This window comes from Brassica rapa, chromosome A09 (genome assembly GCF_000309985.2).
Source record: "Brassica rapa cultivar Chiifu-401-42 chromosome A09, CAAS_Brap_v3.01, whole genome shotgun sequence".
Lineage (NCBI taxonomy): Eukaryota > Viridiplantae > Streptophyta > Magnoliopsida > Brassicales > Brassicaceae > Brassica > Brassica rapa.
The window spans coordinates 22,800,970-22,862,922 of NC_024803.2; the positions used below are offsets into that span (position 1 = coordinate 22,800,970).

General features: G+C 42.9%; 1 protein-coding gene and 2 non-coding genes across 3 annotated transcripts in view; all 3 read right to left on the reverse strand.

The window, feature by feature from the left end:
• Nucleotides 1-55, reverse strand: part of LOC117128683 — a 107-nt gene extending 52 nt beyond the window's left edge. Inside the window, exon 1 of the small nucleolar RNA XR_004452077.1 lies at nucleotides 1-55. This exon is cut by the window's left edge and continues 52 nt beyond it. This is a non-coding gene — a small nucleolar RNA (small nucleolar RNA R71).
• Nucleotides 56-41,545: 41,490 nt separating this feature from the next.
• Nucleotides 41,546-42,175, reverse strand: LOC108870597 (uncharacterized protein Mb2253c-like). The gene has a single exon (XM_018656110.2). The coding sequence runs from the start codon at nucleotides 42,173-42,175 to the stop codon at nucleotides 41,546-41,548; it is 630 nt and encodes a 209-aa protein (XP_018511626.2).
• A 3,337-nt stretch (nucleotides 42,176-45,512) lies between these two features.
• On the reverse strand, nucleotides 45,513-45,618 carry LOC117128709. The gene has a single exon (XR_004452103.1). It is a non-coding gene; the product is annotated as a small nucleolar RNA R71 (small nucleolar RNA).
• Nucleotides 45,619-61,953: the final 16,335 nt, after the last annotated feature.

Sequence of the window (61,953 nt, forward strand, 5' to 3'; positions counted from 1 at the left end):
AAGATGCGTGGATTAGATTTAGGTTCTTCCAGCGAGACTGTCCACACCATGGATTTAACGAAGTGCAGCTGTTAAGCACTTTCTTCCGAGGTCTCGCCTTACAGTATCAAATGGCTCTTGATACGGCGAGTGAAGGAAACTTCACTACTCGGAATCCTTTGGAAGCTGTGAGACTTATCGAAAACCTTGCTAACAGTAGCAGCACCAAAAATACTGACTCTGAACAGAAGAAGTCTGTAGCCTCTATCGGGAAGGAACAGATGGACGAAGTAAGAGCAAAGTTAGATGTTTTGCAGGAGCTTCTTAGGAAGCAAGTCTGTTCAGCTGAAGGAGAAGTAGCAGATGCGGAAGGAGAAGACAATGTGAACTACATCGGAGGTACCGGATTCCAGAAATTTGGAAACCAGGGCAGAAATAGAAACTTCTTTGGAAATGGTCAAAGAAGTAACCAAAGTTCACAATTTCAAAAACCCTTCAACAACAGCAAGAGCTACTCAAACTCTTATTACCAGAATCCACCACCCCAGACTCAAGAAAGCAAGATCGAAGAGATGCTTGATCGAGTACTGTTGGGACAACAACAAATCACCGTGGATTTCAACGGTAAAATAGACTCCGCCTACAACAATCTGAACACCAAAATCGAGACCTTAGGGACTCAGGTGAGAAAACTTGAAACGCAAGTAATTCAGACGGGCGAGACTGTAAAGAAGAAAGAATCTTTCGCTAGAGAGGCAGGAGCCGATAAAGGAAAACACCACGTAAATGCCATCATAGATGATGATTTCTGGCAAGTGGTGAGAAATGAAAAGCTTGAGGAAAGAGACTTCGAAATCGAAAGCTCCATGAGTCTCGGCGGATCCCAATGGTGTCTACCGATGTCGATGAACTCGAAATCTTAAATTTTCGAAAAATTAGGGTTTTCGTTTTGAGTTGGACTAGAACGCTTGATTTAGTGTGATTGAGAGATGTTTTTGTAGTTCATATTACTTATCTAGAGTTCGGTTTGTGATTTCTATGCCCTTTGATTCGTATCAACGCGATTTGGAGTTGAGTGATGTTGCAGGTTTCGCGATTCGACATCGGTCGATATGAATCGTTCGCATCGACCAATGCTCTCTTGTCCGATTGTTCCGACACGACAATATCAATCGATGTTCTGTATAACCCATCGATCGATACTACCTTTTATCGACTATTCTAACTTTCTTTTCTTCTTGGTTTCAGATGAACAGTTCAGAAACAAACGCACGAAACAGAGAACTCAGGTCGAAAAGGAGGTTCGACGAGACTAGCAGCTCCACCAACCCACAGCGTCCTCAATGGCTTCGTGTCGAAAACACACCATTCGATGTCCCGGGCTATGATGATCCTAAGGCAGCGATCAACAGCAACGAGTGCCGTCAACGTGCCCTGTCCGACAACTCGGACGACTACGACAGCCTCTTCTACAATGCTTGGCTGGGAGTCTCTATCGAGCCCACCAAATTCCTCGACCGACCCATCCTAAAGAAGCTCGGGATCGAGGGAGATATTCAGGACATGATCACACAGCTAGGACTCGGTACCATGCCCTCTCGCGCTTACGACCTCTACCCCGATCTCGTCCGCCAGTTCATGGCCACTGTCGAGGTCACCTACAGGACTTCAGCAGCGAGGGTAGCGGGAGATGGTACTTTGACCTTCTTCGCCAGAGGGACACGCTACAAGATCACTATCACAGAGCTCTGCCCCATCTACAGTTTCGATGAGAGCATCGCCTCCTACACGGTCCCACCTTTCCCACAACTCGAGGGATTCTGGGACATCGTCGGCACAGGAGTTTGGGACACAAACAGGGCCGTGCTATCAGACATCCGCCATCCTGCGCTTCGCTACTTCCTACGGCTCCTTGCAAACACACTGGTTTGCAAGATGGAGCCCAACAAGGTCGGATAAAGGAGCTCACATTACTTTTCTGTGCAGTGAATGGCGTGGTGGATTTGGTTGAGTTGGACGAGGACGGCGAGGTAAGCCCGCCAAACCTCGGAGCTGTCTTTGCCGCGCACTTGGTGGAGTTGAAAAAGAAGCCCTTCACCAGAAAGGGTAAGAAGAAGAAGGAGACAGTTGGAAGTCTTCTGACCCCGATTTTCCAGTATCTCGGCATCCGCCTCGACTCTCACTCTGCCGACCGCGACCACGCCTTCCTCGACGAGCAGCACTTGGTGCACTCGCTATGGCTCGAGGAAGGGAAACTCTGGCGTTTCAGGATCCGCGATGAGCATTGCCTTCTACCCCTACTGGATAGGAGGATCACTGACTTCGGGAACAACGTGGAGCAGCTTCGATGCATGCCAGATGAGGCATTCCTCCGCAACCCGCGGAACATGTCACGCCGACCTCCCAGCATTCGCCGTACCAGAGCTCAGGACGCACAGGCACCGCCTCTCCCCGACTTCCCGAACATACCGGACATCCCTATGCACGACCAGGGAGACTTTCAGAGGTTCGTGGTGGACGCTCTTCAGGCCATCTGGGTTAGAGTGTCTTGTCGGAGCAGGAGAGCCACAGGAGCGCAGGCACCAGCACTAGCAGCAGCACGCAGGGACCCTTCCCCAGAGGACGATGAGGCGACTGATGAGGACACCGACTAGTCCTCACATCTCTATCTCTTCTCCTTCTATTATGAACTTGTTTATTTATTTTCTGAACTTGTAAGATTTATGTTTTTTTAAACATATATTTTATGTTTGAGGATGCTTATTATTTCTTATGCCTGGTTTTCTAACAGAGCTAACATTAGGCAAGGAACTTCAAGTTTGACACCAAGCAAGTGCAAAATTTATGTGCTTCGCCATCGATCGCTATGGAGAGGATTACATCGACCGATTCTCGGCGTGTAACATTGATCGATATTGAGAGGATTACATCGATCGATGTGTAGTGTGGATAGGTTCTTCATTTTCACTCTAACATTCTCAAACATCTAACTTGCTTTTAACCTACCTTTGAGCACTTTGCACCGAGTCGGTGCAATTTAAGTCTGGGGGAGGTAGTTACTAACACCACTTTCTTGAGTTTTTGTCAAAAATCTTTTAAAAAATAATTTTATTGAGTCAAGAAGGGGATTATGAACTAATGATTTCTACTTGAATGTCTAACCACTTTCTAGCACCATTCTAGATTTACTGACTGAAGATAATACTATAGATGCTAAAGTGGATCAACCAGTCAACTATACACACTTGCTAGCTTGTTAGAAAGAACCGAAGCTAACCTCCAACACTAACCTGACTTCACTGCTTGTCTTGGGGCTTGGTATACATGGGATCAGATTCTTCAGACAAGTCTGGAAGGTAAAGCCTTGTGTAGAATTATATATCACATTCCTCTCTCTAATTTCGACCCTAGAATTGTTACTCAAAAAGAAAAAAATAAAAATAAAATAAAATAAGATCTATTGTTTAATTAGGATGAGTCTGAACAGGACTTGGTGGCTAAAACCATTAAGGCTTGATTCATAAAAGACTCCAATAAAAGAGTTCGAAACGGGACTTGGAGGCGGCAATCTTCAAGGCTCGCTTTCGCAAAGAACTCTTGGATATAGGTCAAAAAGAAGTGAACAGAGCTTGGTGGCAACCACCATTAAGTTTTGATTCATGGAAACCTGTCCAATTTTGGTCACTGATCCTGCAATGGAAGCGGACTTTGACTCAAGAGAGAAATTAGAAAGAGAGAAATTAGGAACTAACTTTTACTTGCAGTTCCAGATACTTGTCTGAAATCCTTGCATCCTGTGATCGATACTCCCAAGTTAAAGCCTACACTTTTTACATTAAGAAATGAGGTTGGTTGAGGAGATTGATAATAAGATTAGTTAAGATTGTTGGCTAGATGATTTTTGTTACTAAGCTAGGATATTGCATAATGTATTTCTGTAAGAAGGAACTTTAGATGTGGAATGCAATATTATAGAGATGATAATTTCAATGTTTCAAATCTGTGAGTCCCTGATGTTTTCAACCCTCTTCCAGAGAGATTGTCCGTTGGTTTAACTTGAGGACAAGTCAAAAGATAAGTTTGGGGGAGTTGAGATACCATGATTTTCACCCGTTTTTATACATGGTATATAAAGGTTTTATGATGTATTAATCATGTTTTTGAGTCTTTTCAAAGCAAATACAAGTTTATTCACCTTGTGGAACGAAACGATACTTTTGGGACATTTTGGAATGCTTTTACGCAAGAAAAATCGATCGACGCTTGAAGAGCAACATCGCTCGATCATAATCACTTGCCATCGATCGACAAACATACATGTGCATCGATCGATGCCCAGTCACAAGAATGAAATCGCAAATTAAAAGATTTCATTTCTCAGAAGATCTATTATTTACAACTTAAACCCCTAGCCGCCTGATAGGCTATATGTACTAGGGTTTTGTATCATTTCTAGGCAGACACTTGCAAAAAGACCTAGTTTGGAGAAGAAGCATTTTGGCTACCATTAGAAGAGCTTAGGATTGGAGAGATAGATCTGAGACTGCAAAACAGAGAAGATCTTGAACTCCTTTATTTCTATTACTTATCTATCTGTATCTATGTTTTATTTAAGTTTATTTCACACCATCATGACTTTGTCTCTCATGAATATGTTTGAGTAAACCAATTGTTAGATTTAGGTTTCTCACCATGGTTGAAATGCTAATATGACTATTAAAAATGTGTTTTGATTGTTCTTTCATTGCTTATTAACTTAATGCTAAAATTGAGATTGATCACCTTCATTTTAGATCTTAGGATTAATTGAGTCTAACTAATCGTTTCCCCCTTATTACCTGAACCCATTTGCGTGATCTAACTAACTCAGGCGCAACGACAGTCACTACAATAAAACTCAAGCTTAACGAGGAGAATTAACGAGGAAAATCAATCCTCATAAATTTACGTCGACTTTACGAGGAACGTACGTAAAAAATAGTATCATCGTTTTTTCCTCATAAAATAACGACAAAAGAAATTCGTCGTAAAATCAATGTAAAGTCACGTGTCCTTTACGAGGAAATACTTTTTCCTCGTAAATACGACGTAAACTTTGCGTGTTATTTACGAGGAAAAAATTTACGTGTATTTAGCAAGAAAAATTTGAATCCACCAACTTTGTAGGTGTTACACGTTTTTTTTTTTGCACCTAATTAATTTTCGTCGTAAATTCATAGGAAAATTACAACTACCAGATTCGAAATTTCCTATAAATATGGATGTTTGAACATCATTTTAAACACACCAACAACAAAAAACGTAAAAGAAAAAAAAATAGCTGGCTCCGGAACTATTTACGAGTTGCGGAAGTGGATGTATATGCACAGAGATGCTAACGGGAGAGTGACGAAAGAATACCTTGCGGGGCTGGAAACATTTATGCATCAAGCAGATTCAACACCGCTCGCCCAAGAAAGTGGTAAGATGTTCTGTCCTTGTCGGAAATGCAACAATTCGAAACTGGCAAACCGTGAAAATGTTTGGAAGCATTTAATAAATAGTGGTTTCACGCCAAATTACTATATATGGTTTCAACATGGAGAAGGTTTTAATTATGATCAGAATGAAGCTAGTAGTAGTAATAGCAATTTTCAGGAAGAACCGGTTGATCATCATTTGCATAATGAACATTACCATCAGGAGGAGATGGTAGATTATGATAGGGTTCATGATATGGTAGCTGATGCATTTGTAGCTCATGATGAAGATGAAGAACCTAATATAGATGCAAAAACGTTTTACGAAATGTTAAACGCGGCGAATCAACCACTTTACAGTGGTTGTAGAGAAGGTCTCTCTAAATTGTCGTTGGCTGCTAGAATGATGAATATTAAAACTGATCACAATCTACCTAAAAGTTGCATGAACGAATGGGCAAACTTGTTTAAAGAGTATTTGCCGGAAGACAATGTGTCTGCTGATTCTTATTATGAGATTCAGAAACTGGTTTATAGTCTTGGGTTGCCTTCGGAGATGATAGATGTTTGCATCGACAACTGCATGATCTATTGGAGAGATGATGAGAAGCTAGAAGAATGTCGATTCTGCAAGAAGCCACGATTCAAGCCGCAAGGACGGGGACGTAATAGGGTACCGTACCAAAGGATGTGGTACCTACCAATTACAGACAGATTGAAAAGATTGTATCAATCAGAGCAGACTGCTGAGAAGATGAGATGGCATGCCGAGCATACTCAGACGGATGGTGAGATGACTCATCCATCAGATGCAAGAGCCTGGAAACATTTCAACAAAGTATATCCGGATTTCGCTAGCAATAGCCGCAATGTGTATCTCGGACTATGCACAGATGGATTTAGTCCGTTTGGAATGTCAGGGAGACAATATTCATTGTGGCCAGTCTTTCTTACACCATACAATCTGCCACCGGAGATGTGCATGCAACAGGAGTTGCTATTCTTGACCATATTAATACCTGGTCCGAACCATCCGAAAAGGTCCCTAGATGTTTTCTTACAACCGCTGATAAAAGAGTTGAAGGATTTGTGGCCAACAGGGGTGAGGACGTATGACTGTTCAACGAAGACGAATTTTACGATGCGAGCGATGCTTTTGTGGACCATAAGTGATTTTCCTGCCTATGGGATGTTGTCTGGATGGACTACGCATGGGATATTAGCTTGTCCATATTGTAATGGAACGACAGATGCGTTTCCACTGAAGAATGGTAGGAAGACAAGTTGGTTTGATTGTCACCGTCGGTTTCTTCCCATTGGCCATCCTTACCGAAGAAACAAGAATTTGTTTAGGCACAAAAGGGTTGTGAGAGACACTCCTCCTCCGTATCTAACTGGAGAACAAATTGAAGCGCAAATCGACTACTATGGAGCTAACGAAACAGTTCGTTGGGGTGGTAATTGGCATGTCCCTCGTAATATGCCTGATTCTTACGGTGTTCATCACAACTGCCACAAGAAGAGTATATTTTGGAAGTTGCCATATTGGAAGGATCTTCTTCTACGCCACAACCTCGATGTGATGCATATAGAGAAGAATTTCTTTGAGAACATCATGAATACAATATTGAATGTCCCAGGGAAGAAAAAAGACAACATAAAATCAAGGTTGGACTTGCTGTATATTTGCTCAAGAAGCGAGTTACATATTAAAAGCAATGGACATGTTCCCGTTCCGATATTCAGTTTGTCTTCAGAAAAAAAGTCGGTGTTGTTCAACTGGGTGGCATCAGAAGTGAAGTTCCCCGATGGGTATGTTTCGAATCTCTCTAGATGTGTTGAAAAGGGTCAAAAGTTCTCCGGGATGAAGAGTCATGATTGTCATGTCTTTATGTAACGACTACTGCCCTTTGCATTTGCGGAGCTACTTCCAACAAACGTACATGAAGCACTTGCAGGTACGTAGTGTATTATATCACAATAATTTAATAACGGTCTAATTTGCAAAATAATATATGACTAAGAATGTGTTTAATTGTTTTTGGAATATAAAAGGCATTGGAGCATTTTTCAGGGATCTGAGCACACGCACTCTTAAAGAAGAAGTTGTGGAACAGCTTCAGGAGAACATTCTCATCTTATTGTGCAACCTGGAGAAGATATTTCCTCCCGGTTTTTTGACGTCATGGAGCATCTAGCTGTCCACCTTCCATATGAGGCATTGCTTCGTGGACCTGTACAATACGGATGGATGTATCAGTATGAGCGAGCCATGAAATATTTGAAGGGAAAGGTAAAGAACCTCGCCAAAGTTGAAGGTTCTATAATTGATGGAAGTTTGACGGAAGAAGTTTCTCACTTCACATCGTACTACTTTGCGTCAAAAGTACGTACCCGGAGAAGAGCTCCAAAAAGATATGATGATGGTGGTGTTGCGCCAACATATGCAATTGCTGGTGTTCCAGACATCTTTAGCCAGATTGGGCGACTCGGTGGGAAGTCTAAAGAGGTTTGGTGGTCGAGTGAACAAGACGCTCATAGTGCACACACCTATATTCTACTCAATTGCGAGGATCAATTGATGCGTTATTTTGAAAGGTAACATATATATGGACACTTCGAAACACATATAATTAAGTATAATAAGTTATATTAATTGGGAGAGATTCATTCCTATAAAATGTGATTTTACAGCCTATTTGTTTCTCAAGTCGAAGAAACATTTCCTGGTATATCCACAAGTGACGTAGACAAAAGGAAAGATCAACACTTCATTAAGTGGTTGCGAAATCACGTATTAACTCAAACTCTTTTTTCATACATGATCGGTATTTCAATATTCTCTTTACTTTTGCATGTTGATTATGACGACGATGCAGATTATCCTAAGTGGTTACACGAAGTAATTCAATCTCCACTTGTAAAGGTCACCACATCACAGATGTATTTCACGCGAGGCTATACTTTTCACACATATGAGTATGGTAAACAGCGGGCGACCAGTAACTATGGAATATGTGTGAAAGGAGAAACAGATTTCTACGGGATCTTAACGGAGATTATTGAAGTCGAATTTCCAGGGATACTGAAGCTGAAATGCGTCCTCTTCAAATGTGAATGTTTCGACCCCGTCGTCAACAGAGGTGTTCGCTCTAACAAATTCGGTGTAGTTGATGTCAACGGTGGACGACGGTATAACAAATTCGAGCCTTTCATCTTAGCTTCACAAGCAGGTCAAGTTAGCTTCCTTCCATACCCTCGGATGAGAGATTCGGGTATAAATTGGTTAGCAGTGATCAAAGTTACACCTCGAGGACGAATCATCAGTGGAGAAGAACCACCATTGCAAGAAGAACAGATAAATGAAGTCGAGGAACCTGAACAAGAAATTGATGACATCCTTCTCATTGATCCGCATAATCACGAGTACGAAGATCTTACCGATGATGCCACAGGCGAAGCTGTTGAAGACGAGTTTAATGAAAATGATGATATTTCTAGTGATGACGAGAATGTCGATGTATCCGATTGATGTATTTGATTTTGAGTAGTTTGTTTTATGAAAAAGGTAATGTGAGAGTTTTGTTTTATGAATAAGGTAATATTGTGGGAGTTTGTTTTGTGAATAAGAAAATGTGGGAGTTTGTTTTATGAATAAGTAAATGTGGGAATTGTGGTTTGGAATATATGAAGTAGAAGATAAAAAATTGTGGTTTGGAATGGAAATAAAGATAGGGTTTGGAATATATGAAGTAGAAAATAAGGAATATGGGGTTTGGGTTTTGGGGTTTCGGATTTTAGGGATTTAAACGTAATACCCGTTAATTCCTCGTAAGTTGACGTCGAAATTACGACGCGGTCCTCGTTTATTCCACGTAGACAGAATCGTCGTAAAGGACTCGTTGGGTAACGTGGAAATAACGACGAAATTGAAAAAAAATAAGGAAAACGAAACCCGTTAATTCCACGTAGGACGAAATCGTCGTAAACACCTCGTAGTATAAATCGTCGTAAACACCACGTAAAGTAAATGACGAACGCGGCACTCTTTAATTCCACGTAGGACGGAATCGTCGTAAACACCTCGTAATATAAATCGTCGTAAACACCTCGTAGTGTAAAAACTAGAGAAAAAAAAAAGAAGAGAGATACCAGATTTAAATGTGGCAAGACTTCCAGCAATTATAATACTTAAGTCTCGCCCACATAAATTCCAATATCTTCTTTTCTTCCTTTTTTTCTCAAATATTTATAATTTTAATAGGAATTGATTTGGGAGTATGATGTGAGATAGATAGGGTGTGATTTGGGAGTTTGTGTGTGGGTTGGGAAGGAGAGTTACGGGTATATTTATAGGGAAGCTTTATTCGGTAATTACACGTAAGCTAAATCGTCGTAACTTCCTCGTATTTAATTACACGGGCCTTTGTAATTCCTCGTAACTTCCTCGTAAAATAAAACGCGGGCCTTTTTAATCTGTCGCTGTTTCGTCGTAAAAAAAAAACACGAGCCTCTGTAATTCGTCGTAAACTTACGAGGAATTTACGACGGTATGTAATCTTATATATACACCCGAGCGCTCACTCTTTCTTTCCTCTCTACTTCCTCTCCACTTCCTCTCCATTTCCTCCCTGTTTCGTTGCGATGGTAAGCCTCTCTAATTCCTCTCTAATTTAGTTAGTTTAGGATAGATTAGGTGGTTAGTATAGGGAATTTAGATAGGTTTACGGATCTTATGTTATTTAGTGTTGATTAGGTGGATAATATTGGGAAGTATACTGTTCAGAAAAATTTAAAAAATTTAATTTTTTTCTCAGGTTCGAAAAGGTAGACTTACTGCCCATTACAGAGAGATGTTCGGTGAGCCGGGTAGTCGTTTAGACCCGTCATCTTCTTCAGCTCCCGGTTCTTCCGGTCAGGAGAGTGTCCCCGAGACTCAGTACACTCAGAGAGTCTTTGGGTCTCCTTCTTCTAGTGCACCATCGGTTCCTCACGTGCCTCCCCCGATGGCTCCTCCTCTTGTAACTCCTCCGATGGCACCTCCGATGCCCGCCGAGATTCATCCCGATTTGATGGTGCCTCCGAGTGCTCCTTACTCGCAGTACACTGTAGAGGACATTCTCCGTCTGCCAGGCAGAGAAGGTTTACCAGTCATCGACCCCGGACAGAACTTTGTGGTATGTTTCATTATTTTTTTATTCGTTTTAAATTCTTTTATAACTTTAAAAAATAATTTATATTTTAAATTTGTATTTTCCAGGTTTGGGATTGACGGATGTCTTGCATCGGACGTAACCGACACGATGAAAGGTTACTTCTCCATGGCACATCCGAACTGGAGTAAGACGCCTCACTACGTCAGAAAGACGTGGTTCAAAATTTACGCTGTAAGTTTCTATTAATTAATTATATATCTTTTAATTTTTTCATGGTTTATATATATATTTCTTTCTGAAAAACTAATTATAAATTATTTTTTTCAACAAGAAAAATATAATTGGGCCTTGGGGATCACTGAGAGGGTGAGGAAGAAGTTTATCGCGAAGGCGAAAGTTTGCTTGTTGGACACGGTCTCCAACTGGAAGGGTGACTGGATCGTGAAGGGGTATGAGCGTGGCAAACCCGCTGAGCTCACCACGGATGTCTGGGATGGCCTCATCCGATATTGGTGTCTTCCTGATTCCATTAGAGTCGCCCAGTCTTGCTCTAACTCCCGTAACACAGTCGATGAGCACGGGAACGGGCCGATGCTTCACACTACGGGCCAAAAACTCCACGCCGGTGTCCGTTTGAAAATGGTAATTAAATATTTAATTAAATTAAATTTTTAATATATTTTTATATATATTCTAACAACTTTCTTAAATGTTTTTTAGGCCAAAGAGACGGGAGTTCTCCCGTCTCTTATGCAACTTTACGAGAGGACCCACAAGAACAAGGCGGGCCGATTTATAGATGACAAGTCCGAGCAAATCTACAACGATTTGGCTGCTCGGGTTGAAGAACGCCAGACCCCGCTGACCCAGCAGTCCACCGATGGATTACTCGTCACCTTATCCACACCTGAAGTGGATAAGCTTTACAAGGAGGTAAATTTTCTAAAATTTTAATTTTTTAATTATTCATTTAATTTAACTTTAAATTTTTACTAACAAAATTTATTTTTTGTTTTTAAGGTTGTCCCAAAAAAAAGGGACAGACGTTGGGGATTGTTTCCGTCAACGATGTTCCGAGAGCGACATCGTCTTATGGTCAGTGACGGGATGATGAAGTCTCTCAGCTGCGTAGGGAGTCCGATGAGCTGCGTAGAGAGTCTGCTGAGCTGTGTCACGAGTTGAGCTCGACGCGATCTCGTATGGGTGGACTCGACGGCTTCTTGGACGTTGTAGCGGCCACAAATCCGGAATGGGAGACTTTGTTGAGGACCATGCGACAATGAAATCCTATCCCAGGCGAGTCACCAACCGATGACACACATGCCGAGGCGGATGTAACGGCGAGGAGTGATGAATTCTACCGGGTGATAAACGACTCTTAGTTCTTTTTAATTTCGGTTCTTGTATTATGAATTCAAAATTTATTTATATATAAAATATTTTGGTTTTGATTTTTTTAGAATTTTAATTTTATTAATAAATTTAAATAATTTAAATTATTTTTTTAATTATAATTTTTTTATATTTCTGTAAAATAACGAAACGACGTAAATTCTTAGCTAAATTTGCGACTTCCTTACGTGGAAGTTTAACGAGGTTTTTACGAGGAATACATTACAAGGAAATGACGTGGATAGTTCACGTGGTCTTTACGAGGAAACCTATCAAGGTATTTACGTTTACTTTATGAGTATTTACTTTCGAGTTAGTTACGTGGATTTTACGAGGAACGCGTTTCGAGGTATTTACGAGGAAGTTTAGCGACGTTCTTACGTGGAAGCTTTCCGTGGTCTTTTCGACGAAATGCTTTTATTCGCTTTTACGACGAAATTATTTCCTCGCTATGTTACGACGAATTAGCGAGGAAATATGCTTTACGACAAACGTTTAACGACGAAACGGGTTTCCTCGGTAATTCCTCGTAAACTTGCTTTTACGACGAATTCACGTGGAAAAGCGCCCTCGTAAATCTTTTGTTTTCTTGTAGTGAGTTGGTGTGAGAAGATTAGAGAACAAATTAAACCCGTTCGCAAGGCTCGCTAGAATAATCATTGATCGACGCAACTATTGTTCTGTCGATCGATCGTTACAAAGGTGTATCGGTCGATGTACATCAAGTCACATCGATCGACACTCTCTCGTGATCAAAATACGACAGTTGAGATCCAAGATCTAGCGAAGATAACCTATATGGTTAAATCATTGTTTAGTTCAAAAACCATCAAACCCTTTAGTCTAAACTAAGTGCATACCTTTCATACCTGAGATTTACCTGAATCTAGCTGCTTTCCCATTCTTGAAACCACTTCAATTCAATCTATTGAATCACTATTGTTTTCGATTTATCATTTATTGCTTTTAAGTCTGTTGAGTAATCCTAGAGTCTCTGTGGATTCGATCCCTAAGTACTACATATGAACCTCTTTTGATGAGAGTAACACTCTTTAGGGTAATTTGAGTGATATCAAATTTGGCGCCGTTGCCGGGGACTCTTTCTTATTACCTTTAGATTTAATTTAGAATTTAGTATTGACTTGTTATGAAAATTTTGCTAAAGTTTTCTTTCGTAATCTGTTACGCAGACACGAAGAATGGATAACACAGAGCGCGACCAACCATCGATCGATGGAGACACGTTTCCATCGAGCGACGTTGAGTCAGAAGAATCGATCGATACGGAGCTACCAACATCGATCGATACCGCCCAGCCGGAAGCAGGTAAGTTTTCTCTTACCAAGCCCGCTAATGAGAAAGTAGTCCAAACTGAACTAAATGGTCAAACGAGCAATGAAGCTAGCCAAACTGAACAGGGGACTGAAGGTGAAGATATAAAATTGTCCATACAAGACTAAAGGTGAAGATATAAAATTGTCCATACATGACTACCTTGATCCTGGTAGGACCTATTCCAATAGGTCCGCTATTAAAATACCAGGAGATGATACAAAGAAATCTAAGTTTAACGCAGATTACTACCGTATGGTTCGTCAAAACCCATTCCGTGGATTTCTCCCAGAACACCCACAAGATCACATTGAAACTTTGGAAGAATTAATACCAGATGAATATGATCGTTGCAAACTATTCTCATTCTCCCTAGAAGGAGAAGCCCTCACGTGGTTAAACTGTTTAGCAACAGGAGCACTCACTTGTTGGGAAGAGATTAGAAGTGCCTTCCTTAGAGAATTTTTCACTGATGAACGCTACTGGGAAGTAAGAAAGCAAATTTCTACATTTCGCCAAGGTCCACGCGAATCGTTTAATAACGCCTGGGGAAGATTCAGAGGCTATGAACTTGAATGCCCCCATCATGGTTATTCAGAACCACAACTTCTTAACATCTTTTATGGAGGTGTTAATTTGAGCTATAAAACCACACTCGATACAGCGAGTGATGGAAATTTCATCACTAGGAATCCCGAAGGAGCTAGACGTCTTATCAAGAATATGACAACGGGAAGATCCTATGAAAAGATGGATGAAGAGATGTAAAAGGCCACAAGTCCAAAAGACAATTCTGATTTGATAGAAATTAAGAATTCCCTTAAATCCCTTCATTCCTTTCTTCAAAACAAACACCGATCTGATATAAGCCAGATCGACGACAACGCTTTGTCTGACACCGATGATTATTTGGATGAAGGAACGAACTGTTCCAATCTCTACTATGTGCTTAATGTCGATAGCTTTACCCAAGCTTGTGACACTGCTGTAAAATTACGTACCGGAAGAGAGAGATTCAATATCACACAAGCTCTTACTGGCAACCGTAAAACAAAATCGGAGTTTTACGGAAAAATAAACATGGTTTACGGAGAATTAATGGAAAAAGCAGATTCTTTGGGAGAACTTACCCGAAAATTAGAAGGTCAAGTAGCTGAGATTGCAACTGCCATAAAAAGAGATGCTGGATGTCTTCCCGGGAGAACTGATTTAAACCCAAGACGTCAAGTCAGTGCCGTAATGTTGGGCAGCGGGAAAAACCTCGCAGCAGATACGAGGGACAACACAGATGTTGGAAAACCTAACGACACTTACAAGACCGGAAAAAGCAACTCTCATCCTATTCTTCTTAATGATCTTGACCCAAATCCATCTCAAGAGAACCGGAAAACCACCGCTGAAAAGGCTAAGGAAAAGGCAATAGACTTGGAACTAGAAGAAGATACGGAGATTGAGGACGAAATCGATCGACAGTACGGAACTGACGTCGATCGACCTAAATCACCTACCATCGATCGACAACCTGAAAAATCCGTCGATCGACGGTCTACTCAACCCGAACACATAATTGAAAGAGTCTATAGAACTTTACCCCCTTTTCCTCCTAAAACGCAAACTAAGAAATCATTAGAAAACGCAATCTGCAAGAAAGCCTTAGATAAGATTACTGTTGAGATGTCCCTTAGTGATGCTATAAAAATAGCACCTTCGATTAAGAAGTATATAAAGGATATGACATCTCCAAACTATCCAATTGCAGAACATAGCGTGATGATGATTTCAGAAGAAGTAAGTGCTATGATTAAACGAGAAACTCCAACGAAGAGATCAGATCCTGGTAGTTTCGTCCTAGATTGTAAAATAGAAAACATGCGCTTTCCTAGATCATTATGTGACCTCGGCTCTAGCGTGAACCTTATGCCTTACTATGTTGCAGTAACATTAGGATATAAAGAGTTTATGCCAACTCCGATCACCCTGGTTTTAGCCGATAGATCTATTAGGGTACCCGAAGGAATTCTCCAAGATGTTCCCATAAAGATTAACGATTGCATCGTGCCTACGGATTTTGTTGTGTTGAAATACAGACAAGAACCCAAAGACCCCCTCATTCTGGGTCGGCCATTCCTAGCTACAGCTGGAGTAATCATTAACGTCAAAGAAGGACGAATTAATTTGAACATAGGGGATATCTCGATGATAGACCATATATTCTACCCATTTTTAATCATGGTTTATAAGTATTTTAAAGTGTTTTAAGATACAATTATTATTTTTTGGAGTCTATTTAGAGTATTTACAGGTTCAGGGACGTTTAGGAAAAATATGGTGATTTTGGAGCCTTTGGAGGTGCAGAGTTGCACAGACGCGTCAGATGTTTAGCTATTGAGGGAGACCTTCCCACCGTTATATTGAGCCCATATTTTGACACAAAATAGAGATTTGAGTTAGCTTTCTAATGCCACCAGTCTCAGGTCAATCAGCATCCTGTAGCAGAAGTTATGCCCGTTTTACTGAAGAGTGGTCAGTCTGCCTTGCGAGAGGAAGCTGTCGAGAAGAGGAAGCCGCGTCGATCGATGCAGCACTCTGCACATCGATCGATGGAGATCCCAGATCGTGGGCCTTGTATATTTTATGACCAAAAGTAACCACAAATTACCAAAATACCCTTGGACGACCAGAAACCCTATTTATGTTATTTCTAAGCCATTGTTGATGGCTACGCTTTCTAGACTTCTTTACGCTTTCATTTTCATTGTTTTTCTTAGAGGAGAGAAGGGAGGAACTCCTATCAGAGTCCTCCTGGAACTCCTATCAGAGTCCTCCTGGAACTCCATTGGTTTTCTTAATCATTTCTATTTCAGTTTTACATCTATTCATTTATGATTTTTTACATCTATTCATTTATGATTTCTGTTTTCATGTCTGAATAGATCCACCTGTTAGGTTTAGGGTTCAGATAGGTTTGTGGGATTAGCCCCAAACTATAGATCTGCCTTGTTGTGATATTCATGATAGATCTATACTTATTGCTTGTTCTAGAGTAATTAACTAGAATATTGATCATAAGATTGCATACTCAAGCACCCTTGTTATCCCATCCTGACATCTATCTATCATATTAGGACTGCTAGAGAGGGCTAACCGCCAATTTAGTATCTTAATAGGGCATATCATACTCGCGCAGAGGCCTGGCTAGAACCCGTCGATCGATGTCCTTAACTGACTATCGGTCGACGTATGCAAAGGTGTATCGGTCGACGTCCCAATAGGACAATCGATCGACACTCTTTCGTTGTCAACATACTAACCGTTGAGACACGAGATCTAGCTTGTTAACCAGTGAAAAATGCGACAGCTGATCACTGAGTTAAGCGGTTGAGCTCTAACATATCATGCATGCAACAAATAGGTACCTATACGAATTATAATCTCCAACACCTGAATAGAAACCCTAGATCTAGCACCATCCTTCCATCGAACAACCCTTGCCAAGCTGAACAATTGACTTGTTCAACTTGCTTACTACTTTGTTTATTTAATTACTATTTTACTGCCTTATAATCTATTAGCCTAAATTATTATAAATTGTTTAGATCTAATTGGTTCCCTAGCTCCTTGTGGATTCGATCCCTAAGTACTATAACTCGACCTCTTTTGATGAGAGTAACACTCTTTAGGGTAATTTGAGTGATATCAAATTTGGTGCCGCTGCCGGGGAGCTTTGATCGCCATTAGATCTTGTTTAGTTAGATTTACTCTAGGTTTTGTTACAGTTCGAAAAACTCATTAATTTTTTTCTTCTATTTCAGGTACATACATATCAGTACCAGAGCAATGAAGAGAAGATTTCTAGGTTCTTCAAGGAAGGAGCCTGCTGGTCTATGCACGATCTGTAAGTCTAAGAGGAAAGTATCGATCGACACCCTCCAAGCAGCATCGATCGACAGCATACACCATCAATCGATCGACACCATTCATCCGACATCGATCGACAAACGACAAGCAGCGGTGATCGACAGAGCCAACAAATCGACAAACAACACTGTTCACCGAGGTACTATTCATCGAGGTACTATTCCTTGAGGTACTGTTCATCCAGGTAATGTTCATCCAGGTACTGTTCATCATAATACTATTCATCATAGTACTCTTCATCGCGATACTATTCATCGCGACACCATTTATCTCCCGTCGATCGACACTGTTCATCCTGTGTTGGTCGACACTATTCATATCCCGTCGATCGACACTGTTCATCCCGTGTCGGTCGACACTATTCATATCCCATCGATCGACACTGTTCATCCCGTGTTGGTCGACACTATTCATAACCCGTCGATCGACACTGTTCATCCTGTGCCGGTTGACACTATTCATCTTCCGTCGATCGACACTGTTCATATTCTGTTGCTCGACACTATTCATCTTCCGTCGATCGACACTATTCATCTTCCGTCGATCGACACTGTTCACCAGAACACTGTTCACCCGAGCACTGTTCATCCGAACACTGTTCATCGCGACATTGTTCACCCGAACACTGTTCATACGAATATTGTTCATCGTGACACTGTTCATCGAAACAATATTCATCGCGACACTGTTCCTGCAATGACGAACACCACTTACGGAGAGACAGAGAAGGTCGAAGCGCTCATACTTAAGATCGACAAGAAAGGTATTTGGCGAGACGAAGAAGGTCGTCCTTGCAGCCTCACAGAACAATTGATTAATTCAGAGGGTAGTGTAATCCCTGATGTAATTGCTATGGCTGAGATGAATACCTTTAATCTGACAAGTCAATGGTATGATTGGGGAAGTGAGGATCTATTTTACGGTCTTCTTCATGAGGATCCCAAAGATCTTATCAAGAGACTTAAGGATTTAGCCTCAGCAAACAAGCACGATGAAACATCTGCAGACCACATTATCTGCAAGATCTTCCCCTATTGTTTATCTAGAGATGCTTTTAGCTGGTTCAGTAAGTTGCAACCAAGATCTCTAACTTGCTGGGAAGACATTAAAGAAGCCTTCATAGGAAAATTTTCAGCGAGGCTGTAGCAACTCGAAGTAAAAGGCTTGACAAAATGATTAAAGATCGGGAGAAAGGAATAATGATTAGTATGAGTCAGATTCTTGACTTCGTCTACAGCGAGGAGAACGGAGATATTGGAACACCGACAACTCATGTCAACCAGCCAGACATTCAGGTTCACCATGCAGATGAGAGTAAGCAGAAGGACGAACTGAACAGAGAAAAGCTGGTCAACCATGATACAGTTAAGGATGATGAATATCATGTATCAGGAGAGCAGAGCAAAGTAGAAGAAGCTGATACAAAAGATCCGACTTCAGCATCGATCGACAGTAGTAACTCAGAATCGATCGATATCCGCACTTCAGAAACGATCGATACATATATTTGTCATCGATCGATACCTTCTACAATCCCTGATGCTACCACTGTGTATGTTAGGACTGGACGACCGAAGGCAATTAGAGACTATAACAGTCCTGAGGATGCCTATGCTAAAAGGTCTGCATTGCGTGGTTCAGCACTTCAGAATATTATCCTTGAACTGCACCCTGCATATATCTCTCTTTTGGGTCAGCATTCTTTCCATGGTTTTCCTCATGAAGATCCCATTAGCCACCTGGAGACATTTGTAGATCTGGCATCGACCATCAAATGCAATGGAGTCTGTGAAGGCTACTATTTATGCAAATTATTCTCCTACTCTCTTGCTGGAGAAGCAGCATATTGGTTCAGGAAGTTGCCACTAGGATCTCTCACTACTTGGAATGACATCAGATACGCCTTCCTCAACAAATTTCTCTATGATGCTGCAGCAAATCTAGAGATTGAGATAAGGTCTATGCTGGAATATATGGTGGAGGATGATGAGCAACATGAGTCTGGAAAGCTGAGCACAGTAGAAGTAGCTGATATTAGTGACACGAGCTCATCATCGATCGACACCCTTACAATAACATCCATCGTCACCCCCACCTCATCGTCGATCGACCCCAGTACCTCAGAAATGATCGACATAGACTTTTGTCATCGATCGATTCCACTTGAAATCCCTGAAAGATCGAGTTGTCCTCAGGACATTGCAAACTCGACACAGGAGAGCATCGATGAATCAAGCTGTGATCTTACCTCAGATGTCGACAAAGTCACTCTGAAAGACTTTATGGAGTTGGAAGAATGGCTTCGGCAGAAGCTTGATGATCAGCCCGCTTCGGGAAAAGGTCTGGAAAATTCCTTAAAGGCTGACGACATCGACCGACATAAACCTGATGAGATCGATCGACACCAACCCTACGACATCGATCTACAGTCGCCGTCTAACATCGATCAACATACACCCGACTGTATCGCTCGATGCCCACCTGATTGCATCGATGGATACTCATGGTTGGATGAACTATCTGGATACCGAATTGAACCAGGACAGATTGAGGAGATAATGCACATGTCTAAGACATCACACATTGATGTCCCCGAACATCTAAGACCACCTATATGCGCAGAAGAAGCTGTTGGGATTTGCAAAAAAAGTGAAGAGGATACATGATCCTGTGAAGATAATGGTTCCATGTGCAGTGTTTGAAGTTGAATCTCCTATCCCACCAGATAAAGGTGTGTATCTGAGTTCTTACATTGAGGTATTGGATGATAAACATCATGTAGAAGCTTCTCAGAGAGGGCTGCTATTTAGAGATGAAGAAGATGAAGGCGCAACAGAACCACCATCGAACAACATTAGCAAATCGGAATTGATCGACACTAACACTTCATCATCGATCGATACCGATCAGATACCATCGATCGACACCCTTCGCGTATCAGAGCAGAATGAGTTTGAAGTGTGTCAACATCTTTTTGATGGAGGCACCACCATGCGATCAGACAAGTCTGTGGGAAAGAAAGGGAGAAATTGGAAGAAGCGGAAACGAACCAAAGAAGGTTCTCAATTACCATTGACTCCTTACTTCTCAGATAGTGTCAGAAAACCCAGAGTGCGCAGCAGATGCTTCTCACAGCCTTTTGCAAAGCTCAAAGCACTCCTTATTGCTGAAATGATAGACAAAGGAGAAGGGTATATGGAAGAGGCTTTCACAAAAGAATGATAAAGCTTCAAAGAGTAGAAACTGAGACTTGGTTTGGAGCAAGTTCTCATTCTTATGCGGACTTAATCAGATCTCCAGAAGTCAAGCTAATGAATAAAAATAAGCGCTGAGTGGGAGGCAACCCACTGTTAGGTAATTTTAAATATGGTTTATCTTTCATTTATTACTGATTCTTTGTTTTCTAAAGATTTCAGGTAAAAAAAAAAAAATGAACAGTAACTACGGTACTGTAGCAGAGACACTGTAGCAGCAACATCGAGCGACACTGTAACATCGAGCGACACTGTAGCAAAGTAAAAGGACAAGATCCGAGGAAGACGAGATTGCAGGAGAATCGATGATGGCTACGTAGCATCGATCAGAGCATCAAGAGTATCGATCGCCACTTAATTGTGTTGCTCGATACTCACATCCAAGCAGGTATACCGTTTTTTCTTGTTAAATATTGTCCTTATGATCTATTTTCCCACCAATCTTAGACTGGAAAGCGCTAGTGATAGTGTTGTTTAAGTCTGGGGGAGGTTTTACTAATATTGTGTTTTAGTTAGTTAAAAAAAAAAAAACCAGATCCGAGTAGACGATTGCTCAGCACAACGACCGATGACACCAGCTCGATATCGATCGACAGCGCTTCATATCCAACAATCGATTGTCTCTTCACTGTGTCGAATGATTGCTCTAGCCATCGACCGATGAGACCATGTCACTATCAATCGACAGCACTTCATCAACATCGATCGATTATCTATTCATTGTGTCGATCGACACTGATGTCGAGCAGGTTATCGTTCTTACTTGTTAAATTGTCTATTTATTTATGTTCTAACCATAACTCCAACTAGATATACACTGGGGACAGTGTAATTTAAGTCTGGGGGGATGTTTACTGATATTTGCTTATCTATTGAGTTTTATAAAATGTTTTCAAAACTGTTTTTATTGAGTCAAGAAGGGGATAATGAACTTATTAGATTCATGATTGTTATCTAACGACTCTTTAGCACCATTCTAGACTTACTGATTGCAGATAGTATTAAAGATACTAAAGTGGATCAACCTGTCAACTATGTTCACACTTGTTGAGATTGTTTGAAGGAACCGAAGCTGACCTCCAACCTAATTTGACTTAACTGCTTGTCTTGGGGCTTGGTATACACTGGATCGGATTCCTCCTTCAGGTCTGAAAGGTAAAAGTCTGAGTGATTTTGGTTTCCTTCTCTCCTCCCTTTGGCATCCTAATAAAATAAAATAAAAGATTGAGATGATTTCTTGCGGTTTAGAGGGGTAGGAGCTTCTCCTGTGACCCCATTATTCTACTCTAATAGAATGATCACACATTGTTGGAAGCGAGGGATAGGTACATTACCGATGACCCCACTATTCGCTTACACTTTGTCAAGAAAAGAAAAAAAATAAAAATAAAAAAATAAAAAAATAAAAAAATCGAAAAGAAGGTGAATAAGATGGACTGCGTCAGCATCTTTGTTCATTGAAATTGAGATAAAAAGGATTCAGAGAAGAGAGATATAGAGTAAAAGAAACCAGAACAAGAGTACCTGTTTACTCAGATACATGTTGGGGTAAGAGTCCATGTGTCTTGTGATCGATACTCCCAAGGTAAAGCATACACATTTATTTATGTTAAGAAATGAGGTTGGTAGAGGAGAATGTGAGACATGATTTGCTAAGATGTTGGCTAGGTGAATTTGGTTGCTAAGCTAGGATATTGTATAGTGTGCTTCTGTGATTAGGACTTCTTAGATGTGGGTTGCAATATTGTAGAGGTGATGATTCTAAGTTTTTAATCATGTGAGTCCCTGCTGTTTTTAAAACCTCTTTCAGAGAAACTGCCTGTTGGTTTTGCTTGAGGACAAGGAAAAGGGTAAGTCCGGGGGAGTTGATATATCATATATTTTATCCATTTTTGATCATGGTTTATAAGTGTTTTAAAGTGTTTTAAGATACAATTATTATGTTTTGGAGTCTATTTATAGTATTTACAGGTTCATGGACCTTTAGGAGAAATATGGTAATATTGGAGTATTTTGGAGCCTTTGGAGGTGTAGAGCTGCACAGACGCGTCAGATGTTTAGCTATGAATGGATAACTTCTGACCGTTATATTGAGTCCATATTTTTCCACAAGATATAGCTTTGAGTTAGTTTTCCAATGCCACCGGTCTCAGGTCAATCAGCATCCTGTAGCAGAAGTTATGCCTGTTTTACTGAAGAGTGGTCAGTCTGCCTTGCGAGAGAAAGCTGGCGAGAAGAGGAAGCCGCGTCGATCGATGCAGCACTCTGCACGTCGATCGATGGAGATCCCAGATCGTGGGACTTGTATATTTTATGACCAGAAGTAACCACAAATTACCAAAATGCCCTTGGACGACCAGAAATCCTATTTATGTTATTTCTAAGCCACTGTTGACGGCTACGCTTTCTAGACTTCTTTACGCTTTCATTTTCATTGTTTCTCTTAGAGGAGAGAAGGGAGGAACTCTTATCAGAGTCCTCCTGGAACTCCATTGGTTTTCTTAATCATTTCTATTTCAGTTTTACATCTATTCATCTATGATTTATGTTTTCATGTCTGAATAGATCCACCTGTTAGGTTTAGGGTTCAGATAGGTTTGTGGGATTAGCCCCAAACTATAGATCTGCCTTATTGTGATATTCATGATTGATCAATACTTATTGCTTGTTCTAGATTAATTAACTAGAATATTGATCATAGGATTGCATACTCAAGCACCCTTGTTATCCCATCCTAACATCTATCTATCATATTAGGACTGCTAGAGAGGACTAACCGCCAATTTAGTATCTTAATAGGGCATATCATACTCGTGCATAGGTCTGGCTAGAACCCGTTGATCAATGTCCTCAACTGACTATCGGTCGACGTAGGCAAAGGTGTATCGGTCGACGTCCCAATAGGACGATCGATCGACACTCTTTCGTTGTCAACATACTAACCGTTGAGACACGAGATCTAACTTGTTAACCAGTGAAACATGCGACAACTGATCACTGAGTTAAGCGGTTGAGCTCTAACATATCATGCATGCAACAAATAGGTACCTATAGGAATTATAATCTCCAACACCTGAATAGAAACCCTAGATCTAGCAACCATCCTTCCATCGAACAACCCTTGCCAAGCTGAACAATTGACTTGTTCAACTTGTTTACTGCTTTGTTTATTTAATTGCTATTTTACTGCTTTATAATCTATTAGCCTAGTTTATTATAAATTGGTTAGATCTAATTGGTTCCCTAGCTCCTAGTGGATTCGATTCCTAAGTACTATAACTCGACCTCTTTTGATGAGAGTAACACTCTTTAGGGTAATTTGACTGATATCACTCGATGACTTTTGATATGGAAAAACTGATTAAGCGACCCCTAATAGATTACCAGGCCTTGTACGTGGAAAAAGTTTCTGAGGATGAAAAAGACTCTTTCCTAGACATGTGTTCAGATAACCCCTTAGAAGACACCCTTAACCACGTGAGAAATGAAATGATAAAGCACCCTTAACCACCTGCGAGTAATGGACACTAGCATCGAAGTTGCAAACATAGAAAAAAATGACGACTCAGAAGTTGTCATCGATCGATACCTACAAGATACCGTCGATCGACAACCTCCCTCGCAATCAAATTGGTCTAAAGATAAAGCACCAAAGGTAGAGTTAAAACCTCTACCTAGCGGTCTTAAGTACGCTTACCTTTATGACCAGTCCTACTCTGTTATTGTCAACGCCAATCTCACTAGCGGAGAACTTGCCTTATTGCTGAATAAATTACGCAAGTACAGGAAAGCGATCGGGTATTCTCTCGATGACATTCCTGGAATCTCTCCCGATCTTTGCATGCATCGGATCAACTTGGAAGATGACGCTAAAACATCAATAGAGCAGTAAAGGAGATTGAATCTGAATCTAAAAGTAGTTAAAAAGGAAATTATAAAACTCCTTGATGCTGGAGTTATTTACCCTATTTCGGATAGCAAATGGGTAAGCCCCATACATGTTATACCCAAAAAGGGAGGTATCACTGTAGTGAAGAATGAAAAGGACGAACTCATTCCGACTCGCACTGTTACTGGTCATCGGATGTGTATTGATTATAGGAAATTGAATGCCGCTACTAGGAAAGACCATTTTTCCCTTCCCTTTATTGATCATATGCTGGAGAGATTAGCTAATCACCAGTATTACTGTTTTCTTGATGGATATTCCGGATTTTTACAAATTTCTATACACTCGGACTATCAAGAAAAGACAACGTTTACATGCCCCTATGGAACTTTCGCATATCGCAGAATGCCATTTGGTCTATGTAACGCCCCCACCACTTTCCAACGTTGTATGATGTCAATCTTTACGGATATGATCGAGGACTTCATGGAAGTATTCATGGATGACTTTTCAGTCTATGGATCAGATTTTAAGAGTTGCCTCGACAATTTATGCAAAGTATTGGAAATATGTGAAGAAAAGAACCTTGTCCTAAACTGGAAAAAATGCCATTTCATGGTTAACGAGAGAATAGTGTTAGGACATAGGGTTTCCGCCGCTGGTATAGAGGTGGATAGAGCTAAGATTGAAGTAATGACCAGTTTACCTCCGCCCAAAACTGTTAAAGACGTGCAACGCTTTCTCGGACACGCCGGATTTTACAGGAGATTTATACTGGACTTCAGCAAAATCGCTAGACCTTTAAATAACCTATTATGCAAAGATATTAAATTTGATTTTACCCCTGAATGCATGAAAGCTTTTGAAGATTTAAAGAAATCCCTTATCACTGCCCCAGTAGTACAAGCCCCCGACTGGAATCTTCCTTTCGAAATCATGTGCGATGCGAGCGATTTCGCAATTGGAGCAGTTTTAGGCCAAAGGAAAGACAAAAAGCTACATGCCATTTACTACGCCAGCCGCACGCTTGATGAAGCGCAACGGAATTACGCAACAACAGAAAAGGAACTATTAGCTGTAGTTTACGCTTTTGAAAAATTCTGTCAATACTTGATTGGCTCACGAGTGATAGTTCACACTGATCACGCTGCCATCAAATATTTAATGCAAAGAAAGATGCTAAACCTCGACTCATACGCTGGATTCTACTACTCCAAGAGTTTGACATCGAAATTAAGGATAAGAGAGGAGTAGATAATGGAGTCGTTGACCATCTTTCCCGGATAAGGATAGAGGATGATGTCCCTATAGACAATATTTTTCCCACAGAGAATGTTGCACACATAGATACATCTTTCGTCGGTCAAATATCTCTCACATCTGAAGATCTATCGATCGATGAGAGAGATAGCATATCGGTCGATTCACGTAGTGATACATCGATCGATGATGAGACTGATGTAACTTCTCAACTCTCCAATAACCAAGATCACGACCCCCCATTTATCAAAATCAACTTCGATTTACAAGTTAATGTTTCCGATGATGAGATTAATCTCACACCTGAGGAATTATCACAACGGGAGGTAAACGCGATTGGTAGAAACTCGGATAACGACCCTGGTATGCCGACATAGTTAACTATTTGGCAGCTGAGGTTGAGCCAGACGAACTCAAGGGATATATGAGGAAGAAATTTTTCAGAGAAATTTTACCTCTATAAGCATTGTTCTGATGGCATATAAAGACGATGCGTATCCGAAGCTGAAATTCCGGACATTATTTACCAATGTCACGGAGCTGATTATGCAGGACATTTCGCTACCTTTAAAACAGTTTCGAAAATTCTCCAAGCAGGATTTTGGTGGCCGACCACTTTTCGCGATGTCCACGCATTTATAACCCAATGTGACAGATGCCAAAGACGTGGAAAAATCAGCAAAAGACACGAAATGAAACAAAAGTTCATTCTTGAAGTTGAAGTCTTTGATTGCTGGGGTATCGATTTTATGGGACCCTTCCCGTCTTCATATGGAAACAAATATATACTAGTCGCTGTAGACTACGTATCCAAATGGGTCGAAGCAGTAGCTTCTCCTACCAATGACGCATATGTGGTTATTAAACTCTTCAAGAGTATAATCTTTCCAAGATTTGGAGTTCCGAGAGTAGTCATTAGTGACGGTGGAACTCATTTCATTAACAAAATCTTTGATATATTACTTAAAAGGAATGGTGTTCATCATAGAGTAGCTACACCTTGCCACCCACAAACTAGTGGACAAGTAGAAGTCTCTAACCGGCAAATTAAGGAAGTCTTAGAGAAAACCGTAGGAACCTCCAAAAAAGATTGGTCTAGGAAATTAGATAATGCACTTTGGGCCTACAGGACCGCCTACAAAATGCCGTTAGGAACAACACCATTCCACCTCCTTTATGGCAAATCATGTCATCTACCAGTGGAACTGGAACACAAAGCAGCTTGGGCTACCAAACTTTTAAATTTTGATATCTAACCAGCTGCAGAAAGGAACTCATCCAGCTCAACGAGCTGGATGAAATCAGACATTTAGCTTTCGAAAATTCGAAAATTTATAAAGAGAGGACTAAAGCTTATCATGATAAAAAGATCATATCTCGGCATTTCGAACCGGATGATCAAGTCCTCCTTTATAACTCTAGATTAACTTTATTTTCTGGAAAGCTAAAATCCTGTTGGTCTGAACCCTTCACTGTAACGAACGTTCAACCCTCTGGAGCTATCACCTTACAAAATGATAAAGGCCAGGAATTTACAGTGAATGGCCAACGAGTTAAGCATTATTGGGCAAAACCACCAGCGAAAGCGCCCATGGTGCTGTATGAACTTGATAATTAGTTTATTCAGGAAGTCGAGCTAAAGACTTTAAAATATTAAGCGCTGAATGGGAGGCATCCCATTTTATACATAAAAAAAAAGATTTAATTAAAAAAAAAATAATTAAAAATCATTAATTAAAATTAATAAATTATATTTAATAGTAATTAATAGTAATTTCCGTATTTCTTAGTATTAGCATTATTTAGAAGATTTAGAAATTAGGATTTATTTTTTAAAAAGGACATCGATCGACGAGGCATCACTGCCATCGATCGATGCGGGCATATAGACGGTTAAAACACTTATTTCACTCGATATTGGCCCATTTCCTCTTCCACACTCGCAAACGAAACCGAAAACAAAAACACCCCTTTTCTCTCTCGATTCTTGACGGATTTCATCCATTCTTCGCCTAAATCCACTCGGTTTTTCACTCTGTAACTGTTAAATCCACTCTTGAAATCAACATTCTAGGTCTGCACTCGAAATCTTAAATTTTTCGAAAAATTAGGGTTTTCGTTTTGAGTTGGACTAGAACGCTTGATTTAGTGTGATTGAGAGATGTTTTTGTAGTTCATATTGCTTATCTAGAGTTTGATTTGTGATTTCTATGCCCTTTGATTCGTATCAACGCGATTTGGAGTTGAGTGATGTTGCAGGTTTCGCGATTCGACATCGGTCGATATGAACTCGTTCGCATAGACCGATGCTCTCTTGTCCGATTGTTCCGACACGACAATATCGATCGATGTTCTGTATAACCCATCGATCGATACTACCTTTTATCGACTATTCTAACTTTATTTTCTTCTTGGTTTCAGATGAGCAGTTCAGAAACAAACGCACGAAACAGAGAACTCAGGTCGAAAAGGAGGTTCGACGAGACTAGCAGCTCCACCAACCCACAGCGTCCTCCATGGCTTCGCGCCGAAAACACACCATTCGATGTCCCGGGCTATGATGATCCTAAGGCAGCGATCAACAGCAACAAGTGCCGTCAACATGCCCTGTCCGACAACTGGGACGACCACGACAGCCTCTTCTACAATGCTTGGCTGGGAGTCTCTATCGAGCCCACCAAATTCCTCGACCGACCCATCCTAAAGAAGCTCGGGATCGAGGGAGATATTCAGGACATGATCACACAGCTAGGACTCGGTACCATGCCCTCTCGCGCTTACGACCTCTACCCGTTCTCGTCCGCCAGTTCATGGCCACTGTCGAGGTCACCTACAGGACTTCAGCAGCGAGGGTAGCGGGAGATGGTACTTTGACGTTCTTCGCCAGAGGGACACGCTACAGGATCACTATCACCGAGCTCTGTGTTTTGATGAGAGCATCGCCTCCTACACGGTCCCACCTTTCCCACACCTCGAGGGATTCTGGGACATCGTCGGCACAGGAGTTTGGAACACAAACAGGGCCGTGCTATCAGACATCCGCCATCCTGCACTTCGCTACTTCCTACGGCACCTTGCAAACACACTGGTTTGCAAGATGGAGCCCAACAAGGTTAGGATAAAGGAGCTCACATTACTTTTCTGTGCAGTGAATGGCGTGGTGGATTTGGTTGAGTTGGACGAGGACGGCGAGATAAGCCCGCCGAACCTCGGAGCTGTCTTTGCCGCGCACTTGGTGGAGTTGAAGAAGAAGCCCTTCACCAGCAAGGGTAAGAAGAAGAAGGAGACAGTTGGGAGTCTTCTGACCCTGATTTTCCAGTATCTCGGCATCCGCCTCGACTCTTACTCTGCCGACCGCGACCACGCCTTCCTCGACGAGCAGCACTTGGTGCACTCGCTATGGCTCGAGGAAGGGAAACTCTGGCGCTTCAGGATCTGCGATGAGCATCGCCTTCTACCCCTACCGGATAGGAGGATCACTGACTTCGGGAACAACGTGGAGCACCTTCGATGCATGCCAGACGAGGCATTCCTCCGCAACCCACGGAACATGTCACGCCGACCTCCCTGCATTCGCCATACCAGAGCTCAGGTCGCACAGGCACCGCCTCTCCCCGACTTCCCGAACATACCGGACATCCCTATGCACGACCAGGGAGACTTTCAGAGGTTCGTGGTGGACGCTCTTCAGGCCATCTGGGCTAGAGTGTCTTGTCGGAGCAGGAGAGCTACAGGAGCGCAGGGACCAGCACCAGCACCAGCAGCAGCACGCAGGGACCCTTCCCCAGAGGACGATGAGGCGACTGATGAGGACACCGACTAGTCCTCACATCTCTATCTCTTCTCCTCCTATTATGAACTTGTTTATTTATTTTCTGAACTTGTAGGATTTATGTTTTTTTAAATTTATATTTTATGTTTGAGGATGCTTATTATTTCTTATGTCTGGTTGTCTAACAGAGCTAACATTAGGCAAGGAACTTCAAGTTTGACACCAAGCACATGCAAAAAAATTTTGCTTCGCCATCGATCGATATGGAGAGAATTACATCGACCGATTCTCGGCGTGTAACATCGATCGATATTGAGAGGATTACATCGATCGATGTGTAGTGTGGATAGGTACTTTATTTTCACTCTAACATTCTCAAATATCTAACTTGCTTTTAACCTACCCTTGAGCACTTTGCACCGAGTCGGTGCAATTTAAGTCTGGGGGAGGTAGTTACTAACACCACTTTCTTGAGTTTTTGTCAAAAATCTTTTCAAAAATAATTTTATTGAGTTAAGAAGGGGATTATGAACTAATGATTTCTACTTGAATGTCTAACCACTTTCTAGCACCATTCTAGATTTACTGACTGCAGATAATACTATAGATGCTAAAGTGGATCAACCAGTCAACTATACACACTTGCTAGCCTGTTAGAAAGAACCGAAGCTAACCTCCAACACTAACCTGACTTCACTGCTTGTCTTGGGGCTTGGTATACATGGGATCGGATTCTTCAGACAAGTCTGGAAGGTAAAGCCTTGTGTAGAATTATATATCACATTCCTCTCTCTAATTTCGACCCTAGAATTGTTACTCAAAAAGAAAAAAAAAATAAAAAAAAAATAAAATAAGATCTATTGTTTAATTAGGATGAGTAATTTCGACCCAGGACTTGGTGGCTAAAACCATTAAGGCTTGATTCATAAAAGACTCCAATAAAAGAGTTCAAAACGGGACTTGGAGGCGGCAATTTTCAAGGCTCGCTTTCGCAAAGAACTTTTGGATGTAGGTCAAAAAGAAGTGAACAGAGCTTGGTGGCAACCACCATTAAGTTTTAATTCATGGAAGCCTGTCCAATCTTGGTCACTGATCCTGCAATGGAAGCGAGAGAGAAATTAGAGAGAGAGAAATTAGGAACTAACTTTTACCTGCAGTTCCAGATACTTGTCTGAAATCCTTGCATCCTGTGATCGCTACTCCCAAGGTAAAACCTACACTTTTTACATTAAGAAATGAGGTTGGTTGAGGAGATTGATAATAAGATTAGTTAAGATTGTTGGCTAGATGATTTTGGTTGCTAAGCTAGGATATTGCATAATGTATATCTGTAAGAAGGAATTTTAGATGTGGAATGCAATATTATAGAGGTGATATTTTCAATGTTTCAAATATGTGAGTTCCTGATGTTTTCAACCCTCTTCCAGAGAGATTGTCCGTTGGTTTAACTTGAGGACAAGTCAAAAGATAAGTCTGGGGGAGTTGATATACCATGATTTTCACCCGTTTTAATACATGGTATTTAAAGGTTTTATGATGTATTAATCATGTTTTATAGTCTTTTCAAAGCAAATACAGGTTTATTCACCTGATGGAAGAAAATGATACTTTTGGGACATTTTAGAATGCTTTTACGCAAGGAAAATCGATCGACGCTTGAAGAGCAACATCGGTCGATCATAATCACTTACCATCGATCGACAAACATACATGTGCATCGATCAATGCCCAGTCACACGAATAAAATCGCAAATTAAAAGATTTCATTTCCCAGAAGATCTATTATTTACAACTTAAGTCCCTAGCCGCCTGATAGGCTATATATACTAGGGTTTTGTATCATTTCTAGGAGACACTTGCAAAAAGACCTAGTTTGGAGAAGGAGCATTTTGGCTACCATTAGAAGAGCTTAGGATTGGAGAGATAGATCTGAGACTGCAAAACAGAGAAGATCTTGAACTCTTTTATTTGTATTACTCTATCTATCTGTGTTCTATGTTTCATTTAAGTTTATTTCACACCATCATGACTTTGTCTCTCATGAATATGTTTGAGTAAACCAATTGTTAGATTTAGGTTTCTCACCATGGTTGAAATTATGTACTGCTAATATGACTATTAAAAAGGTGTTTTGATTGTTCTTTCATTGCTTATGAACTTAATGCTAAAATTGAGATTGATCACCTTCATTTTAGATCTTAGGATTAATTGAGTCTAACTAGCCGTTTCCCCTCAATATCTGAACCCATTTGCGTGATCTAACTAACTCAGACGCAGCGACAGTTGGTCTGAAAAGATTAGAGAACAAATTAAACCCGTTCGCAAGGCTCGCTAGAATAACCATCGATCGACGCAACTATCGTTCTGTCGATCGATCGTTACAAAGGTGTATCGGTCGATGTACATCAAGTCACATCGATCAACACTCTCTCGTGATCAAAATACGACAGTTGAGATCCGAGATCTAGCGAAGATAACCTATCCGGTTAAATCATTGTTTAGTTCAAAAACCATCAAACCCTTTAGTCTAAACTAAACGCATACCTTTCATACCTGAGATTTACCTGAATCTAGCTGCTTTCCCATTCTTGAAACCACTAGAATTCAATCTATTGAATCACTATTGTTTTCGATTTATCATTTATTGCTTTTAAAACTATTAAAACCTTTTAGTCTATCTTCATTTCTAATAATTTAAGTCTGTTGAGTAATCCTAGAGTCTCTGTGGATTTGATCCCTAAGTACTACATATGAATCTCTTTTGATGAAAGTAACACTCTTTAGGGTAATTTGAGTGATATCAAATTTCTATTACTCTATTTATCTGTGTTCTATGTTTCATTTAAGTTTATTTCACACCATCATGACTTTGTCTCTCATGAATATGTTTGAGTAAACCAATTGTTAGATTTAGATTTCTCATCATGACTTTGTCTCTCATGAATAGGTTTCTCGTCCAGCAAAACAACCGCTCGCATCGATCGACACCCACATAGGAACGTCGATCGATATTCGCGCCGCAACGAAAATTCAGGAGCAGGAGAATATTCCCTCTCCAACTAGGTTTAGAGATACCTATATAAAATGTTTTGCACCCCCGAAACCACCTACACACACCAGAGCAGACACACAAGCAAAAAAGATGAACACTCTTCCATCTACATCAACAGGAAAATCCATGAAGAGCAATCATCTCAAGAACACAAGTTCTGCAGAAATTACTCTGCCATCGATCGATGCATCTGTATCTATATCGATCAATACTACTCAAAACCCTAATCTTTCTATTTCTAAATTGAATGATTCTGCAAACATTGATTACGGTTTTCTAACACCTGATGAATTTGGTATTTTCAGGGACACAGATGGCAACGCACGTACAATGGATAGAAGGATCTTACAAGTGTCAAGAGAGGACATAGCAGATATCCTTCAAGTAGCCAATGGACCTGACAACCTATTCTCACAGCAACGTGGCACTCCAGACGTCATTCAAACAGATCCTAACAACCACGTAGGAGTCGCCACAATAGAAATCAATCCAGATCTATCACGCCAATCAAAAGGGCAAGCATCGATCGACGAAACAATTGAGACATCGATCGACAGGGTAACACCAATTTCGATCGATAGTAATGCACCGACGTCGATCGACAGACGTTATGAATTTGGGAACCGCGCTTTTGACATGTACGGAGCCAGAAAGTTCACTTGGGAACAAATGGACGAGTATGGAGTCTACAGAGATGAGTGTGGACATGCACGAGGCGTAGCTGGTGAGATGATACCTGTCACAAAGGACAACATCAGGAAATTACTGGAAAGAGCATCTCTTTTTGAAGAGAGCCACATCTGTCTTCCAGAACATGCCACTTCCTTCACACTCACAAGACTGGCACCAGAAATCTACACCAAAGATGAAATCAATGAGATGGTGTTTGGTATTTGTGGAGCTCAGGAGAAACTCGGAGAGGAGCTCAAATCATTGGTAGAAGATACACATCAACCTTTGGATAGAGGCTACAATAAGCTTTTCAGAAGTATGGCAGAAATTGAGAGTTTACGTCAGCAACTTGAGAAGGAAGCCACGATATCAGCATCGATCGATGCACCACATGAACCATCAATCGATGTCAGTCTTCCTACAGCCAAGATCCCTGTAGAACCGCAATGTTCAGCAACACAAGGATGATGGGAAGTCTCATACATCGACACAAGGATAAACGACGTGTACTACCCTCTCAACAACAACGTGGACTGGCTAAGCACTAAAATCGAGCTATTACAGCAAGATCTGGACACCATTCGCAAGAAGGACCAACAACCAGCCACATTGATCGACGTGTGTACCATCACATCGCTCGACGCTAAGGTCTCAGCCATGAATGAGATGCTGAGGACTTACGAGGACATGCATGGCCGCTTTATATCACCAGTCATGATAGATTTAAACAAATTGTCTAGTCAAATACTTCATGCCCAAAGGGGTATTGATAACATCACTAATCAAAGTTTTTTGCAGGCAAAATCAGTATCGATCGACAGGCTATGAGGGCCTTGGATCGATGGCAAGAATCCTGTGGAGTTACTTCCTTACACAGCAGCAGAGGTTGACAAGATTACATCCAAGATCTACACTGCAATAGACACTATGGAGGAACGACTTGACAAACTCTGCGATGACATCTACTTTCCATTCGACAACAAAATCAGTGGACTAGACAGCCACGCAGAATGGCTACAGAAAGAAGTCAAAGCCATTCAGAGGCAACTCGCAGCTCAGCACGAGATATTAGCATCGATCGACAGGACACGAGCGAAATCGATCGATGGCAACTCGCCAAGATTGACCAACGAACACCTAATCGCATCGATCGACGCCGAGTCTACACCAATTGGGAAGCAGCTGCTACACAAGACGATAGAGTCAATGCAAAAGGAACTGACAGAACTTTCAGCATACGCCTATGACAACATAGGCTGACACCAGGTCAGCATTGACAACGTTCAAGAAAGGCTACAGAACATCTCCAATGTACTTGAGAAAATGGATGACAAATGGACAAGAAATGATGAGGCCACAAGAAGTTTCATTGCATCTTGGTCCAGAATGTGCAGAGATGACGTGGATGCTTGCTTTCCAAGAAGCAGCTGTTTCTTCACCCAATAGCCAATCAATACCACAGTCAAGCTAAATGACTATAACCAAGCGCTGAGTGGGAGGCAACCCACTATTAGGTATTTTATTTTTGTTTTATTAGCTAGCATTTATTTACTTTCGTTTTATTTCTTTCAGATTTAGGAGACCCAAGTAGGAGGACCTGAATATCGACCGCCGACGAGACGTCGACATTGCTCGACATGGACAACCACACGACGATCGATGTAACACTTACCCATCGATCGATATCTAATCCGGTCAGATGTATCTTCCTTACTTGTTACATTTCGTACATCATGAACTATTTCATCATAACTCCGGCTGAGTTACACTTGGACAGTGTAATTTAAGTATGGGGGGAAATTTACTGATATAATTTATTTTATTCTTATATAAAAAGGAATTTTAATAAATTATGCTTAGCTATTGAAAATAAGGACTATAATCTTTTATTGATTTAAACATGAATATCTAACCAATCTTTAGCACCATTTTAGATTTACTGATTGCAGATAGCACTAAAGATGCTAAAGCGGATCAACCTATCAACTACACACTTGCCTTGAAACGTATGAAGTAACCAAAGCTGATTTCCAACACTAAACCTGACATAACCGCTTGTCTTGGGGCCTGGTATACTTGGGATCAGATTCTTCAGACAGGTCTGGAAGGTAACGCCTGGTGTAGATTATTTATCACATTTTCTCTCTCTAAATTTCGACCCTAGATTAGTTAGTGAGTATTATTAAAAAAAAATAATAATAATAAATAAAGAAATAAAAATAAATAAGATCTATTGTTTAATTAGGATGGGTCTAAACAGGACTTTGTGGCTAAAACCATTAAAAGAGTTCGAAATGGGACTTGGAGGCGGCAATCTTCAAGGCTCGCTTTCGCAAAGAACTCTTGGATATATGTAAAAAAAAAGTGAACAGAACTTGGTGGCAACCACCATTAAGTTTTGATTCATGGAAGCCTGTCCAATCTTGGTCACTGATCATGCAATGGAAGCAGAGTTTGACTTAAGAGAGAAAATTAGAGAGAGAGAAACTAGGAACTAACTTTTACCTGCAGCTCCAGATACCTGTATGAAATCCTTGCATCATGTGATCGATACTCCCAAGGTAAAGCATTCACTTTATATTTATGCTAAGAAATGAAATCGGTAGAGGGGATGTCTGACGTGAATTGATGAGTTGTGTTATGTTAGAAATAGTTGCTAAGCTAGGATATTGCATAGTGTGCTTTTGTGATTAGGACTTTTTAAATGTGGTTGCAAAATTGTTGAGGAAAAGATTTCTTGCTTTAAAATCTTAAGTCCCTAATATTTTCAAACCTCTTTCAGAGAGACTGCCTGTATGTTTTGCTTGAGGACAAGCAAAAGGGTAAGTCTGGGGGAGTTGATATACCTTGGATATGACCTGTTTTCATCCATGGTATATAAGTATTTTACTATATATATATATCTATGTTTTCTACTCTTCTAGGTATGTTTTAAGGTTCAGGTGCATTTCGGAGTAAAGCTATGACTTTGGGTTGCTCATTCTCAGCAGGCTCCCTTTAGGCAGGACCTTGGACCGCTAGTCTTGTTAGCCTAGGTTCCACTCAAGTCGGAACTCATTCTGAACCCAGGTAAGGACCGGTTCCTTCGTGTTCAGCTGATGTCTAATAGTAGTTTCTTCTGCCTTTCTGGAAATGGTGAGACCGGAGCAGATTTTCACTTCGGGGGTCCGTTAGATCTTGGAGGAAAGCGGAAGTGTGGCATCTTTCCTTTTTTCAGTTCGGTCGCGAGGAATTCTTCTGAAGATTTGGAAATATCCGACTTCCTTTTTCCAGGCTCCAAGAAAGGAAAGAGCTAGGCATATATTTAGGATTTCTTATGCGTGTAGCTTTATTCATCATCAGCTTGAGGAGATGAACTCCGATCTTCCTGCTTCGTTGGTGGGTGGTCGCATAAGGCCTTGTCGTCTGTTTGCTGATCCATTATCATCGCCTATTGCTTCCTTTGGAACGGCTTCTGAAACAGGTAGTGAGGCAATCGCAATGGCGCCTTTGAAGCAACGCAAACGTTTTACTCTTGACGACGGCCCGCGCTCTGAGATTCGTGAGGGAGACTTGAAGGCGATACGGAAGAAGTATGGGATCCATTCCTCGGTGCATATGAGGAGTCATTCCGAGTTCGAACGCGCGCCTGATGGAGGACCGGGAGAGATAGCTATTTATGAGGCGTATTTAGTGGCAGGCTTCCGAAGGATTTTTCCTTCGCTGGTGGCTGAAGTATCTTCGTTTTTCGGTTTCTGCCCTTCTCAGCTTACTCCCTTGTCCTGGAAGATTTTGATGTCAATCCAGGTACTCGGGGAGCTTCACGGTCTTGAGACCGGGATTCACGAGGTGCTATATTCCTATCGCTTTGCCCCTTGGAGGATCGTGCCTGGGTTTTACCACCTTCAACCTCGTGATGGTGCTCCTTTAGTTGAGGAACCTCGGAGTAATTCTTCTTTCGAGAGTAATTGGAGTGGTTGATACGTGTTTATGAAGATCCAGGAACCCTTCCATTATCCTACTTTCTGGCGTACTGTTGGTGAGTCTCGCTTCCTGCACCTTTTTCCCTTTGGTAGTTGATCTGTTGATAGTTGGTTTTGTTTTCAGATGTATCTCGTCCGGTATCTTTTCTTGGGGAAGTGGTGGCGAAGAAGATGTTGATGATTCCTCGGCGCTTTCGTGGGGTGCACGTTTTGATGAGCAAGGAGGTCATGCGCCATAGTTGCCTCTGGGGTAAACTTTTACTCTTTAATCCCTTTCCAGTGCATCCTCCCTTTAGTAAAATCTCATCTCTTATTCTTCAGGTAATATTGCGATGCTTCGTGCTTTGGTTCTCTATGATGAATACCAGCAGGCTGGGACATGAAGAAGACGTCCTTTCTATGTGCCTCCACCACGTTTAACTAAGATGGCGCCGTTAGATATGGGAGCTGGGCCATTCCCCCCTTGGAATATAATCGAAAATGCGCCGCTAGCGGGTATTCAGCAAAGGCTTCTTACCGAGTTATTTTCCCTTCGTAACCGGGTGAGTGATATGGCTGCCCAGAGCGACTTGCTGATTCAGCAGGTGAGAGCTTCGAGTAGGTGGGAGCTTATGAAGGAATGGCTAGAAAGAAGGACAGAGCATTGGGACCCTTCAGAGGAGTCCCGCCAATATTTATTTTGGTCTGTAGAGCCGACGCGTCTTGCCGATGCTTCCTTGCGAGTCGGTTCTGAGTCTGCTGCGGAGTCTTGGGTTTCAGCTGGTCCGCCATTCTAGATGCTTTGAAATTGTTTTCCTTCATTATCTTCTTGTTGCTTTTCTGGATTTTCTTTGGAATAAAGACTTTTGTATCGAACTTCTTTTGCAAAGCTTGTTTCTTCTTTCGGAAGATTGTAGGTTTCTTAGATGACCTTCGGGTCTTGAATTGTCTTTGAAGAATTGGGCATTGATTCGACTGTTTGGTAGCCTTGAGCCTTTCTAGGCCTCTCAGATGTTTTTCGGAGGATTCAGGGATCCTAGGCGTCTGGATTCCTTAGAACCTCTGGACCTTAAGATGATCGGATCTCATAGGTCTTGTAGGATTGAATCTCTTTTGGGGACCCTGGGATCGCTTAGAGAGTATAAATAGTGTTGGGACCCGAAGGTCCCTTCTTAGGGTACTCATGGGTTCCAGACCCTGAGGTCCGGGATTGGACTCGTAGTCCCCGGACCCTGAAATCTTTTCTATAAAACCCGTAGGTTTCTTGACCCTAAGGTCTTGGATTTAGACTCTTGGTCTTTGGACCCTGAGGTCTTCTTAAAGATTGATCTAACCCGCGGGTTTTGTCTTTGTATTGGACTGGGCCCGAGCATTATAAAAAACTTGGAGGTTTACCTTTTCCAGGTCTTGAAGAAATTTGTTCCTGACCCAGAGACTTCATGGACCCGAAAGTTCTCGATAACCCTGGGGCATTTGGTTTGTAGTTTAAAGGGACCGTATGCTGCCACCCTAGGTGAGGCCTCTACCGGTACCTGTGGGGATTTCGTATTCTACTGCTCGGAAGCTAGTCACTATCGAGTTCCCGTGCTGCACTCTGCTTTCTGCAGAAAGCCACTATCAGTCTTAGAGGGTGCTGGTGTGGGTGAAAACCCAAGTGCCAGACTTACGCTGTTTTCCACGTCTGGAGAAACAGGATATTATTGAGGTGCTCCCGGACTTTTGTACTTGCTCAGTGGCAATTATACCTCGTGTCCCCTGTGTTAATTTAGCACTTAGCGTTTTAACGCAGGTACCTTTCACCTTTTTGGTATTTTAGTTTGGGACCCCGATTGCCTGAGGCTATACATGGGTTTTAGGTAGTATTGACGGCATACTCGGGCTTGAGCAGAACCATTCCTACCTTATATCTCATACCCATTTTTTTTTCTGCGTGGTCATGCCACTTACTGTCGAGGGTTGGCCAGGATCGTAGGTGTCTTGGACCTGATCTAGCTCGTTTGCCCCTTTAAGTATGATGGGATTCATACTAATCTTTTATAGTCGGAACTATCTTTATTATATAAGCTTTGTCTGGAGACGTTCAGCGTACATAGGAGTAGGAAAACATAATGCTTAAAGTAGGAATACGATTGTTGGGATCAAAATCGTTCACGACGGAATCAATGTCTGAAAGTTCGTGAAAATCGGCACGAACGTTTTTACGAAAAGTAATCTTCGTAAAAGAATCTTTACGAAGAATCTAGCGGTAAAATCGTGTTCAAATCTCGATTAAATCAAATACCGTCTGTCCCAAAGGAAATGGACACGTATCTAAAACCAGCCATGGACGAGCTCGAGTATGGCAATCGGACCACAGACAAGCCAAGCACGATCGCTACGCAGCGACCAAGCATGCACACTGCTCGGTCACTACGTAGTAACCGAGCTCTTTCGAAACATCGATACGACGCTAGTCCATGCATTTTCGTCTACCCTTTGATGCTATTTCCCGAAGACCGTAGTGAACCTATTTCATGTTTTCCGCCATTCTAAGTCATCGATCAAACTTTGCGGTAAAAACCGCAGAAAGTTCGTTCTTTATCGAAAGAAGCTGTAATAAACGTTTCGAGTCAAAAGACGGCCCAAAGAGACCTAAGACATGACTCGACGCCCAGCTTACGATTTCTTAACCAACAGCCCGTAAGCCGCATGACGGTTTACGCTTGGTTCGCAAGGAAACATAAATGTCAAGTTTCCGCGGATAAGTACGAAATTTTGAAGATAACTACGAAGATCATAAAAAATGGAATATCTCCATTTTTATGCTATGACGGTTTAAGGGCAAAAGAGGAAAAGCGTAAACCGACCTAGGAGCAAGTATATAAGGAGTCCTAGGCAAAAGGCATGGAGGGGGACTTTTTTCAGAGCAGGTTTAGCACTTAGAGCAATTAGGCAACTTTCCGTTTTTCTTATTTCGAGCTGCGACTCAATTAGGTTTAGCTGTCTTAGGGTTGCTAGAACTAGGAATCTCGCAGACAGCTCTCGAGAACAAGACTTCGGAATAAGACTTCTCTTCGGAACCAGGCTTATACCTTGTTGTAAACGCTCACACGCAAATTCGGAATAAGACTTCTCTTTGCCCTCTTTTTACGATTTTTATACTTTGTCGTTGTTATCTCGTGTTCTGATTGCCTAGAGTGTGGTATTAGCAGATATCCAGGACCTCTGGTAAATTAGGGTTTTCCTAGTTTCCTAATTTAGACGGAAATCGACAGTGCAAATTTCGGTTCCCACAACGATCTAGTGATTGCTACTAGAAATGATAAATCCTAAGGTGCAGGGCGTTCCAACAGTTTGGTTGTATTTTACCTTGGATATCTTGCAGCCTGTATGCGCCTGCTCCTCGTACCTCGATTATCTAGTAGGGCCCTCCCATGCGGGGGATAGTTTTCCAGTTCTTTTCTCTGGTCGTCGTAGAACCGAGTCTCCTTGCTGAAAGGTTCTGGTCCTGACTTTCTTGTTGTAGGTTTTGGCTACTTCTTGTTGATATGCCCGATTTCTTAGTTGAGCGGCTTCTCTCTTTTCGTCGAGTAGGTCGAGGCTCAGCGACATTAACTCTAGGTTCTCCTCCTGAGAGGTGGTTTCTTAGATCGTGGCCTTCACGTGCATTTCGGTTGGGATTATTGCCTCTGACCCGTATACCAGGGCATAGGGCGTTTCCTGGGTTGCCGTCTTTGGAGTTGTTCGGTAGGCCCAGAGAACTCCGTGTAGTTCCTCTGCCCAATTCCCCTGTGATCCTTCCAATTCCTCTGCCCAACTCCGCTTGTCCGTTGGACTGGGGATGTTGGGGTGTAGCAAAAGAAAGTTTGATGCCCCAGTCTTTGTAGAATTCCTTGAAATTATGACTTGTGAACTAGGGGCCGTTGTCTATGACGATTTCTTCTGGAACCCCGAACCGTGTGATCACATGTATCCATATGAACTTTCTGATCTGGAGGTCGGTTGTTCTGCTGAGTGCCTCTGCTTCGACCCATTTTGAGAAGTAATCTGTTACCATTAGGATGAAGACTTTCTGCCCGGTGATGTGGGGAATTTTCCTACTATGTCCATGCCCCATTTTCTGAAGGGCCATGGCGAACTTATGGACTTGAGGTTTTCCGGAGGTAGCCTGGGGATTGGGGCGTGTCTTTGGCATTTGTCGCAGATTCTAGCCTTCTTGTTAGCTTCTTCCGCCATTGTTGGCCAATAATAGCCTGCTCTCTTAGCTTTCAGCACCAGGCTCCTCTTGCTGGAATGAGATCCGCAATCTCCTTCATGTAGTTCGACCAGGATTCTAGCTGCTTCACGGGGCGTGACACACCTCAGGTATGGACCGGCGAATGAGCTGCGATACAATACTTCCTGAGATAGACAATATCTAAAGGCCTGTTTCTTGATTTTCCTGCTTTCATTGCGATTTTCGGGGAGGATATCGTCTTTGAGATACCGAACTATGGGGTCATCCAGGTTTCTTCTTCCTTGATGGCAGAGACCTCTCCGTTTGACGGTTCTAGGGTGGCCAGCGATTGCAACACTAATACTGGGATGCTCATTTGAGTCTGCGTCTGGAGGGCCGACTCTACGTTAGCCAGAGCGTCGGCCTGTGAATTCTGCTCCCTGGGGATCTGCGTGAGTTTACAACTTTTAAACTTGCTCGTGAGGCGCTGAGCGACTGCCAGATATTGGATCATGCTGTCGTCTTTGGCTTGATATTCTCCTTGCACCTGGTTGATAATTAGCTGGGAGTCACTATAGACTTGGATATTTTTGGCACCTAGCTGGTGGGCGAGCGATAGTCCTGCAATCAAGGCCTCGTACTCACTTTCACTGTTCGTTGCTTTGAAGTTACACCTTACGGCTCTTGAGGCCATGTTTCCTGTTGGCGATGTGAGCACGATCCCCACTCCTGTTCCTCGAATGTTGTTGGAGCCGTCTACATGCAAGACCCATTCTCCTTCTTCGTCGGCCTCTTTCTGGAGGCGTACCTCCTGTTCGAGAGCCGGGATTAGATCTGGAGAGAACTCAGATACAAAGTCTGCTAGGACCTGGGATTTTATTGCTGTGGCCGGCCTGAAGATCATGTCGTATTCCCCTACTCGACTGCCCATTTTGCTAGTCTTCCGGAGACCTTGGGATTATGTATAACCAACTTTATAGGGAACGAGGTGACGACCACAATCGGATGTGCTTGGAAATAGGGTCGTAGTTTCCAAGCGGTGATCATCAGAGCTAGGGCCAGCTTCTCTAGATGACTGTAGTGAGTTTCCGCGTCTAAGAGGGCTTTGCTTACGTAGTAGATTGGTAGCTGCTTGGTCTCCTCTTCCCGGACGAGGACGGCGCTGACTGCATGCTCCGAGACAGCAAGGTACAACAGCAAGTCTTCGTCATGCAAGGGTTTGAACAAGAGGGGAGGTGTGGTAAGATAGGTTTTGAGCTCCTCAAGGACTGATTCACACTTCTCGGTCCATTCGAAATCCTTTGGCTTTTTAAGGGTTTCAAAGAAGGCATGGGATTTGTCGGAGAGCCTGGAGATGAATCTGCTTAAGGCTGCCATCCTGCCGGTCAGTTTCTGTACTTCCTTCACATTTCTTAGGGAAGGGATGGAATGGATAGCCCTGATCTGGTCCGGATTGGCTTCTATGCCCCGGTGGGTTACGATGTACCCTAGGAACTTTCCGGAGCTGACGCCGAACGAGCACTTAGCTGGGTTGAGTTTCATGTTATACTTGCGAAGGGTAGAGAAATCTTGTTGTAGGTGCGAGATATGGTCTTCCGCCTCTAGATATTTCACTAGCATATCATTGATGTAGACCTCCATGGTTTCTCCTATTTGGTCTGCGAACATCATATTTACCAGCCTTTGATACGTTGATCCGGCGTTCTTCAATTCGAAGGGCATGACCTTGTAGCAATAGATTCCTCGGAGTGCATAAGTATTTGGTTGTAGCCGGAGAAAGCATCCATGAAACTCATTAGCTGATGCCCCGTCGTGGCGTCGACCAGCTTGTCGATATGTGGCAGAGGGAAATGATTCTTTTGGCAAGACTTGTTAAGATCTGTAAAGTCGATGCATACTCGCCACTTTCCGTTCTTCTTCTTCACCACGAGAACGTTAGCCAGCCACTCGGGATACTGGACTTCTGGGATGAACACCGCGTTTAGTAGATTCTTGACTTCTTCATTGATTATGACGTTCCTTTCTGGAGCAAACTTTCTCCGTTTCTGTCTTACAGGCTGGTGCAAGGGGTCCACTTGCAGCCGGTTGATATACCTTGGATTTGACCCGTTTTCATCCATGGTATATAGGTGTTTTACTATATATATATCTATGTTTTCTACTTTTCTATGTATGTTTTCAGGTTCAGGTGCATTTCGGAGTAAAGCTATGACTTTGGAGCATTTTGGAGCTTAGAGGATATTTCACCCGAGCTGACCATGTAGAGGTCGACGAGAGGAAGAACAATCGATCGATGCGCATCCAGTGCTATCGATCGACACCAAGAGATGCCTCAACAGATGAAGATTAATATCGATCGATGTACACAAGTACCATCGATCGATGTCGAGACATTGGACACGCGAAATTTTGGATCCAGCGGACTTAAAGCCCAAGGCCAAGCCAAATTACGAAAATGCCCTGATGAGTTTTTAACCTAGTAGATTATATACTGCCCAAGTGTTTTGACGGCAAAGTAGAGCTTTTTGTTACAGTTTTACTTTGAGAGAGAAGAGAGAGTTTTGGAGAGAAGATCACTTGTGATTGGAACCCCTTGTTTTCATTTCTTTTCATCTATACTATGAATTTCCATTTCTTCATTGTTATGAATTGCTTTGCTATGTCTGAGTAGTTCAATTACTAGATCCAGGGTTCAGATAGGTTTGTGGGATTATCCCCAAACTATAAATCTACCTTGTTGTGATATTCATGATAGATTTGTATTCATTGCATGTTTTAGCCTTGCTAACTAAAACTTGATCATAGGATTGCATACTCAAACACTCTTGTTATCCCATCCTGACATATATCTATCATATTAGGACTGCTAGAGAGGGCTAACCGCCAATTTAGTATCTTAATAGGGCATATCATACTCGCGCATAGGCCTGGCTAGAACCCGTCGATCGATGTCCTCAACTGACTATCGGTCGACGTAGGCAAAGGTGTATCGGTCGACGTCCCAATAGGACCATCGATCGACAATCTTTCGTTGTCAACATATTAACCGTTGATCACTGAGTTAAGCGGTTGAGCTCTAACATATCATGCATGCAACAAATAGGGATCTATAGATATTATAATCTCCAACACCTAAATAGTGGCCCTGCATCTAATATCATTTCCAATCAAGTTAAATTTACTATTTACTTCGCTTGTTACTATTGCTATTTCATTTAAACATTTACAACCCTTAGAATTAATAAACACTAGATTTAATTGTTCCCTAGCTCCTTGTGGATTCGATCTCTAAGTACTACATCTGAACCTCTTTTGATGAGAGTAACACTCCTTAGGATAATTTGAGTGGTATCGAATTTGGCGCCGTTGCCCGGGAGCTTTGATCACCATTAGATTTAGTTTTATTGATTCTTATTCTTTTCTCTACCCCCTTTCTAACATAATCTTTTTCTTGTCTTTTCAGGTGCATGCCCAGCGGTACCAGAAGCAACAAGGAGAAATACTTGCTGTTCTCAGACGATCCTGCTCACTTGGAATGCACCATCCGTAGAGGTCAACGTTCCACATCGCTCGACGCAACAACTTCGTCGTGGATCGATATTCACAACCAACCGTCGACCGACACCAGACCTTCATCGTCGATCGATCCTAATCGTTCGACAACGATCGATATTACACCGCGTACGTCGATCGATACCGTGTCGTCAAAAATGTAAATATTATTATTCTAACACAGGACGAGAACGGAAACCTGTATGACCAGAACAATCATCTGCGTAATGCAACAGGTCAGAAAATAGACGCTCAGGGGAATGTAATCCCTGATGCTGATGCAACAGGAGCTGCTCAACCTGTAGACGAGGACGCTCGATCGAAACCACTGGCCGACAACAATCGCCCAGAAGAGTACTATTCCAATAGATCAGCTATTCGACTTTCGGAGATCCAGAAGCAGAATTTCAAGCTGAAACCTCAATACTACACTCTCGTGTCGCAGATACCCTACTATGGGTTACCGCACGAGCATCCTATGGACCATCTATAACGGTTCGAGGATTTAATCGCTGCTATTCAGATGGAAGCAGTCCCCGAAGATTACCTGTTGTGCAAGCTCTTCAGATACACGATGAATGGAGAAGCGATGCACTGGCTTAGGCAGCAACCCACAGGATCCTTAACATCCTGGGCCGACATCAAGAATGCTTTCTTACGAAACTTCTTCGATGCGTCGCGTGCTGAAGAACTTCGGAACAAAATTTCCACATTCTCGTAGGAGGCTGGAGAGTCCTTCAAAGATGCGTGGATTAGATTTAGGTTCTTCCAGCGAGACTGTCCACACCACGGATTTAACGAAGTGCAGCTGCTAAGCACTTTCTTCCGAGGTCTCGCCTTACAGTATCAAATGGCACTTGATACGGCGAGTGAAGGAAACTTCACTACTCGGAATCCGTTAGAAGCTGTGAGAATTATCGAAAACCTTGCTAACAGCAGCAGCACCAAAAACACTGACTCTGAACGGAAGAAGTCTGTAGCCTCTATCGGGAAGGAACAGATTTGCGAAGTAAGAGCTAAGTTAGATGTGGTGCACGAGCTTCTTAGGAAGCAAGTCTGTTTAGCTGAAGGAAAAGTAGCAGAAACGGAAGGAGAAGAAAATGTGAACTACATCGGAGGTACCGGATTCCAGAAATTTTGAAACCAGGACGGAAACGGAAACTTCTTTGAAAATGGTCAAAGAAGTAACCAGAGTTCACAATTTCAAAAACCCTTCAACAACAGCAAAAGCTACTCGAACTCCTACTACCAGAATCCACCACCCCAGACTCAGGAAAACAAGATCGAAGAAATGCTTGATCGAGTACTGTTGGGACAACAACAAATTACCGTGGATTTCAACGGTAAAATAGACTCCGCCTACAATAATCTGAACACCAAAATCGAGACCTTAGGGACTCAGGTGAGAAAACTTGAAACGCAAGTGATTCAGACTAGCGAGACTATAAAGTGGCAATAAGCTTTTGCTAGAGAGGCAGGAGCTGATAAATGAAAACACCACGTAAATGCCATCATAGATGATGATTTCTGGCAAGTGGTGAGACATGAAAAGCTTGAGGAAGGAGACTTCAAAATCGAAAGCTCCATGAGTCTCGGCGGATCCCAATGGTGTCGACCGATGTTGATTAACTCGCATCTATCGACAGACCATGACGAAGATCAATGGACGGATTACTCCAGTCATCGATCTTCGTCGTCCGCTAAATCGGTTGAATGCAATGCAGTTCGAATTCTAACTCATGAGGAATTCGCAGCAAAGCATCCTCACCCACCCTCCCCTTTCTATGATAAAATCATTCGATCGGTTGAGTCAACCATCGATCGACAGAGTGAGTCCAAGGTCGATCGTCACACCACACCTCCCATCCATCGACAGGCACCTCTGACATACCGAGTGCGGTTACCCTCAATCGATAATGATTATATCAACGCACTCAGACCACCACCTAAGCCATTAGCTAGCCCACCCGAACCAAAACCCAACCCTTTAAATAGTTCACCAGAACCAGTTCAAGAAGATCAGGAAACTGAAGGGAGAAGGTTAAGGAAAAGAAAGGAGAAAATTCCTAAGAACCTTAAGAGGGAAGCTAACGAGAAGGAGATGGATGGTTTCACTAAAAGAGTCCTCAGAATCCCAATCAAAAAAGCTTTTGATGAAGCTTACTTCACACACCGGTTGTGGATGTTCTTCAGAGAAACAAAGGTAACTGAGGAGGACATTAGGAGATTGTTTCATCAAGTCAGAGAGAAGATGAAACACAGGATCACATTGTCGAAGAAGAGTAATCCTGGGAAGTTTGCAATACCATGCGTAGTCAAGGGTGTTGAATCTCCCCATTCAATGTGTGACACAGGAGCGTCAGTTAGTATCCTCCCTAGGATCATGGCAGACTAGCTTGGTTTGAGCATCAAACCTTCAACAGAATCCTTCACCTTCGTGGATCTTTCAGAAAAACAATCAGGAGGTATCATAAGAGATCTGGAGGTACAGATTGGTAATGCCCTTGTCCCGGTAGATTTTCATGTCCTAGACATCGAGCTTAACTAGAACTCCTCACTTCTGCTTGGAAGATCTTTCCTAGCTACAATAGGAGCTGTATGTGACATGAACAAAAACAAATTGTGTTTGACGCTGATAGATCCCAACATCCACTACGACCCTATCCAACCTAAGAGAAAGTTTATTAATTCTGTGGATTTCGGGAAAGAACTTGGCTTCATTGGCGCATGCCATTGTGGAGCAGAGTACGAATCGGAGTACGAAACAGAGTACTCGGAATCGATCAAAACCCCCACTTTTCTATTGATCGATTCCAATTAGTCAACGGTGACCGATGACCACAACAACACGTCGCTCGACGTTGATCAGCCGGTTGACCATTTCGTTCCATCTAATCATTGTCACTCACACTTTGCCTTCCAACCTCCAAGCAAGAGAGGACATGATGATTATTCCATAGGCAGTTGGGCATACAGTGGTTTCCATGAAAGTTTTGCAGTTGACACTGTAATTACTTCACCTAACGAGGAACATACAGAGGAATACGATGAGGATTATTGGAAAGAACGTGCAACAGAAATGTCTTTGCAGGATGAAATATTTGAAACACATAAGTTCACCAACACATTTCCAACATCGCTCGACGAAGTGCACTCCACATCGGTCGATACCTACCCTCGTCCAGCAAAACAATCGCTCACATCGATCGACACCCATACAAGAACATCGATCGATATTCGCGCCGCAGCAAAAATTCAGGAGCAGGAGAATATTCCCTCTCCAACTAGGCTTATAGATACCTAATTAAAACGTTTTGCACCCCTGAAACCACCTCCACACGCCATAGCAGACACACAAGCCGAAAAGATGAACACTTTTCCATCTACATCAACAGGAAAATCCATGAAGAGCAATCATCTCAAGAACACAAGTTCTGCATAAATTATTCTGCCCTCGATCGATGCATCTGTATCAGCATCGATCGATACCACTCTTAACCCTAATCTTTCTATTTCTAAATTGAATGATAATGCAAACATTGATTACGGTTTTCTAACACCTAATGAATTTGGTATTTTCAGGGCCCCATATGGCAACGCACGCGCAATAGATGGAAGGATCTTACAAGTGTCCAGAGAGGACATAGCAGATATCCTTCAAGTGGCCAATGGACCTGACAACCTATTCTCACAGCAACATGGCATTCCAGACGTCATTCAAACCGATCCTAACAAACACGTAGGATTCGCCGCAATAGAAATCAATCCAGATCTATCATGTCAACCAAAAGGTCAAGCATCGATTGACGGGACAACTCAAACACGATCGAAAGGGTAACACCAACGTTGATCGATAAGGATGACCCGACGTCGATCGAGACGTTATGAATTTGGAAACCACGCTTTTGACATGTACGGAGCCATAAAGTTCACTTGGGAACGAAGGGACGAGTATGGAGTCTACAAATATGAGTGTGGACACGCACGAGGCGTAGCTGGTGAGATGATACCTGTCACAAAGGACGACATCAGGAAATTACTGGAAAGGGCATCTCTTTTTGAAGAGAGCCACATCTGTCTTCCAGAACATGCCACTTCCTTCACACTCACAAGACTGGCACCAGAACTCTACACCAAAGATGAAATCAACGAGATGGTGACTGGTATTTGTGGAGCTTAGGAAAAACTGGGAGAGGAGCTCAAATCATTGGTAGAAGATACACATCAACCTTTGGATAGAGGCTACAATGAGCTTTTCAGAAGTATGGTAGAAATGAGGACATAATTTGAGAGTTTACGTCAGCAACTTGGGAAGAAAGCCACGACCTCAGCATCGATTGACGCACCACATGCACCATCGATCGACGTCAGTCTTCCTACAGCCCAGATCCCTGCAGAACCGCAATGTTCAGCAGAACACAAGGATGAATGGGAAGTCTCATACATCGACACGAGGATGAACGACGTGTACTACCCTCTCAACAACAACGTGGACTGGCTGAGCACTAAAATCGAGCTACTACAGCAAGATTTGGACACCATTCGCAAGAAGGACCAACAACCAGCCACATCGATCGATGTGTGTACCATCACATCGCTTGACGCTAAGATATCAGCCATGGATAATAGGCTGCAGACTTACGAAATCATGCATGACTGCTTCGTATCACCAATCAAGCTAGATTTAAACAAATTGTCTAGTCAAATACTTCATGCCCAAAGGGATATTGATAAAATTACTAATCAAAATTTTTTGCAGGCTAACTCATCTTCGATCGACAGGCTATGAGGGCCATGGATCGATGGCAAGAATCCTGTGGAGTTACTTCCCTACACAGCAGCAGAGGTTGACAAGATCACATCCAAGATCTACACTGCTATAGACACCATGGAGGAACGACTTGACAAACGCTGCGATAACATCTACTTTCCATTCGACAACAGAATCAGTGGACTAGACAGCCACGCAGAATGGCTACAGAAAGAAGTTAAAGCCATTCAGAGGCAACTCGCAGCCCAACACCAGATATCAGCATCGATTGACACGAAGCGAGCGAAATCGCTCGATGGTAAGTCACTGAGATCGACCGACGAACACATAATCGCATCGATCGACGCCGAGTCTACACCAGCTGGCGTGCAGCTGATACACAAGACGATAAAGTCAATGCACAAGGAACTGACAGAACTTTCAGCATACGCCTATAACAACATAAGCTGGCACCAGGTCAGCATTGACAAGGTTCAGGATAGGCTACAGAACATCTCCAATGTACTTGAAAAGATGGATGACAAATGGACAAGAAATGATGAGGCCACAGGAAGTTTCATTGCATCTTGGTCCAGAATGTGCAGAGATGACGTGGATGCTTGTTTTCCAACAAGCAGCTGTTTCTCCACCAAATAGCCAATCACTACCACAGTCAAGCTACATGACTATAACCAAGCGCTGAGTGGGAGGCAACCCACTATTAGGTATTTTAGTTTGGTTTTATTAGCTAGCATTTATTTACTTTCGTTTTATTTCTTTCAGATTTAGGAGACCCAAGTAGGAGGACCTGAATATCGACCGCCGACGAGATGTCGACATCGCTCGACATAGACAACCACACGACGATCGATGTAACATTTTCCCATCGATCGATATGTAAACCGGTCAGATATATCTTCCTTACTTGTTACATTTCATACCTATGAATTATTCCATCATGACTCCAGCTGAGTTACACTGGGACAGTGTAATTTAAGTCTGGGAGGAGATTTACTGATATAATTTATTTTATTCTTATATAAAAAGAATTTTAATAAATTATGCTTAGCTATTGAAAATAGGGACTATAATCTTATATTGATTTAAACTTGAATATCTAACAAATCTTTAGCACCATTTTCGATTTACTGATTGCGATAGCACTATAGATGCTAAAGCAGATCAACCTATCAACTACACACTTGCCTTGAACGTATGAAGTAACCAAAGCTGATTTCCAACACTAAACCTGACATAACCGCTTGTCTTGGGGCTTGGTATACATGAGATCGGATTCTTCAGACATGTCTGGAAGGTAACGCCTTGTGTAGATTATTATCACATTTTCTCTCTAAATTTCGATCCTTGAATAGTTAGTTATTTAAAAAAAATAATAATAATAATAACAAAAAAAAATAAGATCAATTGTTTACTTAGGACTTGGTGGCTAAAACCATTAAGGCTTGATTCATAAAGACTCCAATAAAAGAGTTCGAAACGGGACTTGGAGGCGGCAATCTTCAAGGCTCGCTTTCGCAAAGAACTCTTGAATATAGGTCAAAAAGAAGTGAACAGAGCTTGGTGGCAACCACCATTAAGTTTTGATTCATGGAAGCCTGTCCAATCTTGGTCACTGATCCTGCAATGGAAGCAGACTTTGACTCAAGAGAGAAAATTAGAGAGAGAGAAACTAGGAACTAACTTTTACCTGCATCTCCAGATACTTGTCTGAAATCCTTGCATCCTATGATTGATACTCCCAAGGTAAAGCATTCACTTTATATTTATGCTAAGAAATGAAGTCAGTAGAGGGGATGTTAGACGTGAATTGATGAGTTGTGTTATCTTAGAAATGGTTACTAAGCTAGGATATTGCATAGTGTGCTTCTGTGATTAGGACTTTTTAAATGTGGTTGCAAAATTGTTGAGAAAAAGATTTCTATGGTTTAAAATCTGTAAGGCCCTAATATTTTCAAACCTCTTTCAGAGAGACTGCCTGTATGTTTTGCTTGAGGACAAGCAAAAGGGTAAGTCTGGGGAAGTAGATATACCTTGGATTTGACCCGTTCTCATCCATGGTATATAAGTGTTTTACTATATATCTATTGTTGGGGTCAAAATCGGTCACGACGGAATCATTGTCTGAAAATCCGTAAAAATCAGCATAAACGTTTTTGCGAAAAGTAATCTTCGTAAAGATATCTTTACGAAGAGCCTAGCAGTAAAAATCTCGTCCAAATCTCAATCGAACCACTAAATACCGATTGTCCGAAGGCAACGGACATGTATCCAAATCGGCCGCGGACAAGCTCGAGTATGGAAATCAGACCGCGGACAAGCCAAGCTCAATCGATATGCGGCGACCAAGCATGCACACAGCTCGGTCGCTACATAGCGATCGAGCTCGAGCCAAGCTCGGTCGCTACGTAGAGACCGAGCGTCCGTCTCGCTCGGTCGCTACGTAGCGACCGAGCCCGAGCCAACGTCGGTCGCTACGTAGCGACCCAGCGTCCGTCTCGCTCGGTCGCTACGTAGCGACCGAGCCCGAGCTAAGCTCGGTCGCTACGTAGCGACCGAGCGTCCGTCTCGCTCGGTCGCTACGTAGCGACCGAGCATCCGTCTCGCTCGGTCTCTACGTAGCGACCGAGCATCCGTCTCGCTCGGTCGCTACGTAGCGGCCGAGCCCGAGCCAAGCTCGGTCGCTACGAGCCAAGCTCGGTCGCTACGTAGCGACCAGGCCTGAGCCAAGCTTGGTCGCTACGTAGCGGCCGAGCGTCCGTCTCGCTCGGTCGCTACGTAGCGATAGGGCCCGAGCCAAAGTTCGGTCGCTGCGTAGCGACCGAGCTCTTTCGAACATCGGTATGACACCAGTCCATGCATTCTCGTCAAACCTTCAAATGCTATCTCCCGAAGACCGTAGCGAGCACAGTCTATCTTTTCCGCTATTCTAAATCATCGATCAAACTTCGCGGATTAGAAACCGCGGAAAGTTCTTTCTTTGTCGAAAGAAATCGTAGTAAACTCTTCGAGTCGGAAGACGGCCCAAAGGGACCTAAAACACGACTCGAGGCCCATCCTGCGATTTCTTAACCAAAGGCCCGTAAACCACAGCCTGGTTTACGCTTGGTCCACAAGGAAGGATAAATGTCAAGTTTCCGCGGATAAATACGGAAGTTTTGAAGATAATTGTGAAAATCGGAAAATATGGAATATCTCCATTTTTACGCTATGACGGCTTAAGGGCAGAAGAGTAAAATCGTAAACCGACCTTGGAGCTAGTATATAAGGAGTCCTAGGCGAGGAGCATGAGGGGATTTTTTAGATTCGGAATTCTTTGCACTTAGAAACTTTAGGTTTATTCTCGACAAGTTCGGTTTCTATGACTGGCACTCGATTACTAGACGAGCTCGCCCAGGCAGTTCGATCTCTTGTCCAGCTCTATCAATTGAACTACGTTCGGCTTGATCCTCGAAAGGGGTACGTAGGCAGCCTTTAACAAGGTTCAGTCCGAAATCAATCAAAAACTTTTTTTTTATCTATTTCGTCTTTCGTTATCGAGCTGCGACTCAACTAGTTTTGAGCTATTTGGCCGCTAGAACTAAGTAACTCACTGACAGCCTTTGCGGCCAAAGCTTTCATGATCTCTTGTAATGATCGCAACGCTCTTACGCGGAATCGAAATAAGATCAATTGTTTTCTCTAAACTCGTTTGTTATCTTTTCATAATTTCCGCATATATTTGGTCACTTGTCGTTGGCTACCGCAGAGATCCGGGACCTCTGGGAAATTAGGGTTTTCCTAGTTTCCTTATTTAAACGGAAATCGACAGTGTGAATTTCGGTTCCCACAGTTTGGCGCTAGAAGGAGGGGGGGGGGGTAACGGATTACTCTTACTCATGGCCACAAAACGCTTAATCGAAACGATGTCTGGATATATGAAAGACAAACTCGCAGCACTGACTGCTCCTATGGCCAACGCTTACGCAAACGCCGTAGTTTTCAACAAAATCGAAAACTTAGTCGCGACCTTCCGCCACAGGAAGAGCACTAAAACAAGCTCGCGATTTCTCCCTGTAAACACGAAGGGAAACGATAAATCTTATCAAAACCCTGTAAGTTTGGCTCATTACCGAACAAAAGAAATCTCGATGCGTAAGGGTTTTACCAAAACACGTTTTCCGAAAACATTTCGGAAGGATAAAACTTGTTCCCCCAAAAACCGCTGAAAAACCCCTAGGTTAATCGCGGAAAAAGGAAACACAACAAAACGATTACCTAGCTCGGTCGCTACGTAGCGACCGAGCACGCACACGCTGCTCGGTCGCTACGTAGCGACCGAGCACACACACTGCTCGGTCGCTACGTAGCGACCGAGCACGCACACTGCTCGGTCGTTACGTAGCGACCGAGCACGCACACTGCTCGGTCGCTACGTAGCGACCGAGCACGCACACTTCTCGGTCGCTACATAGCGACCGAGTAAGCACACTGCTCGGTCGCTACATAGCGACCGAGCACGCACACCGCTCTGTCACTACCTAGTGACGAGAACGCACACCGCTCGGTCGCTACGTAGCGACCGAGCACGCACATCGCTCGGTCGCTACGTAGCGACCGAGCAGTAGCGACCGAGCACGCACACCGCTCGGTCGCTACGTAGCGACCGAGCACGCACACCGCTCGGTCGCTACGTAGCGACCGAGCACGCACACCGCTCGGTCGCTACGTAGCGACCGAGCACGCACATCGCTCGGTCGCTACGTAGCGACCGAGCAGTAGCGACCGAGCACACACACTGCTCGGTCGCTACGTAGCGACCGAGCACGCACACTGCTCGGTCGTTACGTAGCGACCGAGCACGCACACTGCTCGGTCGCTACGTAGCGACCGAGCACGCACACTGCTCGGTCGCTACATAGCGACCGAGCACGCACACTGCTCGGTCGCTACATAGCGACCGAGCACGCACACCGCTCTGTCATACCTAGTGACCGAGAACGCACACCGCTCGGTCGCTACGTAGCGACCGAGCACGCACATCGCTCGGTCGCTACGTAGCGACCGAGCAGTAGCGACCGAGCACGCACACCGCTCGGTCGCTACGTAGCGACCGAGCACACACTGCTCGGTCGCTACGCAGAGACCGAGCACGCACACCGCTCGGTCGCTACGTAGCGACCGAGCACGCACACTGCTCGGTCGCTACGTAGCGACCGAGCTCAAGCCAACTCTCCACTCGCTACGTAGCGACCTGTCAGGCCGTCAGTCGCTACGTAGTGACCAGTAAGGCCTCACAAAGGTCCTCCTTTGGGTTCTATTGTGAATCCTCATCGCTACGCTTTTCGTTTCGTCTCAATCGGAGTTTCTGTTGAGATTTTACGACGAAAACAAGTAGCACTCTTCTTGGCTTGCTTCCACTCGCTACGTAGCGACCTGTCAGGCCGCCAGTCGCTACGTAGCGACCAGTAAGGCGTCAGAAAGGTCCTTCTTTGGGTTCTCTTATAAATCCTCATCACTACGGTTTTCGTTTCGTCTCAATCGGAGTTTCCGTTGAGATTTTACGACGAAAACAAGTAGGACTCTTCTTGGCTTGCTTCCACTCGCTACGTAGCGACCTGTCAGGCCGTCAGTCGCTACGTAGCGACCGGTAAGGCCTCAGAAAGGTCCTCCTTTGGGTTCTCTTGTGAATCCTCATCGCTACGCTTTTCGTTTCGTCTCAATCGGAGTTTCCATTGAGATTTTATGACGAAAACAAGTAGGACTCTTCTTGGCTTGCTTCCACTCGCTACGTAGCGACCTGTCAGGCCGTCAGTCGCTACGTAGCGACCGGTAAGGCCTCAGAAAGGTCCTCCTTTGGGTTCTCTTGTGAATCCTCATCGCCACGCTTTTCGTTTCGTCTCAATCGGAGTTTCCGTTGAGATTTTTTCGACGAAAACAAGTAGGACTCTTCTTGGCTTGCTTCCACTCGCTACGTAGCGACCTGTCAGACCGTCAGTCGCTACGTAGCAACCTGTAAGGCCTCAGGAAGGTCCTCCTTTGGGTTCTCTTTTGAATCCTCATTGAAACGCTTTTCGTTTCGTCTCAATCGGAGTTTCCGTTGAGATTTTACGACGAAAACAAGTTGGACTCGTCTCGGCTCCCTTCCACTCGCTATAGCGACCGAGATGACATCCTCACTCGTTATAGCGACCTGTCAGGCCTCAAAGGGGTCCTCCTTTGCGTTCTCCTTTGAATTCTCATCGAAACGCTTTTCGTTTCGTGTCAATCGGAGTTTCCGTTGAGATTTTACGACAAAAACAAGTAAAACTCATCTTAAACTCCTTGGCTTGTTTCTGCTCACCCTACCTCCATCTTTGCGTTCACTTTCGAATCTCGATCGAAACGTCTCTTGTTTCGCCTCGATTGAAGTTACCACTGAGACTTTATGATATAAAAAAAAACCGCAAAGACCTATTTTCTCGCATGGATTCAGATTAATCGTATAAAACGGCAACGGTTAACTCCTTGGCTTGTAGCGACCTGTCAGGCCGTCAGTCGCTACGTAGCGACCGGTAAGGCCTCAGAAAGGTCCTCCTTTGGGTTCTCTTGTGAATCCTCATCGCTACGCTTTTCGTTTCGTCTCAATCGGAGTTTCCATTGAGATTTTATGACGAAAACAAGTAGGACTCTTCTTGGCTTGCTTCCACTCGCTACGTAGCGACCTGTCAGGCCGTCAGTCGCTACGTAGCGACCGGTAAGGCCTCAGAAAGGTCCTCCTTTGGGTTCTCTTGTGAATCCTCATCGCCACGCTTTTCGTTTCGTCTCAATCGGAGTTTCCGTTGAGATTTTTCGACGAAAACAAGTAGGACTCTTCTTGGCTTGCTTCCACTCGCTACGTAGCGACCTGTCAGACCGTCAGTCGCTACGTAGCAACCTGTAAGGCCTCAGGAAGGTCCTCCTTTGGGTTCTCTTTTGAATCCTCATTGAAACGCTTTTCGTTTCGTCTCAATCGGAGTTTCCGTTGAGATTTTACGACGAAAACAAGTTGGACTCGTCTCGGCTCCCTTCCACTCGCTATAGCGACCGAGATGACATCCTCACTCGTTATAGCGACCTGTCAGGCCTCAAAGGGGTCCTCCTTTGCGTTCTCCTTTGAATTCTCATCGAAACGCTTTTCGTTTCGTGTCAATCGGAGTTTCCGTTGAGATTTTACGACAAAAACAAGTAAAACTCATCTTAAACTCCTTGGCTTGTTTCTGCTCACCCTACCTCCATCTTTGCGTTCACTTTCGAATCTCGATCGAAACGTCTCTTGTTTCGCCTCGATTGAAGTTACCACTGAGACTTTATGATATAAAAAAAAACCGCAAAGACCTATTTTCTCGCATGGATTCAGATTAATCGTATAAAACGGCAACGGTTAACTTAACAACTTAGCCGCCTTAACTATACGATTACGTTGAACCTTTTTACAAAAATCGACGTCTTATCTAAGGAGAAGATAACAGTCAAGTTCGGAAGATAAATGTCAAGTTTCAAAGGATAAACACCAATATCGGAAATGGCGAACATACACGAGAATAGGAAACGGAAATGAGCACGCAAAACTGAGAAGGGACAAAACTGCATCTTCGAGAGAACTAAGGTATTTCCGACTTGAAATTTTTGAAATCAGACTTGGAATTTTCGTAGGAAATTACTTTGAGGCTGCCATAGAACTTTAGGGAATGTAAAAACTAGGCGGATAGTCCAGCGAACTAAGTTTTAAGCGATTTTTCCTGTCTTGATATATTGTTCCATAATTGTTCATCCAGATCTTGCAAACCGATCTAACTCTCCGAAAGTCGAGAAACGATCGCCACGCATATCAAGCTCGCTTCCTAAAGAGAGAAAAAGTTAGAGACATGAACGTCGTCTTAAAACCAATTCGTTTCTGGCAATTTTCTCGGAACCGACATATCCCAAGTCGTCAACGTGGAAAACAACCAAATCACAGTCCAAGCGTCGTCTATAAATCGTCCCGAATTATCGATCATTCCAAACATCAGAAGAGGAAACGTACACAACCCTTCAAAGTATCGGTTCAACCGTTTTCTTTCGTAAAAAAAAAGGGGGGGAGTAGGTACGTATACTATACTCATATACTCCCAAACTTCAAAAAACTTCTGCAAATCGTCAAGAATAGGCAAACGACAATCTTAATATTCGTCTAAACGCTAGCAACATATCCAGACGATCATGAACATAATCTCAAAAACTATACATCATTTCTTGTCGCAATCATGCGTACAGAAAACTTGTACCAATATCAAACTGAAACTCGACGATTAGCCAAAGTATTGAAGCCTTTTCCGACTTCAGAAAGCCAGTTTCGTTTTAAAATTTTCTACGAGAAATCTTCAATCACCAAAGCATTTCTTTCAGTTTCCGTTGTACCAAGTAAGTCACGGAAAAACATCGAAAACATTTGCGACGAAGAAAACTCGAGAATATGTGTAGCATCGTGCACATTAAAAGGAGCACTTTCCTCCCGATGGTTAGCTAGATCCACTTCTGGTTGACCAATTCGTTCAATGAACGAATGTGTCATGAGAATCCTCTCGAAAAACCTATGAAAAACGTTCCGCGACTAGATCGTATTGAAATAAACTTCGGTAATACTCCATGGGTAACTCCAAGCAACTTTCACCTAAGATCAAAATCACAGCGGGAACGTTTCTCGTAGAACCCGCAGAAACAATGCTACTTTGACATATGTATACATATCACTGATTTACGACCTTCGTAAAATCGGTTATATGATATGATAAATTATCGTATAGCCCACAGTCGGAAATCATATGATAAATTCTTCGTAACGAAACTAAGTCCTAACAACCAAACGGTTAACGGAAAATCTAAACTTTTCGAAAATTGACCAAGTTCAATACGCTCCACAATTCACTTTAAGCCCGCAACGTTTTAACCATAATACGCGGCATGTAAGGAAAAATTAGTAACAAAGCTTCTAGAGCTATACGAAACATCCTAAAAAATGCACGAAATACATCTCGGAAGGCCAACACTTCACAAAGCACTATGAAGGAAAACGCTTGTTCCCATGGACAAATTTACACGACACCTCAGTCATAATTCCTCGATCGCAAATAAAACTATTAGCATCCAAACATGAACAACAATTTTTACTGCGAACATTCGTAGTCAAACTAGAATGTTTTTCAAACGCATGGCTAAGACTAAACCCTTGCAACATCGCAAAATATCTTCAAGCCCGCGAACATTTCAAGCACGAAACGTAGCATACGAAAGAATAACAAATCTTCAGCATCGCGAGACGTCGCAGACGCCTGAAGATTAGTTCTTCGACGAAATTTTCTTCCTCGATAAAAACACCTTTATGGAAGACCAAACAGTCATACGCACTAACATCTTTCTCAAAAATATTCTTCGCGAAGACTCGAAACGGTATTTTTTACCATTAAGTTTGTTGCTGATCACAACAAACTCTCAACGTCCTAAACATACATAGCCATCTCACGAAGATGACTCTCTTACATCCGACACAAGGATAATAGCGCTATAAAAGAAATCCGAAATTTTGGTCCAGCACTTCCGGTCTCCGGAGAGATGCTCGATTCGTATCAAACAAGTCGTATAAGCCAAGAACCTATCGCGGACTTTAAATCGATACGAATCAGGAAGAAATCGCAACAGGAAAAACGATAGCCGGCCAGTCACCGCAAAATCCTTAAACCGAAAGTAAACCTAGGTCTTGCCCTAAACCCAGCGCACTGGTCTCTAACATCTCTAGGCATAGTATCAAACACCCTGATACGAGATCCCAAAATTTGTCTCTTTGCCAATATTCGAACGTCTTCAGAAAATCCCGCAAGTTTACACACTGCGGAAAACTCTGAAACAGATTATGGATATGGCAATTCACACAGAGTTAGATTACGAGACGACAACTCGTAGTCTTCCCTCTACACCCATACAAAATGCCATCGGCAGCAACACGCCTTATAACCGCTACATAAAAACTAGACCATAAAGGTCCTACTGGAAAACTAGTCATAAGAACCTTAACTCCAAGACGAACTACGAAAGGCTTGATCCCTTCAACAAGGGTACGTAGGCAGCCGTCATAAGGCGCAGCCCCAATCTTATCGCGTTTTCTACTTTTAGGAGAGCGAGAAGATCACTTACCACAGACCTTTTCAACCATTAATTCCGCCTAACTCACCTAACTTGCCTAACTTGCCAAGCCACTCGCTAGAACCTCACGCTAGAAACTCATGGTTCTAACGAGCTGGGGGGCTAACTGTTGGGGTCAAAATCGGTCACGACGGAATCAATGTCTGAAATCCGTAAAAATCAGCATAAACGTTTTTGCGAAAAGTAATTCTTCGTAGAGATATCTTTACGAAGAGCCTTGCAGTAAAAATCTCGTCCAAATCTCAATCGAACCACTAATACCGATTGTCCGAAGGCAACGGACATGTATCCAAATCGGCCGCGGACAAGCTCGAGTATGGAAATCAGACCGCGACAAGCCAAGCTCGATCGATGCGGCGACCAAGCATGCACACAGCTCGGTCGCTACGTAGCGATCGAGCTCGAGCCAAGCTCGGTCGCTACGTAGCGACCGAGCCCGAGCCAAGCTCGTCGCTACGTAGCGACCGGGCCTGAGCCCAAGCTCGGTCGCTACGTAGCGACCGAGCGTCCGTCTCGCTCGGTCGCTACGTAGCGATAGGCTCGAGCCAAAGTTCGGTCGCTGCGTAGCGACCGAGCTCTTTCGAACATCGGTATGACACCAGTCCATGCATTCTCGTCAAAACCTTCAAATGCTATCTCCCGAAGACCGTAGCGAGCTCAGTCTATCTTTCCGCTATTCTAAATCATCGATCAAACTTCGCGGATTAGAAAACCGCGGAAAGTTCTTTCTTTGTCGAAAGAAATCGTAGTAAACTCTTCGAGTCGGAAGACGGCCCAAAGGGACCTAAAACACGACTCGAGGCCCATCCTGCGATTTCTTAACCAAAAGCCCGTAAACCACAGCCTGGTTTACGCTTGGTCCACAAGGAAGGATAAATGTCAAGTTTCCGCGGATAAATACGGAAGTTTTGAAGAATTGTGAAAATCGGGAAAAATGGAATATCTCCATTTTTACGCTATGACGGCTTAAGGGCAGAAGAGTAAAAGCGTAAACCGACCTTGGAGCTAGTATATAAGGAGTCCTAGGCGAGGAGCATGGAGGGGATTTTTAGATTCGGAATTCTTGCACTTAGAAACTTTAGGTTTATTCTCGACAAGTTCGGTTTCTATGACTGGCACTCAATTACTAGACGAACTCGCCCAGGCAGTTCGATCTCTTGTCCAGCTCTATCAATTGAACTACGTTCGGCTTGATCCTCGAAAGGGGTACGTAGGCAGCCTTTAACAAGGTTCAGTCCGAAATCAATCAAAAACCTTTTTTTATCTATTTCGTCTTTCGTTATCGAGCTGCGACTCAACTAGGTTTGAGCTATTTGGCCGCTAGAACTAAGTAACTCGCTGACAGCCTTTGCGGCCAAAGCTTTCATGATCTCTTGTAATGATCGCAACGCTCTTACGCGGAATCGAAATAAGATCAATTGTTTTCTCTAAACTCGTTTGTTATCTTTTCATAATTTCCGCATATATTTGGTCACTTGTCGTTGGCTCCGCAGAGATCCGGGACCTCTGGGAAATTAGGGTTTTCCTAGTTTCCTTATTTAAACGGAAATCGACAGTGCGAATTTCGGTTCCCACAGTTTGGCGCTAGAAGGAGGGGGGGGGGGGGTACGGATTACTCTTACTCATGGCCACAAAACGCTTAATCGAACGATGTCTGGATATATGAAAGACAAACTCGCAGCACTGACTGCTCCTATGGCCAACGCTTACGCAAACGCCGTAGTTTTCAACAAAATCGAAAACTTAGTCGCGACCTTCCGCCACAGGAAGAGCACTAAAACAAGCTCGCGATTTCTCCCTGTAAACACGAAGGGAAACGATAAATCTTATCAAAAAACTGTAAGTTTGGCTCATTACCGAACAAAAGAAATCTCGATGCGTAAGGGTTTTACCAAACACGTTTTCCGAAAACATTTGGAAGGATAAAACTTGTTCCCCCAAAAACCGCTGATGAAAAACCCCTAGGTTAATCGCGGAAAAAGGAAACACAACAAAACGATTACCTAGCTCGGTCGCTACGTAGCGACCGAGCACGCACACGACTGCTCTCGGTCGCTACGTAGCGACCGAGCACCACACTGCTCGGTCGCTACGTAGCGACCGAGCACGCACACTGCTCGGTCGTTACGTAGCGACCGAGCACGCACACTGCTCGGTCGCTACGTTAGCGACCGAGCACGCACACT

Coding starts and splice junctions, on each gene's coding strand:
- LOC108870597 (XM_018656110.2), bottom strand. CDS start 42,175: ATGATCTTCAGGCCGGCCACAGCAATAAAATCCCAGGTCCTAGCAGAC.